The sequence below is a fragment of the Rhipicephalus sanguineus genome, chromosome 1, assembly GCF_013339695.2.
Source record: "Rhipicephalus sanguineus isolate Rsan-2018 chromosome 1, BIME_Rsan_1.4, whole genome shotgun sequence".
Lineage (NCBI taxonomy): Eukaryota > Metazoa > Arthropoda > Arachnida > Ixodida > Ixodidae > Rhipicephalus > Rhipicephalus sanguineus.
Genome location: NC_051176.1, coordinates 243558851 through 243629813, shown reverse-complemented (window position 1 = coordinate 243629813; position 70963 = coordinate 243558851). Strand labels below are relative to the sequence as shown.

The 70963-nt window shown below is 45.7% G+C and overlaps 3 protein-coding genes and 1 long non-coding RNA gene across 5 annotated transcripts in view; all 4 read right to left on the bottom strand.

Annotated features, from left to right (window-relative positions):
- Positions 1–6404: 6404 nt before the first annotated feature.
- LOC119375623 (uncharacterized) lies at positions 6405–10854 on the bottom strand. Of its 2 annotated transcripts, XM_049410817.1 has the most exons (10): positions 10525–10854; positions 10284–10453; positions 10080–10224; positions 8887–9026; positions 8677–8827; positions 8406–8610; positions 8061–8348; positions 7700–8024; positions 7506–7644; positions 6405–6634 (listed from the first exon to the last, which is right to left on the bottom strand). In XM_049410817.1, the coding sequence occupies exons 1-10, from the start codon at positions 10743–10745 to the stop codon at positions 6430–6432; spliced, it is 1989 nt and encodes a 662-aa protein (XP_049266774.1). In that variant the 5' UTR covers positions 10746–10854; the 3' UTR covers positions 6405–6429. The 2 variants fall into 2 exon arrangements, with proteins under 2 accessions (XP_049266774.1, XP_037501771.1); XM_037645843.2 differs by having other exon boundaries at positions 7700–8348; positions 10525–10853.
- A 10440-nt stretch (positions 10855–21294) lies between these two features.
- LOC119375612 (uncharacterized) lies at positions 21295–27498 on the bottom strand. Its single transcript, XM_037645831.2, has 5 exons — positions 27338–27498; positions 25678–25828; positions 24100–24941; positions 22130–22283; positions 21295–21521 (listed from the first exon to the last, which is right to left on the bottom strand). Exons 2-5 carry the CDS (start codon positions 25821–25823, stop codon positions 21299–21301), a joined length of 1365 nt encoding a protein of 454 aa, XP_037501759.2. The 5' UTR covers positions 25824–25828; positions 27338–27498; the 3' UTR covers positions 21295–21298.
- A 4625-nt stretch (positions 27499–32123) lies between these two features.
- Positions 32124–59717, bottom strand: LOC119382076 (uncharacterized). The gene is made up of 13 exons (XM_037649811.2): positions 59618–59717; positions 58438–58592; positions 58221–58353; positions 56885–57024; positions 54497–54650; positions 52666–53759; positions 50324–50459; positions 49087–49253; positions 47867–47987; positions 42544–43223; positions 42155–42488; positions 35045–35199; positions 32124–32257 (listed from the first exon to the last, which is right to left on the bottom strand). Exons 1-13 carry the CDS (start codon positions 59635–59637, stop codon positions 32124–32126), a joined length of 3423 nt encoding a protein of 1140 aa, XP_037505739.2. The 5' UTR covers positions 59638–59717.
- An 8687-nt stretch (positions 59718–68404) lies between these two features.
- LOC125757021 (uncharacterized) overlaps positions 68405–70963 on the bottom strand; it is an 8620-nt gene continuing 6061 nt past the window's right edge. Inside the window, exon 3 of the long non-coding RNA XR_007415008.1 lies at positions 68405–68617. This is a non-coding gene — a long non-coding RNA (uncharacterized LOC125757021). The remainder of the gene's footprint in view (positions 68618–70963) is intronic.

Here is a 70963-nt window from a genome sequence, read left to right as displayed (position 1 = left end):
GGCGAAACCTTGGCGACTTCCTCGTCGTCTAGTGGATATCGGTGGATTGGGTTAGGACATGTTTTGGATTAGGGCAAACGACATTCTAAAGGATCCCGGCCTTTCGAAATCGTAACCTGCACGTGTATCGTTCGGTGGTTCTGTTGTTTAGCGCTACCCCTCCATAAGCTTTAGCCACAGAAATGCTTGCGATGCGATTTTAGATGTGAAGCAGCTTATGGCGGAGTTCAGTCCGGTGGTGTGCGGCGTGACCACCCTTACTGCGCATGCGCAAACCCTCTCCACACACCTCCTCTCCACGCGCCGTAGCCAACCTCCCTCTCCCCACATTCCCCCTCCTCGTTTAGATAAAAGGATCGCGTTAGGTCGTACACACGCTGAGTCACTGCGCCGGCTGCGCCGGTGTCATGCGTTCCATCGTCAACGTCGGCACCCCCCGTGCTGCTTCGCATCGCCTGATGGTCCCCTTTAGCGCGAGATGGTGTAATTTTTTTTCAATTTCGGAGCCAAGCAAGAATTGCTCGCTTGCTTGGTCATTCCAATACGCTTACTCATGGGGGAAGGTGGGGCGATGCTGGCCAAAATACCGACGGTGAAAGGAATGACGCAGGAAAAATTTCGAAATGAAGGTATAGCAGGATAATGCAGGATATCTCAAGATTATTCGGAGACGCATAATACATAATATGGCGATTTACCGAGTTTATTATTCATAACAATTAAGAAGATTAGCCTATTTGTGTCCTACAGATCCGCAAACAAACATGCTAATGTTCTTTAGCCGAACGAAGTCTACGTGGCTCAATATGACTGCCACGACAGACCACCACGGCCAGCGGAACTGTTCGAACGAACGATGCAAAGGACGTACGAACCATCCGCCTTAAAAAAAAGGCAATTGATTGGCATCTCAACGAACCAAAGTTTTTTTATTGTATGCCGCAGTTCGCTGATAAATCATTTGAAACTGCAAATAGCACGTTATGGCTCTTTGCGCTGGATGTGTAATCTTAGCAGCATGACATTTAAGCCTCGACAGTTCCATGTTCACTACATATCGGTCAGGGCCAGGAGAAGAAAGAAGGCGCAGAGATTGCGCAAGTCTTATTTCGCTGAAGCAGGCGGCGGAAGGAGGTGGAAGGAGTCAGCTGTTCTTTTCTCTCTTCTTCTTTTCCCGATTATTGTGCTCTTTTGGCTCTTGCCCTTACATAACGTAATTCGTGTAGTGGGGAGCTAAATCCTTCTAAGCTGGCCTTGGACTTGACGTCCTATGACCAGTTTTGACAATAACTGCAAGAACAGTGGAAGCTTCTTCCGGGTGGACATCGTGTTCTAGGGTGCCTTATCTACGGGTTTCTGCGGCAAAGAATGAATGGAAGCACCTCTGTGGCAAGACGCGTTATTTGGACACCTAGGCCCGTATTCACGGAATGCACTTGGGCTAGAATTGTTCGTAATAGAAAATTTCAGCCAGTCCTGGTACTGGATCTATCTTTAGGGAAGGCAGCTGGCCAATGGCAAGGTGCAATTACGAAAGGATGTTTTGTGAATTCGCTTCCTCGTGAATTAAAGACAGTAATTTGGCTCCTTTTTTAATACCACTTCCCGTGCACTTTTGGCCTCTTATCATTGAAGCGAAGACTGTAATTTAAATGTCGTAGCCTGCGCGCTCTTAGGCAAGGCGGGCAACGATTCCAGAGTTTCCAGAGTTTGACAATGGGCGTGACAACAATGAGCGAACTTCTTTATGTTTGGTTTGTTCAGCGATTTCCACAAAACGTAGATTACCATTCCCCCCCCCTCCCCACGACACAAGCCCATGTACTGTCTCTCATAATGTGCAAAGTTGCTCAAATGTGGATTTGATAGGCACATTGTAGCCAATCCCCCAGCATGGGTGTGTGCCACAGTTTCAAGGTTCATCATCATCATCATCATCATCATCATCATCACAATGTCTCGTGGTCAACAGTACTGCGCCGTGATCGAGGGAACAAAACAATTCGTCCTTTGTTCCAAAACAATAGCAACAATTCCAAAAATCATTGCAGGACGTCTTTGACGTTAATGAGACGAGCGTTGAAGCAGTGCAGCGACATACGGTATTGACACCGGCCTTAGCACGTCATGTGTGAAACGTGAAGACAGCAGGACTCCTCCCTGGAGCTTTAGTCTGGACACGCTGCGCCATCTGACGACAGCGCCGCTACTATATATATATATATATATATATATATATATATATATATATATATATATATATATATATATATATATATATATATATATATATATATATATATATCGGTTCAACAACCGCAAGTGTCATGCTGCCACCATTCCTAACCTTCCGCTATCAAAACACGTGCACATTCCGGGCCACTCATTTGATAATATTACAGCTACAATCCTTCAATCTGGTTTCCGTTCCCACCACGAAAGAGAGCTTCGAGAATCGTATTTAATCTATAAGTTTAAAGCCGTCACTTGTGGTATGAATGAAAGCGCTGGCAAACTTTCATTTTTACCCATTTAGTTTCCTAAACATTCTTGACTACCCCCGCTATTATTGCCGCTATGCTTTCACGCAGATAGATTAGTTCCCTGTTTGAGCTTTGTCGGATCATGACAAGATGTTACACCCGCGTTTATGTTTATCGATAACTTGCTCGCAGTTGTACCTATGACGTGCTATTGATGTTTGTGCCGATGACTCACGCGTTATGTGGCTTCATCATTTTTTACTCATTGTTAATCATTTTTTATTCTTTTATTCGTTTTGTCTTGCGCAAGTGCGCACGCGCGTATTCTCGTTTTTTCTTGTCCTATCACGCGCACCGTTTCCCCACGTGCTTTTAACAACCGCTTGTCAGCCAATAACAGCGCTATGATACGTTACTGCGCATTTTATATTGCGGTACCGTCGCATGTTCGCATCACTCCGACGAAGGCCGGTCCCGCGGCCGAAACGTCAGTCCTTTGCTGAACAATTTTTCCTACGTGCTTGATTTTTTTCAACTTTTACTTCCGGGTCCTTTGTTAGCACTTTATTGTTTATATATATATATATATATATATATATATATATATATATATATATATATATATATATATATATATATACACACACACACAGGCACTGAGTCTGGAAAGTGCGAGAAGTATCCTTACGTCAATTGTTATGTGTGCAGAGTGCGGTTGGCTGCAGTAATTGTGGCACAGCGCTGGAACTCCTGCTAAGCTGATTTAGTTCCCGGAACCGCCTAGACCAGTTCGTGTTCTACATTCATGAAACCACGCAACCACACGTAACAATATGCAATATCAAGGGCACGAAAACCACTAACACGACGGTGGAGTCTGACACTCATCTTGCATGCGCACCGAGAATACAACGCTCGACCTTCTTTTTTTTTTTTTTTTTTACAGCGCATCTGTATATGTCTAGGACCGGGCATTGTATCCTGTCCGCGCGGAAAAACCTCAAGTGCCCTCTAGGGAGCATTGGAAAGACTAATGTGTACTGAAGCATTTAGAAGCATTCAAATGGATCCCCGGACGCGCTCTATGGAGTGGCGGAAGGAACTAATGCATTAGAGAAAACAATCTTGTTACCGGTGCCCGCGTTTGAACATGGGCCTTTCTATAAATAAACATCTCTCTCTCTGGGCCTCCACACTCCGAAGGGAAGTGGCTTAGCCACTGGCTTAAGCACCCACACATGCAAAATGTGCATATATCGGAACCATGTCAATGCCTTCTATTAACGCGATAGCAGTAAAGAGCTCGTTCCGCAGAAATTCCGGCGTCGGCGTCGGTGTCGTTGGTTGTGAGCGAAAAATCATCTTTTTATAAAATAAACAATAAAAGAATCTTAGGTTCGAGTGAGAATCGAACCCAGGCGGTCTGCGTGGCGAGCAAGTGTTCTACCACAGAGCCACGCCATTGCATGGAATTGCGCTGAAATTAACTTTAATGCTTCGCCAACATACGTGTCCTGTGTACAGGTGTAACTGTACGAGACGTAATATCGCAGTAAAACGGTGTACAAGCGTATATTGCCATCGGGCGTCGCACCATGTGAAGTGCATAACGAGTTGGTGGTTTAAAGCCGACTATCCATTACAAAATGCACACACATTACTGCGTCTATTCCCTTACGAACACGTAGTGGGTGCATCGCAACTTCGAAAAAGTATCACGCGCGTAATTGCTGCTGGTTTAAAGCATGCCACCCATTACAAAGGGCATACACATTAGTGCGCGCATTATCTTACACACACGTAGTGGGCACACTGTTGTCATAAAAGTGATGTTGAAGAGGGCGGAAACCTTTACCTTTACTATAGGTATGTCGAGTGCGTGTGCGTGTGTGAGAGAGAGACCGGGCGACTGAACATAATGACAAGCGAAACAGAGCACGATGAGGATGGGGCCGGATATCGCTATCGCGTTCAACTCTTAAAGGCGAAGCTTAAGCATCCCCCAGTTTTTTTCTACCACCGTGGTTAGGAGTAGGACTCTCGAAGAACAACGTACGAGGGAGGACTAAGGCAACAGCAACATGAATGTCAACGGCGCCAACGGGCGCCTCGGGGCAATAGCAAAGAATGAATAAAATAAAACAACAGGTCTTATGGCCTTTATATTTTGATATGATAGCTTATATTGCCCCGAGAAAAATGTTTTTCCAGTGATGCGTTTTTGTTTGGAAGTGAAACCGACGTTCAGGAAATGAGCGTCGGCGTGATCTTTGTAAGCTGGCTTTCCCACATTATATATTGTAGTGAAGCCTCGATGGTGGTGTCGCCGCCGTCGTCGATGTGTCGCAGTAGACTGCACAGTTGTTTCAAAGTTGATGGGCATGTTCACAACCTCGATTTTGATACCAATCTGGCCTCCGCCGTGTAACCTCGGTTCCGTGTGCTAAGCAGCTTCGCTGGTCATCTACCTTCACAAAGTGGAACGCCTCCTCAATTTTTCTATAGCGATGCTGTCTGTGGCTAGGATGCAGGATTTTATGGCATCCACGCGGAAACTCTCCAATAAACGCGAGAGTGAAAGAGCGAACAACAAAAGAAAACGCATATCGCCACTCGCTCAGAGCTAGAGCGAAGTGGGAAAGGAGGGCTTCCGCAATAACCAACGCCTGAAGCTCACCTGTGTGTCGTGTGCCACACAGCTTCGCAAGGTTTTTTTTTTTTTTTTTTTCGCCCCCTCGTACTTGCGCTGCCCTGCTAGTTTTCCCTCAGGAAAACGTCTTCCGTAACACAGTCTATCAAGGTAATGCGAAATTTGTGCCACGTTGTTGTTTAGCCGTAGAGAGCAGCATTTATTTTTCAGTTTCAATCTATGCTATCTGTTTCATTAATAAACGCTTATTGACGGCACTGTAATGAATGCCTAACCCAATGCCATAGCACTGCCATTCATCGCAGTCTGCAGAATCCAACAATCAAGATTTAGACGTAAGCGCAGAGGAGAACTGCGAAAATTCGTGGTAGACCGTGTTCACCGCCTGGATCCCGGAGAACCAGCGCAACCAGGTATTCACTTTTGGTGACGAAAGCAGCATTATCTCATTAATTTGTACAATTAAACGTTTATTCTCTCCTCGGATAACTGCCACAGGCTGCGCGGAGAAATACTAAAGTTTCGGCAAGATATTTTCCTTGGCTAGAAGCTGCACTCCGGCACCAGCGATTAACCAGGAATTCTTGGACTTCCAGTGGAAGTATATTGCTCTCCAACACATCTCGTGCTGTAATCAAGAGCGCTGCCGCATATATGAGAACTGGTACGAGGTAGGTTCCGTCAACACGTGCTGCGAGTACGGCAAAGCTCGGCCACAGCACTTCTACACTACTGCCACTGAACCTATTCAAGAATCGCGACCAAATACCAACTTGCCACTGATATCACAACTGCTTACAAACCGAGTGCTGCAGACCGCTGCGTTGCTTTTTTCTCAGTGAAGACTCGCACTGCAGCATCTCGTCTTTCTCAATCACAGATCAGCTCTTACGTGCTAGCTTTTGTGTATCAAAGCTGCATTCAATGCTTGCGCACTTACAGTGCATTAAATCGTGCAACACAGCTCGTCTGAACGCTGCAAATAAATGCCGTTTATGTAAAATTTGTTTAAATGTTCGAAGTTGTATGGTTTCACTGGTCATGATCGCCCTTGCGCCCTACGTGCAGTGTATGGGAGGAAACACCGCAGCCAGCCTGCACTAAGTCGCCGGCCACGCCTCGAGCAAAAGGGCGTAAGGGGGGGAGGAATTGCATCGTTGTTGCCCCCCCTACACCTTCCCCGGTATATACGTGGCCACTGCTGTCTGAAATAGAACTTGCTACCACGGGATCTCGAAAACAAAGTAAACACAGTTTCGACAAGCGTGAAATTTAATTCCTTCGTGGACCTAATCATTATACGTGTCGCCTCACAACATTTGCCAGCAGGCCGAAAAACAAAGTGAGCACAGTTGCGCGGGTCCACGTGCCGGACGAGGCGCAGTAGGGGAGCCGCATCTTCTTTCTGTACGCCTCGAAGACTCCATTGATTGCCTGCATGTGGCTGCAGTTGTAAGCCTTCAGGACCGCGGCCAAGCACCCCCTGTAGGAGTTCAGGTCGCTGGAAAAAAAGTCGGTTTCGCCGCAAGGGCGAAGCAGTGAATGCCATAGCAACAAATTGGAATGTCACACGATGAAAGACAAGCAGCTCACTCGTTTAGGAAACGGGGCCGCTGAAGCGAGCGTGCTGTCCATGGCTTAAACGAAAATATTGCATCAAAGCACAACATGTACGAAACTACGAGCCATCTGCCGATCTCTGGAGTTACTCGCGCGACAGCGGGCTAACACGCCCTGTAGGCAAAGGTGCGCATATTCTTCCGGAGTTTTTAAAGATGTAGGGACGTTTCACCTGGTAGTTTTTTTTCCCCTGGGAAACCCTATGTTTAAGAATTTTTGGAGGTATTAGTAAAAACACCCGTGTTTTGACCGTCGGTCCTCCGATAGTAAAACATGGCTCTAATTAGGTATGCCCCTTGCACATGCGTGCGAGCTTGTTATGAGGTGCATAAGCTATTAACTTCGCATAGTTAAGAAAATGTTACATTCGGCTGGTCGTGAGCGCTCTGGTGACGCGCGTCACATTCAGCTGGCTGAAATGGAGCGCTGTGAATTCAATCTACTCTCAACTCCGACCTCGGGTCTGATCACGCGACTCCTCCAGCTTTCGTTCTGGCGTGACGTCAGCCGCGGCTGCGTGCACGGTACGCCTGCGGGCCTTGCAACTTGATGCATATCTTTTTTCCAGCCGCCGATTGCTCTGGTGTGTGGTTGCACGTTCGGCATACACACGCTTTCTCTGGGTCGGATAAAGAACGGGCTCCGCATCGTTGCAATCCAAGTGAAAGCGCGGTAGCGCCCAGCCGAATATATCATAATTGTGTAATTTGTTCCCGGAGCGGCTGTTCCTTGCTGAACGGATGCGTGAGTACCTGCAGAACTGCTTAACTCCTGCGCTACTGCCGTCTAGCGGCAGACCCACATCGCTGACGTTCGGCCAACGGAGTAGAAGTCCCCTCAAGGTCGCATTGCAGAGACCGAGCGCCAGCTTGATCTTCTCGACGGGACAGTCTGGAACGCAACAAACGGTCAATATCTGCTCCTATTTAGGATTTCTGCCTCTTACCATTGGTGCCTAGCTCAGACTTGTTACCAGCTACGACGGGCTCCATCTTGGCCAGCGCCCCTCCCCTGAAGTGGCGGAACATGTCGAGACCGTTGGGAAACATGGCAAGCTCCGAATTTTCGACGTAGTCGTTACCGAAGAAGTAGTCATCTTCACCGGTTGCCTTCTTTCCGCGAGGTTTCTTGGCAATCTGTTCGACCTTCTGGAGCTCTCCGGAGCGGGACCTCGGCATATTTTCTAGGGCGTTGTCTGGCTTGAAGAACTGCAGTAGCGTCTGGGGTGAAGTGTCGTTCGACGAGCTGTTGACTGCCGCTGCGTCCGCGACCTTGGAAGCCGCGTTGACTGCCGCTGCGTCCGCCACCTTGGAAGCCGTGGAAGCGTGTTCTTCGAGGCGCATCGCCAGCGGCCGCCAACCATTCGGGGCGTTCGATTCGTGCGCCTTCTGGTAAAGAGTGTCCGACCGGTCGTAGTCGTTATACTCGGCGTCGTCGGGGTGCATCGCTATGATCCTGGGACCAGCGAAAACCGGCTTGCGTCCTTCCGCCGAGTCGTCGTAGTAGTAGCCCACGTTATCGCTGTTTTTATCGTAGAGGCCCAGATCAATGCGCCAGCTTCGGAGCCCACTGGAGCCGGACGCTTGATTGTAGATCTGTAATTACGAAAACATTTGAAGATGTCGCCACTTTCAGTGCAATGAAGTGCTTACGCTTTTAGCATGAGGTCTTAGTATGTGTTGCTTGCTTTTTGCACCAAGGTTTGTCTCTGGGTGCCCTTCCACGAGGCACCGGACGTCGTAGGCGTCTTCAAGCACTTTCTTGTACAGCTTGATTTCCGAGTGTACGTTGATGTCGCCATAACAGCCGGTGCCTTCTACGGAATCTTCAAGGCACGTGTGGAGCCGAGAAACGTGTCTGCCGCAAGAGACATGACCGTTTCAACGTGTATTGATACAACGGGCTAATACGCGCTCCACTCACCCGCATGGCACAGCCTGCGAAGGACTGAACTCGTGCTCCGTGTCAGCCATGTCTTGGAAGCTTAATGAACAGCGCAGGGCTCTCTTTAGAGCTTTGCTGCGCATGCATCCGGGCTTCACGTATGCAGATAATGCTTGCACATTAGGTAAAGCTGAAAGAGCGTAAAATTTTAGCGTCCGTGGTTAAACAACCTGATACGGCTAAAATTACCGGTGTCTCCTGGGCATTGTAGATCTTTTCCAGACGTGATAACCTGAAGAAACTTCCTTGAATGACCCGTGAATTCAGTGTTGGTACAGTTGCTTGTATGCTCCGCGGCCGCCAAGCATCTATGAACGTCGACGACAGCGCTATAAAGGAAAAAAGGAAAAGTGCGTGCTTAAAACATTGCTATATATATATTATATATATTATATATATATATAATTATATAATTATAATTATTATTATATATATTATATATTATTGCGCTGCACACAGCAGGCGAGTAGGCACGCGGCGTATCGCACCCTTTGCTACTTCAAACACTACGTTACATGCAAGAATCGGTCACCTGTCTTGCCCTGAGCCCGCGAAGACAGTTCTTACCGTTGTATCGTCGTCTCCAAAAACCACCGATACGCTTTACAGCTTACGTTAGCTCTCGCCTACGCTCCTAGCGAGCTAGACGCCTTGGCAGACATTGCTTGCTGTTCAGCTAGTTGAAAGCACTTGAATATGCACAATCTAGATTCATCGGTAAATCTGACTCGGGACAAAGCCGGTGTGCACTCGGGTCGCTTGGCCACACTCCAGCGCGGTAGTTACGCGTCGCTTCTGTTCCCGCCATACTAGCGCGCTGTCGCGCTGTAGTCGTGTAGGTACCGCGGTCGCCGCAAGGTGCCGCCACATGCCGGCCTTGCGCTTGTTTGAAGCGGAAGTAGCAACCAACCCGTTCGAAGCAAAAAAGCAAACGCTCAAGGCTGTGGAGCGCGGTGGCATATAACTTCTTGCCCACTAGTCGTTGCAATGTCCCCCTGTGTAGCTTCCAGGGCGTTCGTCGGGCCGAAGAAAAAATGCGCGTGGAAGCTGCGGCAACTACCTGTAGCTCAACTTACAATTGACGGGTGACTTTCTGCAGATTACTTGGAAAGGTGTTGCAGAGTTCCTTCACGAAGCTGTGTCCGTGACGTGATTTAAAGATATACCAATAAATTCCGAGCGCACGAAGAGACGAGGACAAAGAACAGGTATGACACTCACGAAGAACACGTATGAACACGTAAGAACACGTATGACACAAACGTAAACACGTGTGTCGTACACGCGTTTTGTCCCCGTCTGTTTGTGCGCTTAGAATTTATTGGTCATGTCATACCAACACGCCCAAACCACCACAATTGTTAAAGATATACACTGTGTACCTGCAAGCGTCCTTATAGTTCGTCCAGGGTGCTGGCGTCTTCAGATCAGTCATGGCTAGGTAAGTTGCGTAGCAGACGACCGATGCGATTGATCCCTTCCGCACATCACAAATGCTCGCAACACTGCTTACAAGGCTTGATCGTGCTGGAACAAAACAAAAATAAAATTTTTATATCTGCAGTTCAAGAAAACCTACTGGTTACCTGCTTGGGTTGAATTCGAGTAAACGGCGCATGGGTTTTGGTACCAGGTGAGCATCAAGCTCTCGATTAACTTCACTGTGACGAGGATGGGGTCATCCTTTTCATCACCACCATCGCACTTAAGCTCTGTCCTTGCTTTCCGGACGCACTCACGATAGTTCATAAAGCACCTAAGAAGAACAAAAATAGCATTATTTGTTTAGAAACGAGCTGCCATGAGTGAGGCAAGTTAGATACTCACTTGCAGGGGTCTTGACCGTGCAGTATAAATTCGTGCATGCTAACTCCGCACGTGAACATCCGTCGAAGCAGCGTTCGATTGTCGCATTTTGAGGGATAGTTGTAGCCAGTGTCGATTTTAGGCACGCACGGATCGTCAGCCATCCTTTCGCGCTTGTCCCCGTCAGACGACTGATTGCCTGAAGTCAAATCGCTGTTCCCTGCGCTCGTCACTCCTGTCATGTCTTTTGAGAAGTCGGAATTATCGTCAGAGGCTGGCTTGTCTTGAACGAATGATTTCTTGTTTGCTTCGGCTGGCTGGACCGTCCGAGTTGGGCGGCTACTTTCGTTTGATTCAAAAGCTGCAGTAGTGTTCTCCCGGTTACTTTCATTAATCAGACTATTTTTGATAGAAGCAGCATGACTCTCGCTTGGGGTTGAGATTTTCTTTTCCGAAGCGCCGGCGCTTGTTGCAACAAGGGGGAGATTTTTGTTTTCCGAGGCGTTGTTGCAGGCATGTTCATAAGCGCCCAGTATATTTCTTGTAAAGAAATTAATTGTAGGCGTTAAGAGCGTTGTGTCGTTTGAACAAGCGGTCTTGTTAAGGACGTCTCGCAGGCACGCCTGGAATGCGGTCAACGGGCTGAAAAAGAATGAAATTTGTAACCGATATGCGGCAGTGCAAGCGCCAACGTGCTGTAATCGAAACCACTATCCGCAGTACCACGTACCTGCACGATGATGGGCTCGATTGGAGAGAGTTACTTATGAAGTCCGCGTAAAAGGGCATAGAGCATCTGGTGTAGGTTTTGGCAAGCTGCAGGTAATCGCATTTCTGGGTATCGTTTCCGGTAGTAACACTCAGAACGTCTCTTTTAAGAGGGGAATCTGTAACCGAACAAAATATTGGGGAGTCGAACAGTGTACGGACGGATGGGCCTTTGAATGTTACTTAGGGCATACCTTTGGTTTCAAGATTTTTATTGAGGGCTCCGGAAGCTCCCAAGTCCATGAAGAGCATGGCGCACAGCACCACCAGCTTGCGGTCCATGGTTGGTCAAAGGTTGCGCAAACGGCGACCTTCTGCAGGCAGAAAAATAAGTCTTAAAGACGCAAGCATGATTGTTCCTCGTTTAGGCTACTACTTAGCAAACGGAAGCTGTCGTGTAAGATGGCTCAGGCATTGTGAGCGTATAGGACGTGAACTTGTTTTTTTTTATACTTTATGGCTCATTCTGCTCTGTTGTGAGAATGCATTATGTCAAGTAACCTCTTGGACTACGCGGCACTCGAACTCTTGCAAAACTACGTACAGCAACAATCAGATGTGTGGTTAGAACCGTTGTACGAAACTACATGGCAAAACTTGCAGCGCACAAAGGAGGACACGGACGAAGAAAGTGAAGACAGGATGATGCGCTTTCCTGTCTTCACTTTCTTCGTCCTTGTCCTTCGTGCGCTGCAAGTTTGGCCACGTATCACCGCCAAAAAGTCCGGTATTGCATCCTTTCAAAAACCACACAACGGCACTAATATATACGATGTACGCCCCCTTGTCCTAGAGGTCCTGCAAAAATTGACGAAGCGTTACTATTGTAGTCCGTCCGCCGCGGTGGTGTAGCTGTTGCAGTGCTCGGTTGCTGACCCGAAGGTCGCGGGTTCGATCCCGGCCGCGGCTGTCGCATTTCGATGGAGGCGAAACGCCAGAGGCCCGTGTACTGTGCGATGTCCGTTCATGTTAAAGAATTTCCGGAGCCCTCCACTACGGCGTGCTTCATAATCAGGTCGTGGCTTTGAAATGTAAAACCCCAGTATTATTACTATTGTAGTTCGTGCCGCAGCCCATCAGGCTGAGCAAAGATTGGAAACTAAAGGATAGTCACGCAATTCTCACCTCGCCACGGTGTAAAGGGCAGTCGTATAAAACAATGATAGTTTCGAAATAGGTTAGGAGAACAACGATTTGTTTGCCGGTAATGAGGTTTTTTTTATCCATTATAAGCTTTTGTTAAAAAAAATGCTGTGGCAGTAAGGCACCTGTCGGCTTAGCACATGAACTCTACGTCGAGACGAAAATACTTTGCCACAGCTAAAGTTACATTGAAATGATTAACGAAAACTAATTATCCTCTTGATGGTCAACATGAATAAATTGCCTATATGGGAAGCTGTAAGGCCGTCAGATTTTATCGCATACCTTTTTTTTTTTTTTGAAATCACGAAAACTGCACGTAAATTGAGGTACTCGTCATCGAAATTTAAGTGCGATATCCAAACCGAACGCGTCTCGCGCTCAGGAAAGGCGGCCGTTCTGTTGCGTCAGGCAGAAAATATCTGTGACAGAGAAGTGACGGAACTTGAATTCAGGTGAGTCGAAGCAGAATCTGCTCAAGAAATACGGAAAGTCGTCTGAAATACACTAGTGGGCCCGCTTACTTTCCGTGCGTTGTGTGGTGCTTATCTTTCTTAAACGAGAAATCAACGCAAAGCAGTTTTTCGCCTGTCACAGAAACATAAGCACCAAGCATCACACGCAATGGCTGTAGGTCGTCTACTGCTGTAAATGAGATGACCTTTCGCTTTCCACGACACGGTACTGCCGCGACGCGCCTTCATTCCATCCGTCACTTCTACGTCACAGGAAGTTCGGGTCTGACGTAAAAGAGCGGCCGTGTTTCCTGTGCACCCTGCGTGGTCGGTTTAGATATTGGAAGTCGACAACGAATATCTCAAATTATGCGCAATTTTCGTGACTTCAAAAAAAAAGGGGGAGGGGGGGTTCGCAGCCTACAACTTTCACAAATAAACACTGTCCACAAATTGACAAAAAGTTAACTGAAGATTCTCGTTAGTTACTCACTTCGATATAGCTTTAGCTGCGGCAAAGTATTGCCGCCTCGCCGTAGAGCTTTTTTTTTCCTTTTCGGAGATGGCAAGTGCCTCGCCGTCACAGCATTTTTACAAAAATTGCTAAAGAGAAAACACCCGGTATAACTGCTGCAGGGTACACATGTAAGCTCAAATATTTGTCTTTACGGGGAAACTGTCCGTAATCATCATAACATTTAGAATAAAGTTGACTATCCCTGCATTTATGCTTCGCATGTTTAACGCATGCTGGGAAACTTATCATACAATCGATTATACCTCGCATTCCTTCAAGCTGACTAGCCTCACTTTCCAGCTTCTTTACTGCTCTCACAGCGTAAGCACTTTTTAACGAACCATTCTCATTACTTAAAAATCGGTGACTACCTCTTTGCTAGATGTAGCTAGATATACTGGGTTTTTGGAACTACAATGACGGCACGTTAAAGACGTACGATTTATTTTTTTCGGTACACGATATCTGCCTGCACACGCGGTTTACACAATCCGGCTGACTCAATTTTCGAAAAACAAAAAGCCATCAGACATAATATCATAACAGGAACTTAATAATCTATTGCTATCACTCTTGCTATTGCGATTAAGACGTTCGCATCGAAGGACAACTTCGCTCGTTTAAGTATACTGGTTTTGTCCCGGTATTCATCCCATTCAGATAAATCGGCTTTCAGGCCCTTGGATCTCAACTCAACGTCAGGCATCTCTTGTGACATAGCTTACGGTACGAGGCACATCGCTTACAAGCTGGACGAGTCGGACGAAAGCTGTGCTCTTGCTATCAATTAGTGAAATCAAGCACCGATTGGCTTTTTCCTTTCCCATCACGCGAATGCTCCTTCGCGGCTTGGTGGTAGGTCGACATCTACGCCCATAAATGCTAGATTAACTCAGAGTATCAAATCTGATGACAAGTATCACGGTACAGAAACGCCTACTTGTCTTGTATCAAATGCAAACATATACAATAGTCTTGATAGCAACAAAGTTAGCTAACGAGCTTTTGTTTCGTCACTTCCTCGTCAGTGGAAATTCCGGACGTAGCATAGTGGCGCTATAGACATTAAAATGTGATTATGGATATCTCAAATTATTTGCGAATTTTGTGACTTCTAAAATATGAGTATGCCATAATTTGTCACGCGCTACAACTTTCTAATATAGAAACTGCCCTCAAGTCGATACTCAAAAGTTTAATTAACGAGTTTTTGTGAAATAGTCGTTTTACTGTCATTTTAGATGCGGCAAAGTGTTTCCGCTTGGACCGTGCGCGAAATGACGAAAAAACCTGTATTGCTTAAAAAAGAACGCCCTGTATTAATATCTTGTGATATTTTTAACAATATCAATAAACTCTTATCTGAGCAGCGATGCTCGATCTCGCATGCGCTCTCTGAACGAGCTCATCTTTCTCGGTTCTCACTCCACTATGAGGTAAGTAATCGCGTTTTCATTCTCGTCACATACATGGCAATACCAAATTTCTCTCACTTTGGCACATAACGGCGGTGAAGGAAGCTGTTGTAGGTGTCGTGCACCTCTTAACTCTGTAGAAACCTTTGCAAAAATATGTTTAGATAAGCTATAGACTGTCTAAATACGTTTAGACAGTCTATAGACTGTCTAAATTGGTTTTTATAAGGGAAGAAGACGCTTAGATCACGTTTGGCGTGGTGACGTAGGCCAGTATCCACACAAAGTTCCTGCGTTAGAATCCTTCGTTAGAGAAGATGTCTGCTGAGCGTTATGCCACCGGTTTCGCTATGCGTGCGCTTGACTCAATGCTACGCACAGCTAACACAAGCGTTCCTCCGTTACATTACATGTCACTACGATTGAATGTACAAAATGATGCTTGTGTCCATGAAAGGGTGCGCTTTTTTATATATAGCGTGCGGGTATTCTGCGGACAACCAGCGGTCGCTTGAATAAAACTTTGCAGGCACTTCGCAGAACCGCGCCTTCTGAAAGAAGAATTTGCGCAGATGCAAAGAATAAACAGCGTGTCGCTTTACGTTGGCGGCGCCTTCACGACAACGAACGGGCAACAGAAACGCCGGAGCCGAAACCCGAGCCGCCCTCGTTCCGGCTTTAACCCGCATGCAGCCCCTGTAGTGCCCTGGTATCCTACACCGCCCACTTTATCGTAATCTCGGGCCCTCTCCTCGTGCCTCTATTCGGCAGTTTTACAGCGAAAGCTGTTATGAGATCATTTCTCCGGCCGTTTTTGGCGCCGTAGTTGTCCGCCGCCGCCGCCGCCGGTGTCCGTAACCAGTATCGCTCGAAATAAGAAAAAAAACTAAATAAAAAAAAATTCCAGGATGGAACGAGGTTCGAACCTGGGCCCTCTGCGTGGGAGCTCAGTATTCAACCTCTGAGCCATGCCGGTGCTTGAAACTGCTTTGCAAAAAGGTCCTATACAGGCTTCATGTCGGGAAGGAACCACATTAGCATATGCAATATAGCGTGGTAGAAGATTAAAATAAGCACCAAGCGTCGCACAACGCGAATTCTGTAACCAGGCGTCAAACAATTGCGAATTGCGCAACGAATAGGTTGTTGAATGCTTCCAACCCATTACAAAAGGGCTCTGCCATAATTCTTCATCGTCATCAGGCACAGCATCAACAAAGTGCGCATAATCCCTTACATGCGTTTAGCAGGTACCAACGCTCTCTGTAGAATGACGAAAAATGGCACAGTGCCTGCTGCCCTACTTCTAAAAAATTACAATTATTTATAGCGTAGTGGGTTCCTCGCAAGTGCTCTTGTATTGGTTGCCAAGGAAGCCCATAAGCGCATGATCCACTTCCTCGGGGTCTCAGTAAGATTACAATGATTTATAGCGTAGTGGGTTCCTCGCAAGTGCACTTGTATTGGTTGCCAAGGAAGCCCATAAGCGCATGATCCGTTACCTCGGGGTCTCAAAAAAGTTCTTCGCCCCCCCCCCCCCCGTCTCTCTTCCACGTCAACGTATACAGCATGACGGGAGAGGGAAATAGCGACCGGGCGTCACCCAATGCAAATTACATAACTAGTGGGCCGTTTAAAGATTCCAACCCATTACAAAGGGCTGAGCCATAATTCTTCATCGTCATCAGTCGTCACGTCAACAAAGTGCACATAATGCCTTACAGACGTGTAGCTGGTGCCTCGCTTCTCCATATAATGACGAATAATGGCTTAGTGGGTGCTTCCCAACTTCACAAAAATTTTGATTTGTGGCGTAGTGGGTACCTTTCTAGTGTACTTGTATTGTAGCCCCAAGAGAGCTTAACGGGCTCTAGAAACGCCGCTCTTCCAGCTTTCGCTGTGACTGTGCTGCGGTTTCAGCGCAGGCCTGGCGTTTTTTCCTGCAGAGCTGTTATGGTCAAGGTTTGCCGTGTGTCGTAGATATAAAATTATCACCATGAACCGGCACGCGCTCAATGGCCGTCCAAGCATTCTTCACAGATGGTTAACAAAAGAAGCTGAAACGTGCCCGCCAGCTCTGCTGTGACCCAGCCTTACGCGACGTAGTGCAAGCTGCGCTAATTTTTTTTTTTCATTTTCAAATAATAAATAATCTCACAGAACCAAAGCAGGTCAGTTCGGCCTTACGGAACAAAGGAAGTCGGCTCAGCCTTGGGATACTAGGGAAGTCTGCGCCGTATCTGCCCAAGGAAAGCCGGCGAGGAGGCGCTGGGGGGAATAGCCCTACCTGGCTGCCAGCAGAATAGTCACCATGATTGATAACCCCCCGGAAAAATACAAACGGCTAGCGTCGGTAGCGCCTAAGCAACCGCGGCGCGCTCTTCCCGGAGGAAGATGACTAGGCTAACCCACAGTTCGCACTAAGGCACGATGGCGAGATCCTGACTCGGCACCGCTGTTTCCCTTGCAAAATCTTAGTGTGAACCCAGTGCGGAATGAGAAGCTCACCAAGCTTGGGGGTGCGTGTGGGAAGCTTGAGCGACGGCCCCTCTCCTGGGTAGACGCGGTCGAGGCAGGCTTCCCCCCCGACGCTCGACAGCCCTCCTCCTACGTGGCTGCCCTTGCGACGACCGTTGGAACACTGGTGCGGGCCGGGCAGCGCGACCCGCGAGCTTGACACGAGCACGGGCCGCCGCGAGACTCCTCGTTTTCTTCATGGCTGCTCGAAAGGAGGGAGCGCTACACGAATGAAAGCGGGCGATTGAATACAGGAAAATGCTGGTACCTATGAAACGACAGCCGAAAAGTTTAATGCGAAATAAATTAACTAGAAGTACGGAAAAAACAAACATACAGAGATGCGCAGTTGTACTAGCATGCGGAACAAAAAAACAAAGAATCGTTTGAACGCAAGCTAAGTGGAGGAAAGCGACGTTATTTTATCAATAATAATAATAATAATAATAATAATAATAATAATAATAATAATAATAATAATAATAATAATAATAATAATAAGCCGAAGAAGAAGTATAATAATAAATAATGGGTGTATTGATTTATTTATTTTAATATCTGTTACTAGCAAAAAAAACAGCTTTGTTTTTTTTTTTTACACATTTCATCGAGCGCCAAAATTTCCTATCAAATTGGTAATGTTTCTATTCTACAACCTCCCTTATTCTAAAGTACTATAACATTTTATGAAGCCACTCAATTCTTGGCCAATCCCCCATAGTGGGTGTGAGCCACAGTTGAAGGTGAGCAACAACCACCGAGAACAGGAATTGTCCAACATAGGCGTAGCGTTATGTGGTGGTTGGAAGGGTGTTTGCGTTGTTGGATTATGATTAAAGTTGATATATACATACACATATTTAAGCCTATTCCATGCGTGAATCTTCCTTACCTTCTCTCTCCTTCTCAGGTGTTCTTTGTGTTGTGTCTTTACTGTTTTTACTATGTTTCCTATTAAGGTTGTTGGGTCTGAAACGGGTCCAATGGGTTTTCTGTCTTCCGACGGAATTTTTCGACCGACTCGCCATGTATTGCTGCACATTAAAACCACCCACACTAATATTGTTCGTAACAGAAAACTTTAGTCACTCCTGACGCTTGACATAGCAATGATCACTTACTAACCAGGAGTTTCGGTATTGGACCACGTGGGTCGTGCGGGACATGGTAGATACGGCAAGGCAAGGACCTCTGTGACCTTTCAAATCAAATCAAATGAAATCTTTATTTCCAACTAGAGTTGGGGGTCACTAAGGCGAAAAGCGGTTAAAAAGCCACTTGAAACTGCCTGAGGGCCCACGTACACAGCAGCAGTTTCAAATCGGGCTCTTGACAAATAAAGTACAGTAATAGCAGGGAGGGAAAAAAATGGGGGGGGGGGGGGAGTAAAACAAAAGAAAGAAAAGTGCATGGAAAGAAAAATTAGGAGGATGTTGTATAAATCTATGAATAGGACAACTAGACAAAGAACAAATGAAATAACTATATATGTACACTCATAAATACAACAACCAATAATAAAAATAAGCGTGATAAAAACAAATAACACGATACGCGAATGAATAGAGGTTTCATCTTAGTGGTGTTTATACAGCATCTTATAAAAGAGACATTAGACAAGGGTGAAGAAATATTCACGCATTTCTCGTTTTGTAAACACAGAAAAGTTAGGGTCATTATCTACATATTTATTGAGTAGGTGAGGAAGTGTGTATCTGAGGGACTGCAGGAAATAGGTCGTGCGTAAACGAGGAACTAGCCACCTGTCGGCGCTTCGGGTACGTGAATCAGTGTGTTGCATGCTTATGTTGGATAAATCTTTAATAAACGTTTGGAATTGTTCCTTTGCAAAGAACTAGATATAAAATAGTCGAAGATCAAACATGTGTTTCATACTGATTATTTTATAGCGGGGGAACAATGCACCTGTAGAAGCATTGCGTGGGACATTCGCAATACATCGCAGTGCCCTTTTTTAGCAATAAGTGAATTGTTCTTATGTTACTTAAGGTTGTGGTGCAGCACACAAGTAAGCAGTAATTTATATTAGAGTCCCTATGTAGAAATAACTAGCGGAGAAATGAGGGAGCAGCTTGATACCGCTGCAATATTTATTTATTTTTGTTTGCTCGCGTTTATTTTCTCCTTTTCAGGTGATACACTAGGTAACAGCGCGACAGGCCCCCTTGCGGTGAACTGAACATGAACTCGGCCACCTATAGTCGCGTCTCTCAGGGCTACTAATAAAGTTTCAGCAACCAACCAACCTCGAGTGACCAAGGTATGAGCATCTGTGAATGGTTCGTTTTTCCCATTTTTATTCTTTTAACAGCTTAATCGCAATTGTTGGCTCTTAGGTTACAAAAATGTACATACTCTGAAGTTTGAAGGCTTTATGTACATTGTGCCGTTGTCATTTCCCTTCTCTATAATACGCCACTTAGTTTCGACTTGACATCTTCCCAAAGCTGAATAGCAGTCTGGAACTTTGATTGAGACCGACCTCCCATGCTTTTAAACCATAATCTCTCTCTCTCTCTCTCTCTCTCTCTTTACTTGGCACACATTACGTCAAGGCATGCTGGGTCTTCAACGAAAGAATATCCTACCTACAAGCCACTGGGACTACTAGACCCTACTGAACCTCCTTCCCGAGCGTTCCAGCAATCTAGATACAGGAACTATTATCCAGGTCAACGTCCAGGAGTGCTTATCATGGTAAAGAACAACGCCAACAGCTTATCTGTAACGAAAGTATGGCCCACGTACAGTGTCGCCACAGTAGCGTGGTTCTTCTTCGGGAACATTTTCCTACGACGCGTCGGCTCCTTACGCCGTCCGTTTCTTCACACTTGGATATTCGACTGAGTGGCGGAGAACTTCGTAGCCGCCGAAATACCTTGTTGTTCACATTGCTCGTCCTTAGCATCAGCGGAGCTGATGCGAGCTCTCGAAGCAACGCGGAAATTACGAAGGTGCGCGACATTTTAGTGCGAGCGCGATCTACAGTTAGGTCCATGGAAGGAGAATGGGATTAAAAGATCATAAAGAGTGGCTAATGAATGAGTGCATTCGAAGTCAATCAGAATTCATGATGGCAATTGGAAATCCTTTAAAATTCAACTTTTTATTAAACTTACACGTTTGGCGCAGAATTTGTTAGCATAGAACTGCGCGACGACGGGACAAGAAAGGCGATGTACACGAGCGCAGATTATCAACACATGATTTATTCTAACGCAGGGAGTACACACATGATGCGTATGCACACGGGGTCAGTCGATAAGAGAGCAGCTCGAGTTATCCGTTATCCAACGTAGGCAAGATCCTCATCCGACAGATGGATTATGGATGCGATGCGGACGCAATTGCTGCCTCTTCGTTCAATGGTGTGGGTTTCGAATATTTCGCGCGGGAGTATTTGCGTGTGCTGTGGGTCTCGACTATTTCCCTCGTTTACGACCGCTGCAATTAGACACGTGCAATACCAGATAGGTATAATACCAAACTTTATTCTGCAGCACTTTTATACCTCACATGTGTTGTATTTTCGCGTTCTGCAAATGCATACAATAAAACAACCGTAAAGGCTTACCTAAACAATGTTCACATACTTGGAAAAAGAAAAGGCTATGTACCTCGATTCCAAGAGACAGGGTCTTTCCCCCTTTCGTATTTTTTACAGGACTTACGTACAGGGCGCTTACCTTGCGCAGAGTAGTCCATTACCAGAAGTATCCTTAATACGTCGCAGCCTAATGAAATGCAGTCTTATGTATTTTAAAAGATTAATGAAAGCTGTTGCTACTCCCCGACGCGTATTCGAATACTTGAATATCCGCACACCTCTGACTATAATGCATTTCTATGGAATTCTTGTAGAAAGGTGCGGCCTCTCTCTTCTGTTAGAATGGTGTCGACGTTCGATAGTAATTGAGGCGGACGCTGATAATACACGACGGTCAGGTGACAACTTTATTCTACAAGTGCAGTTGCTGGCCTTTGTGGAGCAACCTGAACAATGTGAGCCATGCGAACAGCAGTAGTACTACGGGACGGCTGCGCTTGTTGCCGGACGTGCAGAAGCCCAGACCGAAGCGGTGCTGCTGCTCTTTGAGGATTGCCCTCAGCGTGGGAAGATGTTCGCCGCACCCGGTCGCTTGCATGGCAAACGTCAGGCACGCGTTGTAGCTTCTCACGTCACTGAAAGGAACGCCGTGGGGAATTAAGTTGAGGCGACGTCGCGAATGAGTCTCTAACACTAACCGCACGCTACGTACAGGGGGATGGAAAGAAACACGAAGAGCGCACCGCACTGTTTTCATCACGCTCTGTCTTGGCGGCAATAAAAAGATGCTAGAATGGTTCTTGATTGCATCGTGGATGACTTTAGTGGCTTTTTATTACCATCCAGCTTATAACCGCTTGAAAAGAAATGCGAAACAGCAGATAATGTAAATGCCGCTCGGTTCGCGTTTCTATCCCCACTGTACCTTGCCATGAATATTTTGCATAAATTATATTTCGTAATGCGTGCGCTACAATTCACGTCACAGGAACGTTCAGACTGAGTGCAGGCCCGTGTTGCATGTTCTATTATTTTCAATATTAGCTGCTGCGTCGTACGTTCATTTCTTGAAATTTTATTCTTTTTTATTGATTTTATGGTTTGTTTTTATTGTTTACTCTCGTCAGAAATCATCGCACATCGTACCCCCTTACAGAAATGTGCGTGGAATAAGTCACTCTAGACCATCACTAGCACATTGTTACCGCAAATACGAAAGCATAACATATAACCAACCGCTTACCTGCAGATCGTTGCGTCGTACGTTTCTTTACTTATGGCCAGGTCGGACTGCTTTGTCAACGACTGGGGCCACAAGGACACCAGTTTCGTTAATGTGACGTTGCACTTGTTCACCTCATTCTGCAGATCACCACTGTTGCACGGGGATTCTTTTTCTGCGAAAGGAAACAACAAAGAGAAGCGGAAGTGATGACAAACATTCTCGCAACCAAGGAAACAATTGTGCCTCGCCAGATATCATGAAACCGTTGGCTTTAGCTGTTTCTTAGTCTCGGTTCCTTTTTGGGACTTACGATATTACGTGTAAAAACCATGGTGTGATGATGGGGCATGTTGTAAAGCCTATTTTACTTAAGGCAGCTGGGAGCCGCCATGTGTTAGAGCCATAGATGGGCTATAAGGACACTGCACATGGACCTTAATATGTACATCCATCTAGCTCGGCTCTCGCTAGAAACTTCATTGCTGCACCATGCTGAGTTAAGTGCGTCAGTAGCGCTTTGTGTCAACGTGTTCATCTGCGGTGTTCCAACGACAGTTTCTAAGAACTCATGTAGAATTAATTGTTGCCAGCGTGTGGCGGACGCGTCTTTCGGCGCGCCAGATATTCATCGCTGATTGAAAATAGCCACATCCGGCATCTCTGATGGACGAGGCATGAAAACTCGCCGCGTCCATCAAAGAGCATGAAGCCCTGTAAAATGCGGCGAGGAACGGATGCAGCCGTGGATCAAGTAAAAAACACTTGGAAGCGCTTGAGGAGCGGCGCGGATGCGCGCGTCTATTGGTTATTTGGTGTGTTTCGCAGGCTTTTGTTTTTTCACGGAAAAAACAACCAGACAGATTCAGCACAAAATAAGTGCTTGATCTAGAGCTTGTTTGATGAGGCCTAAAAATAATTAAGTTGGCTAATTAAAGGTAATCAATTCTTACACAATATATATATATATATATATATATATATATATATATATATATATATATATATATATATATATATATATATATATACACATAACGCGAGTTATATAAATTAATATATCCGTCGCCATGGGCACTACCCTATCATAATTTCAGAGAACGTCAGGTTTCGGAAGAGGTTGATGTGGGCGGTCGATATGGTAATGACGGAAAGTCGCAATCTTTATTCCGTTTTTTTAAGACGTACGTCCATGGCCTGATAGAGCACCGGGCTGGAATCTTGGAGGACTGGATTCGAAAACCAACCACCGGACATGTGTTTCATTTTGCCCACACCGGCATGTGAGCGCAGCGCTTCGAAGTCATTACTGTTCAGCTGTGAAGTTGATAGCAGTTAGCTTACTTTCAAAGTTGACGAAGAGGCCATTTGTTAATTCCGGTGTTCGATACTGTCACCCCCCCCCCCTTTTTTTTTCCCCTGTAAGCCTCCTTTTCAGATGCTACAGATTTCAGGCAGAGAAATCGCACGTCGCCTGAACGGCGTTTTACTTTCCTAGCAGTTATCCCGACAGGAACTTCCAATGATGCCACACAGAACGGTGCCGCATCACATGGCCTCATAGCACGCGAGGGCGCGAGCTAGACATGGTGAGCTCCGAATGCGATAGCTACACTAGCCGTTGGTTCCAGGACATGCATGCGCCAGCGCAGAGAGTTTTGATCATGATGAAAGTAGTCATTGCGTGCCTCTCGACTCAATAAGATAACTTGAGGCGCTATTAAAAAACGCAAATCTTGCCTGATCACTAGTATTGATAATTGAAACATCGACGATGAGTGCAGTTCCAACAGCCCAATCACGAAACCGTCTAAACGGCTAGGCCTACACTGGCAAGAGCGCGCTCACAGAAGCTGTATATAGCGTCCATGTGACCAATAATTGGCCGAATCTCGCAATTGCTTTGGCATCGTCGTTATTCGGTGTTTCTATGCACGCACTTTGTTCACCACCCGATGGTGCTAAAAGGAAGCTTTAAATGCAACACTTACGACCAGCCATGTTGGTCGCCACGGAGGAGTTGGCGCTTGTGTTTCTGCTAATCAGACGTTCCACGTTCAGTTCAGGCCTGTGCTTGATGTGTTGGAACATGGCCATGTTGTCGGGTAGGCCCGAGATCACAGACTCCTCGTCAGGCTCGTTGTCGAAGAAGTACTCGTCCTCATACGCAAGCTTTCGCCGCTTGTCACGCTTGGCATGCCTTGCCTTGCCCGCCACCAGCGGGTCGGCCACCAGCTTCCTGGTCCTGCCATCTCTGGCGCGCCCTTTCTTTTGACGACGATGGTGCCGACGGCCCGCGCGTGGACGGACGTCTGGCTCGAGGTCTGCGAAATCTTCATAGTCCTCTAGCTCCCGTTGGTTCTTCCTGTTCAAGTCATGGTACTGGTACCCCTCGGATCGCAACAAGTCGTAGCTGTCGTCGTCACGGAAACCGTCTGGTTCTTCCATCAACTTGCCTGCTGGGCTCATAAACACTGGTTTCTGGCGTTTGGAAATGAGCTCGTAATCGTCGTCTTCGTCGTAGCTTCCTCGGCCTCCGGTCTGCTCGGACATGTGCGCGTACTGACTCAGATAGCGTCTCAGCACGTTTTGCTTCAAGCGCTTGCCCATTCTCGAGGAGACCACCTTGTTCCTCGATATCCTCGCCTCGCCTCTCCTACGCATTTGCTCTGCTCTGTTTGGAGCGTTACGACGGGCTGCCTCGCAGTTCAGGTTGTATGCATCCTGCAGCACTCGCTTGTAGCCCCGGAGTTGGGCGTTTACGCTCGAGTCCCCGACGCATTCGGTGCCTTCAAATGAAGACGTCAGACATTCCTGGAGCCGGGTGACGTATCTGAAAATGGGCGACAGTAGTGCAAATAAATAACATCGAGGAATGTACGCGCACAAGCCTCATCAAACTAAACAGCTGCCTAACTGCACCCGATCAATACGTGTACAGAAAGCAGTTGAGACTAAGCGGCGCTTTCACAACTGTAATGCCGGCCAGTGGCCACTTGCTGCGATTCGGCAAGTTGTACATTGGTTCACAATTTAACTGTAATGGAACAAGTTAAGATACATGCCCAGCTTTGGTGCATATGGTAAACTGAGCTTACAATTACGTTGATATCGCAGTTAATCGATCGATGTTGCAGTCCGCTCACGAGGACATTAGACCGCTGCAGCCTGAACGATGTGGCACGCAACATCGTGCTTACCATCCGGTAACAGTACGAATAGAGGCAAGGATAAATCGAAGAGTGACGGAGCAAGCGCTCACCTCTCACACTGTGGCGGTAAACATTCGACTACAAATAAAAATATCTCAAAAGAGAAAGCGCACAGCTTCCTGGATCTAGCAAAGAGTGTGAAGTTCAGCCATCACTAGTCTGAATAAAGCGCGATACACTTTATGTGCTTTTAGCAGAGACCATCGAGACCACTTTATAGCTACGTTACGTTAGCCACCAGCAATCCATTGTGCCGCTGACAACACATTATCACTCGCATAGCGGTTAAGCCGCTAACCCCCATTAATCACGATGATGTATAAAGCAGAGCGTGAAATATTTCTGTAATGTGCCTACCCGCAAGCAAGTGTCATGGGGGGCTTGTTTTTGACGTAGCCGTCGAGAGTATTCTGGAACTGGAGAGCACACGTGAGGGCTCGTTTCATCACGGCAGTGTGCCGACACTTGGTCTTCATGTGAGGTGCCAGGGCTTGGATGCTCATGGACGCTGGAAAATAAAACGAACGGATGTCACAATACAAATTACGTGGCAGCCGATGCTATGAGGTCGGCTGCTCCTAAAGTTAGCTTTTTGCGTGACGCCTGCAGCTTGATGGACGTTTAGATCTGTCGCCATGGCCGTCAGGGACGCTAGCTAACACACCAAGGGATATATCTAGAAGCTAGAACGCATGTAGAAGTACACTAGCGATTGGAGGGGGAAGATAGCCGTTGTCGGTGCTAAATGGATAGAGCATCGCAAGCGTACTGCTAATGATGTATGCTCGGCATCCACTGGCGGCAGGTTGCCTCTTCTAGCATTAAGCTCGCTGTTCTGTATTGTTTCAACATTTGAATTAAGTTCATTTTTCCGGTGATTTCCTGGACCTATTTGTCTGTTGGCTTTAACGTGCGTGAAGAAGAACCAAGCTGTTCGCTTCCCTTTAATCGCATTGCTCGCCGCAAAAATACGACGTTTAAAGTGGTCGACCTATTTCCACACTAGGAATTCGATTCGCAATTTTTTTTTCACAATTGGATCAACAAGTTCAAATCGTTCTTATATCGAGAACCATCCGGACGCGCTCGTTAAAGCTATATAGTGCTCAACTATCGCTACTTGTTTGAGTCTGTGGCTTTGTAATTTGGCCTGTAGTTGTTAAATGGCACTCGCTCGTTTGAAAGTAAGATCTCACTAACACCACCATCACCGATCATCCCTCCCCCTCGGCCACGTGTTTCACTCTGTGTTTGATGCAGTATATGTATATTGCTGAAATTAATCGTGCGTAAATTAACCATGCATAAACTTCTAAATTTTGATGACATTAATTTTGTGTGCCTCCCTGAATGCACATTTGCCACCCTCAATGCTGCCGAGTTATCGCGCACATGAAATTTCCCTTAGTCTATATTTCCGGTATCCCAAGCTTATAAAAAATCAAGCTGTAAATGGCGATTATATTTGAATTTAAAGCTGAAGACTTTGTCGCCTTTTAATAAATCTTCCAGCGTAATTTTTCGCGCTACAAGTTCACATAAGTTTCTGTATAACTTCAAGAAGGAGTTACGCTGTTCAGCGAGTTTGCCGACATATGTCCGGACACACGAGTTGCGATACCGCTGCACGCTCGCACATATAAAACGCTGTCAGGCAAGTTGCACCACTAACTACACGCAACCATGCGTAATCGTCACTGAAAGGTAATTGAACTGTGTGACTTGTTCTATGCCACACAGACACTGCGATCTGCTCGCTTTTTGTTTGACTGCACGTTTTTACAATTGGGTTCGAACACTCGATACGACACCGCACTGCTCCTCCTTTCGGCAGCTGGACAGACAAGGTTAAACGGGTGCACAGTGCGAGCTGGGTCTGGTTGCTATAAGCCATCTTTCGAGAAGCATTCAAGTCGCTGCCCTATGCCTGACAAGGCAAAACGAAAATGGCAGGTGTGCTGCGCCGATAAACGCGGTAACGTCTTCTTGGCGATTCTATAGTGTATGTATTACTTACAGACGTTCAGGTGGCACAGATGTCGCTTGTCGCTCGTTGCGTGCCTGACGAATTCTCGAGCATGGGCAAAGATCTTGTGGTTCACGCATTTCGTCTTGTGTTCAGCAATGGCGATACACCTCTGTACGTCCTGCGCGTAGCTGAGCGCAAGGGAAGAAGGTATTCAGAAATTCAGCCATTGCGAAATGAAGCTTGATCTGGAAGGTGCGCCTGTGGCCATAGGCGTGCGCACAGGAGGGTAGAGGGGGGGCGGCTGTCCCCCCCCCCCCTAATCACCTAAGAGGGAGGCGTAAAATCAGCCCCGTACATCGACCCTTCTAGTCACCTAAGAGGGGGGGGGGGGGGCGAAATCTGCCCTATACATTGACTTAGTAGGGTGGGGGGGCGCTGCGATGAACCTTTGCCCCCCCCCCCCCCCCTGATGGGGAACCCTCCGCACGCCTATGCCTGTGGCGCCAATTATCATTTCGAGTAGCATAATGTATATCAAGATAACGGACACCTTACGTGTTTGTTTTTGTTTTCAAGCGAAGCTTGTTGGGTTATGTTATGTCATGTCATGTTATGTTACGTTACGTTGTTATGTTATGTTACGTTATGTTACAGATTTTGGTGGCGGCGTTGTCGTAAGCGAAAAACCCTATACACGTTCCGGCGCCGGAACGTGAGTCATTAGGCACAATGCCAACTGTGCAGGCGTGCCCTCACGCTACGCCTGCAACCAATCAGAGCCGTTTCGCTTTCTCCGAAGAAAGAAAGAAAGAAAGAAAGAAAGAAGAAAGAAAGAAAGAAAGAAGAAAGAAAGAAAGAAAGAAAGAAAGAAAGAAAGAAAGAAGAAAGAAGAAAGAAAGAAAGAAAGAAAGAAGAAAGAAGAAAGAAAGAAAGAAAGAAAGAAAGAAAGAAAGAAAGGTCAGGCACGCACACGCCAAGCAAGCCCCGTTTTCCCGATTTCCCGATAGGGGAAGTGCTCTATAATTTTTAAACAGAAGCTTGAACAGCAGGACACGACAAGATGCTATCAACACCGGCATTTATTGTGCTACAACAAGGTATACACCGAACAAATACCAGAGAGAAACAAAAAAAATTGTCTACTATACGGAGGGGCTCTGAGGAAAACGAATCAAGCGAGACTTATCACTCAGTCAAGGGCTGCGGTAAGAGAGCTGCAGAAGAACTGACATTAGGGCGAGCTAGATTCTGTTGAACATATTAGTTGTGAGAACAGCGCTGGTGTTCGTGTCCCTGTTTCATCTCTGTCCTCGTTGTATCGTGGTGAATCCACCCAATATGTAAGAGAGCTGATCGTAGACAGCGAAAGGCTCTTGATTTCACGAGTTTTCATGCTACGAAGTTATCCTGCATGAGTTTTGGATCTGAAGTACTACCGCTAACGGAGCATAAAGCCAAGGTCACTGCGGTCCCCTACGTGTGCAATGTTTCCCCGTAGAGTGAAGAAGGCTACCAAGCTTACAACTGTACGAATGGTTTCCTTCGCGTACAACTATCTTGGTTACTCTTAGCAAGAAACTCAATAGAACTTGACCTCGAAGATGCGGTCTGTTACAAATGGTTGGAAGTTGCTTGCGTCGCCCCCGCATGGAGTTCCCTCAGGGGTGTTCCTGCTAACCCCTGAAGAACCTCTCAAATTAGCTGCCCGCCCTCCCCGGGAATCGAACCTGCGTCCTCGAGCTTAGGAGCGCCGCGACTACTAAGCTGCCACCGTATCGCTCTTGCTTCGTTTTCAAGGCCTTCCGCATCAACGCATGATGTGGCAGTGGTTGTTTTCAGCTGCTTTCAGCACACATTCTGACTGCGTGATTCAACGCCCGTGTTGGCTGTCTGCATCGAGTCGACCACTCTTGTCCCGTTTTGTGGCGCTGTTTTCTCGCCATGAATCTAAACCAAATTCATGTACAGACGCTTCTGTTTGCTTTTGTTTATCCTTTGTCTGTGCGTGCAGTAATGAATGTTCGTATACGTCCACCAGTTCTATTTTTTGGCGTGTTTACTGAACAAAAGTACGAGATCTACGGTTAAACCTTGATCTAATGAAATTCTCGATATAACGTAGTATTTCACTTTTCAGGGGGGCGATCGGAGATCTGTTCGTTCCGCTTGTTCATTCTCCTGGGGAAGAACAAGCGCGCTGATTGGCTGAAGCGGGAGATTCCACTCAAGGCCGGGGGGTGTCGCCATTTCTTTTTTTTTTGTTTTGCTTGGTCTTTTTTTTTTTTTGGTGACGTCATATCGCGGCATAACGAGTTGGGTGATCGGAGGTCTCTGTTCTGCGCCGTTCGTTCTGTACCCATTCTGGCGGCGTACGCGATTGGCCGAAGCCGGAAAAAACCATGTCTCTGAGGGGCTTAGCCATTTTTCTTTTTGCTTGATCTTTTATTTTTTGGTGACGTCATACCGCGTCATAACGAGCATGTCGTCTGCTACAAACGAACGGAGCGCGAGACCGTTCGCACGCGTTCTCACGAGCGAACAAACGGCTTCGCACGGCATGATGCGGCGGTTACGGCTGCCGCAACAGCTGATTTTCACAAAATGGCGCTTGCGCCGTGTGCTTCTCTTGCGGTTGGAGGTGCGAGATGCGTTTGAAGACATGAGCGAGTGTGGCGTCGCTTTCTGTTCTCAAAACAAACGGTGCGAAAAAAATGAACGGGCCTGCCACTGGGCTGTGGTCTTACGCGCAGGGACTTCTTAGTTCAAAAGCGCTACCAGCTACTGCCACGTGTCGTCCCGGTCCTCACTTGTGAACGACGCCCCAGCGGGCGCGACAGCGTAGCTATCTGTGGGTGCTCTTTTATAAAAGCCAGCAGAAGCTCCTTTTGACGATTCGACACCCGGGAGCTAAGCCAGACATTCCGGTGGGACGACATCTTGAAAAACTGCGCCAACCGCTACTTCTCTCTTTCTTTTTTTTTTTCGCGTGCGCGACTTCACATAGCGAGCACGTTAGAAAAACTAACACCAATAAATATCAGCGCTCAAACCTATTGCTGTTTCAGAAACTGTTTGAACTTGAAAAGAAAAACAACATCTTTTCGTATAACAACTGTATTTATTAGAAGGCGAGAAACACTTCGTTTTGAAATATACGGTCCCCTTGCCGAGGACAAACGATGCGCGTCTACTTCCGGAAAGCTCGCCGCTCGCCGCTCACCGCTTGACGATTGGCTGTCCTCTTCCTCTCGGCGGAAGAGAGATGCGGACCAGGGGCGTAGCCAAGGGGGGGGGTTGGGGGGGTTCAAACCCCCCCCGAAATTTTTCAGTTTTGCTTGCGTATATATACACGCACACATACAAATGCACGCACGAACACACATAAAGTATGGTTGAACCCCCCCCGAAAAAAATTTCTGGCTACGCCCCTGATGCGGACCGCCCACTTATGTGACGTAACACCGCCAGAACGAACGCGGAACGAACAAAGATCTCCGATCCCCCCCCCCAGTAGTGACGTGGCCATGTTGCACCCGGTTTTTGCGAACGGATTTTTTTTAAAATGGCGCGCGGTGCTACGGAAAGCGGCCACCGAAGTGGAGCAGCGCGCTTTCCGGCATCGGGAAAGGGTGCACCACACTGCTTTTCTCGGCTTCGAAGCGGCGGAAAGGGAGAGCCTACGCGGCTGATTTGTGGCATGCGGGAACCCTGGCCTCTGGATACACAGTGTAGTGACGTAGACCTGTATTCTGCCGCACCTGTGGTGCGTGAGTGCCACATATGTGCGAAGTTAACCAGCAAGAAAGACGAGACGAAAGACACGTGTACAAACAGGACCAGTGCTTTGTATACATGTGCCTTTCGTCTCGTCTTTAGCGCGTGTTAACTTCGCAAATGTCGCGCCAACTTGCCCAGACAAAAGCACTTCTAAGCCAGATATGATGTTTTCGTTACCGCCGCATATCAAACAAAAGGCATGGTTAGCCATAGGGGCAGTAGCACTGAACGCTACTAGCTCGTCTCGGCGATTGCCCAGGAAATGGATGTCGTCGACGTGGCTGCTATCGGCGAGAAAAAAATTACAGTCAGTGATGTTCATTTATGGGGACGTTCATTGATAAAGGCGACTTTCTAAATAACTCATTAAACCAATGCATAACCGCGACCAAAATTCGTGACATGCGCGCGTGATGTCGCGAAACAGAAAACGCCGCCACCATAAACGGAGAAATCGTAATTAGGGTTGTCGCCTTGCTTTCATGAGGCCGCAGCTCTTTTGGTTTTGTGGCGTGCGACGGTTTCCGATGTTGCGTCTTCATGGAAGCGAGTGGAAAGTAGTGATTCGGTTCGGTGAAGATAAGCCTCGGCGTCGCACCCCTCTAGGCAAGACCCGAGGTTTTGATGGCAAGCTGCGGTACGTGGCAGAACAGGCGCGATAGCTTCGCTGATCCCATATTAAGACAGTGCGTACGACCTGCATTTCTTAGGGGTTCTCGCGTCACGTTCGGCCACTGTGAAGAGGACCGGATCTCAGGTCAAAAAAAAATTTTTTTCTCACTTTTCCTAAATGATTTTTTTTTTGCACTGCCGTATTAGTCGAACATTCTTCCAGCACTTTCTGTACAAAAAAAGAAGCCCTTGACGATTATACCTCGTTTAAAAGGTCGAATTTCAATGTAACGATGATTCGGTGTAACAAAGTAAATTGCCAATTTTACCGACTTTTTTCTATATCGAGTTTTAACTGTAAATTTTACGTTTAGCCCCACGAATGACTATTTCATACGAAAGACCGTTAACCCTTACTAGCCGTGTCGTACTGATAAAGTTTTACTCACCTACAAATGTCCGCTGCTCCAGTCCATACTGACTTGGTGTGTTCGTCAGACAGGGAGAAATATGTGACACAACACATCATGATTTTCTTCAGCGCTAATGCTTGATTACATTCCTCAAAATTCAAGGGACCTGCAAAAAAGAAATATGACATGGACGCTACCATATCCGTATAAAGCGATGAACGGTAAAATCTGTTCGAAATAGTATTTCATATATTAATTTAGCGTAGCTCACGGAGAACGATGCGCTGAAACTCTGGGGCACGTTGAGACGAGCGTGGAATAGCAAGTGGGTGTTTATTCGAGGGAAGTTGTTAAATATGTAACTTTTTTTCTTTAGATTAAGGTAAAAATAGGTTTCGACGTCGTTTCCAACGGTTGTGCTACTTTTCGTTGCACGTAGCAACGCGCAAGCTCAGGTTCATTGAAAATTTAGTATGCCGTGGTCAGGTACAACTTTGCCCGAAACAATCAAACTGGTGAAAATTGATTAACTTCTTGGTGTGCTTAGGGTGCTAATAAAATAGCAGATCCGCTGAACCGCGAGCAGCTGTTCAGCGTGAGAAAACGTCCTTTCAGACGCAAAAGCAACATTGTCCTCGCGTTCATCCTCGTAATCATCCTTCCTCCTCTTCGGGTAACCTTGAGATGGTCTGCTATTCTAATCTGCAGGTTATTCAGACAGCATCGCCCCTGAGCCTGCGAGCTGTTCGCCTCTCAAGAAACCACGACGCAACGTTTCTACCCCGCGATGGCCACATTAATTCCTACTAGGACTACCTAACGTTACACTTTTCCCTGCCACACTAGGAACTACATCTATATATGGTCGAATGTTTCATTTATACAAGCAGAGACGCGATACGATATCGCTGTGAATAGAGTAATCGTCTGGTTGCTCTACTCTTCCTAACCTTTTGCAAGTTATATATTCAATAAAACTGTAACTATGACTGAATTTGGTTTTCTTTTTCACGGAGAAAAGCTAGAGTAGCGAGAATCGTACTCGATTCACAAATTTCGAGCAGTTGCACGTAAACTAAATGAAACTGTTGATGGCTAACTTTCCTTTCTACCCGTTCAGTCTGTTTCTGCCATGTTTCTTATTTTATTTTTATGCCTATCGTTTTTGACATGATGTTCGAATAGGCATGTCCTTTCATTCCAACGATTTTTTTAATATGCATTTCATCTGCTGTGTTTGCACACGTGTATGTGTCACTCATTCATAAGTCATCAACAGTCTTGTTAGTTTTTTGTACAGCACGTCAAATCCCAGTTGCACAGCCGAAATGTCATTCGCTGTTCCTTCGTGATTCTTCATTTTCGCCTGTTATACTGCCGGATCATATAAATATGCGAAGGCATAAATCAGATTACACGTTTCATAAATATCTGAGATTATTCCGAACCTGTTTTCATAGGCCAATAGCTGACGAGCTGGCATGTAAATAACCGAGACTGTTTCCTTCACAATGCATCACAATAGAAGCTTGTTACTGATCACGATAGAGAACTGGCGAAAGCGGAAATCGAAAGGCATTCCGGGGTGCGCCTAACTTGTTAGCGTTTCAGTTGTGTCCACTTAGCAACGTGTCCACGATGGTACATTTCCTGAACAAACAGCCCATCTGACGTCCTGAGCATTGCATGTTACGTTGCATGGATTCGACAAGGAAGCCGCACGCAGCGCCAGAGTTTTCAACACTGTCACTGCCTGTTTAACTAGGCTTTCGATTCCTCTTACAAGGCAGCTCTGTATGAAGATACATTTAAAACTTAATATTGCCTGATGGCGACCTTTCACATTGCCTGACAAACCAAATGAAAGCAAAGTTCTTTTAAAGACCATTTCCTGCCGACAAATAGCTAAAATTCCGTACCACCTTTTGGAACTGTTTTTAAAACAGGATAACTTTACGACAAGCTCCATTACGCCGTCACTACTACAGAGAATGCTAGCTTTAACAGTCCTTAGTGCGGTTGACAGGCAACAATGGTACGATGCGTGTTGTATTTGTATCATGAGAATTCCGCTTGGAGGAGGGATTTAAATCAAGAGGCAGAGGTCTACGAATAAGACTCTGGATGAGTTATTGAGTGGAGGCACCGCACCACCCAACATCCTCCGAAAATGTCTTGAAAAATCTGCAATTGCATTGCCCTTCGCATTAAGCCTCACCATTTTTTTTTTCAAGCTAAGTAGTTGGAAAGCGGCGAAGGCTGCTGCCATCACGACGTCGATAGGTTATCGCTACGCATGTTGGTCTAGTATTATGTTGTATAAACAACTGCTACTCTAAACTGATCGAGATAATAGTTCGGCGATTCAGAAAGAAAAAAGAAAAAAACAAACAGACAAACGCTTTGATGATATGTGATGTTTTATGGCGCAAGGGCCAATTAATGGCCAAAGAGCGCCAGGTCGTGGGACAAAAAGATGTGAGCAATGATTATGGTAAGTGGCTGTATAAGGGCCTTAAAATTCCACGCCCTAAAGGCGGGTAAAAACATATATCTATTAAAATCATGGGAGTGACATGAAAATGTGTGAACAGATCTATATATATATACAATGAAATTATGGCGATGACGTACGGAGTGAATAGCACGTGTGCCTCCTCAAGTCCTTTGTGTCCAAAGGCCTGGAGGCAAGTGCTTTTCTTTGAGAGAACTACCGCAGCAGCGGCCTCTGCTGAGAAGCCGTGCTGCGGCTGCCTGGAAATATAACATTAAAACTATGTACATCTTTGAAAAAACCGAGGAGTGAATCATATTTAAAAACAGGTTCGCTGCCTATGAACATTGAGGGATGGAGTGGGAGATGTCGGCGGTATGATGGAAAATGCTTTTCTCTGATGGCATCAAGATGGGTGCATTAAGATGCCAGGAGGGAAGAAATAAAAACTCAACTTACTCATAGACGGCATGCATTTCACACTGTAGATGTTGATCATCAACTCAGACAGAATGTTCACGGTGATGACGAGTGGGTCCTTAGTCTGGTCAGTGTTGTGACACTGGAGCTCCTTCCGTGCATCCTCAAAACATTTCTTGTAGTTGTAGTAGCACCTGAGGCAGAGGAGGACGCATTCTGTTAGTGTGCTTACGTGGCCGCACTCGAAGTCGCGGTGCATGAATGCTACCGAACCGTCTGTTCTAGCGAAGCGTAGCATATAGTCGGCTTCACGGCACGTTAAATTACGACCAGCCTGTACTACACGCGTGCTTTCCCCATCCCGGCCTTCACTGTGTCTTGGAGCGCAATAGCTTTTTGTTTCGCGTAGATAATTCAAGCGAACTTTTCTCATGATGGCCAACGTAAACAGGACACAGTACAAGAAAAGAAGACGACACACGCGCTGACTTGTACTGTGTTCTGTTTGAGCTGGCCATCATGAGTATTTATCGAACTTGCCTAGTCTTGCTACCTTGTTAAAGGGACACTAAAGAGCAAAACGATTTTTCTCGTATTAGTAAAGTACTCTTTCACGATACCGAAAACACCACATTTGCTGCGAGAAGACGCTTAGTAAGCGAGAAAACGCGCAAAAACAAAATGTGGGTGGCGACGCCATCTAGAAGTTTCCGCACCGTTCGCCGTGACGTCACATGTTTTGACGGCGCCTACTAGGGACTACGCACTTCCTAATTGGTAAAAATGAAGTACATTGTCCTCTGAGGGGGCCATAGACTTAACATACCAAGTTTGGGGTAATTTTGTTGAGCGAATGGCGCCAAAATACGATAAATACACTTTGAAATCTGTGATGTCACGCGGGGAGATTTCGGCGCGGAATTTATAAATGACACTTTGAACTTGATTTTCTCCTCTATTAATAAACCTATGATGGCGAAATTAACGACATTAGAGTTCTCAGAGCACAATTTATCGACCTAAACCGACTCATTGTTTCTCTTTAGTGTCCCTTTAAAGCAAATTTTTTATAGAAAGCAGAATCTCGCTACAAAGAACAGAAATAACTTTGTGGCGTTTCGAGACCCCTACGGCTCCTTTGTTCACATCCGATTTGAAAAAGGTACACGCAGGTGTCTCGAAAAGTAAAAAAAAAAATTTATGTATAAGTTAGCCTAGTCAAAGTTAGCGGCATGATATCCACAGGGAATATAAAGGTGCATCCAGAAATATTCTGTAAATATGCAAGGGCGCTAGGAGCACCAACTGGGATGCAGACGACATCGTCGAAACAAGTTCTTTCTATGCTCTGTTTTTTTTTTTCTTTTATTGCAGTTTTGCTTGTGTTGTCAAAGGTACGCACATATTTGAACAAGCTGAGTGTATCTTCCAAAGAGTTCCTCCTAATTCGTGACAACGGATGCGCCGAATTATCTTGCTTACATTTTATAATGCTTCATTCGAGCTTCTGATCGAGCGTACTTCCTAATGGGCGATGTAGTGACGGAAACTTGGCAACCTAAGAAATACTGGAAATCAGCAGCGATTTATATCTGAAGTGAAAAGGGCGCTTCACTTCTGCAGTGATGTCGCAGCAATGAACCCTGAAATTCGCCGAGGTAGGATAAAGGTAAACTGAGAGATATGCGATGACAAAGCACTTGTGCCCACCATGTAAACATTTCCCTCAGTTGTCCCAATTGGAACAGGTTTCTACGTTCATGTTCATTCCCTCGACAATGTTTTCTACGTTTTTGATATAAAAAACAACCATTTACCAGTGCTGGGCAGTATCCAAGATATATGTATCTTAGATACCATCTTCGATACTTTTTGGTTATCTTGTATCTGTAAGCGATACGTCTCGTAAGACGTGTATCTGCACCTGTATTTCCGATACATCGTGTATCTCAAGATACAAGATACTGCTTTAGCAACACCACAGCGCGAAACAATAAACGTTGGCTGAACTCCGCTTCTCATGCTGATACTGCTGCCACTAAGCCACCTGAATACAGCGAGTGTATTTTGTCTTTCAGCCAGAGTCCTCCAGCGAGGGCAAGCGATGAGGCGTGCGCGTCCCTATTGGTAGAGCAGAGTCACGTGGTGGCGCTCCCGCCACCTCGACAAAAACAAGCGTGCAAACGTCTGCGCGCATCCGACCTTTAGTTTTCTCGGTATTTTATTTCTTTTTAGTTGTGTATGTGCCAAGGCACTTGCTCCTAGCCACTGTACTGTGCTGCATACTCTAATGCGTGCGGCGTTTTTCGCGCAAATTCTCATGCCGCTGTAGTGTCGTTATCGAAGTTTCTCTTGTTTGGGCCTTCGTTAGGGAGTCCGAAAAATGCAATAGGGTTCCTTTGCGTCTCACAGCTTTCAGACATCAGCGATTTGAAAGATATTATGGGTGCAAGTTTGACTTACATACGATAGGATTGACTTGTACGCAAATGAGACCCTAAAAACGATCACTCAACCGGTGCCGATGCTAGATGAAATAGAACAAGCATTTACCTAGCAGAAGATATCTTGGCGTATTCTATATTAACACGAAAGTGTTTTATGCCTGGGTCCACCAAGACTTCACTGACATTTGCGTCACGGATGTGACGTCAGTAAAATGCTAACCATCAGATCACAAAGAAAAACCGGTAGAAAAGGCTTCGCTGATTTGGATGACCTGGGAGTCGAACCCGCGACCTCTCGGTGGGCGACAATAGGAGCTGGACGCTTTACCCACTGCGCTACCGACGCTCATGCGTGAGGCTTTACAAAGGCGCCTTGTATCTTTCACGCGTTCTCCCTTTCACGGTGGCCTTAGTTCGCGTGGGGCGGTGTCGCCGTGTTGGAGAGGTGTAGTGAAGCACTGCATCATGACACTAACGAGCGCCGACAGGACGCGCTTCGGCAGTCTCAGCGCAGCGGAGGCTGGCTCCCCGATTTACACTATTTGGTTTCAATAACAGTGAGAGACACCTTTGCAGTGAGAGACACGCCAGCCGGCTACGGGACGCCTTCGCGCTTTCGCGGCTCAAGCTACAAGCTCTGCCTCTCGCGTTCCTGAAGTGATGTGTGGTAGCGCATGAATGAGTCTAGGTTACCCAATTGCTGGAGAATGCACACCTTGCCGTTTCTCTCCTCAAGGACGACGCTTTCCATTAGCTCAAATCGAGTTCTAGTGATTATGTGCTTGTTGATGCCATCTTTGCACGGGACTCACCATACGCTGTGTCCGGGTTTATGTTAACTACTTCAGCTACCACAAAGGTTTAATAATGACCGTTCACGTTAGTCGTCGGGATGAAGATGTGCCACTAGGATCAACGGAGGTGCGTTCGCATCAAACGGTGCTATAGCCGCCAAACACCAACAAACATTGAGCAAGCTCTAATTTATCAATGTACAATGAACATTGAACTACTTTTGTAAAAACACGTTGCACTTTCGTGTTATACAGATTCTTATGATGGAGGAATTAACAATGTTTTTGTTTTTTTGTTCTTCCTGCTAAATTAGTCAAGGAGTTCTTTTAGTCATAATTTGATTGTCAGCGCCAGTGCTTGATTTGCTGTCCTCTGTTTGCATCCCATACATTACCTAGGCCTCTGTAGAGTATTTTGTAACCCGCTGCTAAAATACGTTCTCTGCTTTAGTCTTCAAATGTTTTCTGTTATGCCAAGGCGATGTTGAGGACAAAAGTAAAACAATCTAGGCATACCTAAAGCATACAGCAACGAAAATTCGGCTCACGAATTGGTAAAATAACGAAATTGAGTTTGCATTAGTATAATTGAAAATATAAGCAAACATATTTTAAAGATAAGGGGATTCGAGAAACATAATACCAAGTACTCCGTTTTTCTCATGAGCGTCTCCACGAGCCGTTTTATGCTATTTCCCATAGGCACTTAGTTTTCTGTTGTTTGATATTAACATATAAGTTGACGATGCATCAAACTCAATTGTCGTAGCTTATAGAGAGGCCGCCTGTATCGTGTTTATACAGGGTGTTCACGTAACTAGAATTAAATATTTTTAAAAAGTGATTAACCTTAACTGAATAAAACCTGCGACAGTGTTTTAGGGTAAGGCGGAGTAAAATGAGATGCGGGGCGAAACGCGACATTTTGACTTTGCCACATACAAAAAGTACGTTTTCTTTGTTTCTCTATTTCAGCGATAAGTGCGTAGTTTTCGACGTTTTTTTGTGTAAAAGTTGATTGCTCACAGCGTTCGCGCGGGAAAAATTGCGTGGCTGATGTCAGTGTGTTCGTGACCCGCCAAAAAGGGGCGAAATTCTGCTCTGCCAAATTTTCGGATCCGTGCATGAAGCTACTCCGGCGTCAGTACAACAGCGTAAGTATTTATATTGTTACTTTATACTACAAGCTACATTCCACCAAAAGTTTAGTTCATTTGGTGCCGTGGGCCAAAGGGCAAATTTTTTTTAATTCGGGCATGTAAGAGGGGTAAAACGCGACAAAAAGGCATTTAATTGCCTTAGAGAGTGTCTTATTAACTGAACCATTTATTTACGCTCATTATATATATTTTTTGTTTAGGATGGTACGGACGTACAAGAGAATATCATCTAAAGTTTCCAGGGAGGAAAACGACATGCAAAATCCACTGAATGCTTTTCAGGAGTCGGAGCAACACAACGTCAGGTTCTGTTTGGATTCAACGCGTGGAGTGCAAAGACTGGGCTCATGAAGACTGCGTGGCGGCCCACGCAGAGTGAATTTGAAGTGCTTCTACTGCAAGAAGCTTCTACTGCAAGAACTCAAAAGATAATATTTTTTCAAGCTGTCTCGTTTTACTCTTCACGCAGCGTCTCGTTTTGCCCCGCAGGTTGGGGCAAAATGAGACATCTGGTGCGTTTTTTTGTTTCTTTTTAAAATAAACTTTTGAACAGTTGCAACATCGCCATATTTATGTAGCACATACCTTGAACCCAAAAGAAAGTTCCTGCATTGATGTTTTATGGTAACGAGTGAAATAAAATAAAATATTGGCTATTTGCAAATTTTTGTCGCATTTTGCCCCGCCCTACCCTACGTCATGTGGCGCTCGTTAGGGTATTTTTATATTGAGCTTAATTGGTTAATTAACCTATATTGCGCTTAATTGGTTAATTAACTAACATCAATTATGCAAAATTTTTATTACTCACTTTAGGGCCAAGTGCGTTTCGGTACGTTATATAGGGCATTCCAAAACAACGCCGCGAGATGAGGGGCCGCGGATCTAGGCATCGGCTTCCCAATGCGTCAGTATTTTGACGGCTGCACATAGCAAAGAAACGCCATTGTCCCTGAGAAGCGGCAGGCTGACGGTCCGCGCGCCGATTGTTTCGCTAGAAGCACGCTTGAGAGCGCTGCATTCGGTAGCGCACGGGCGTAGTCACGCGGTTTTATTTCATATTTCGCGGGCTTTCTTTAAAAGCCGGAAAATATCACCACGGAGCATGTACGTAGCCATAAAAAATTGGATAGGTCGTTTTGGAATGCCATCTACGACGTGACAAAACGCACTTGGCCCTAAAGTGAATATCAAAAATTTTGCATAACTTAGTTAATCGGCGAATTAAGCGCAAAATAAAAAAATACCATAACGAGCGCCACATGACGGTAAATCATATGCCGTTGGTTTCATTCAGTTGCGGTTAACAACCTTTTTTTAATATTTCGTTCTTATTAAGTGAAACACCCTGTATACTTTTTCACTGTGATTGTCTGCTACGGAACCGCCTTGCTATTTCACTCAGATATATTCGTTTTCCTTTTTCATGCCGCTGTAAAGTTTTTTTACTGTTACAAATCGCCAAGTAATGTCAGCTATAAGTGGAAATAGTGTGAATAGCAGTGGTATCCTGCCACGCTTTATGACACAACAATACGCCTGAGACGTTTCTGGAGAGCGCAAGTTCTCTCTGAGAAGGAACGTTAAAAGATTACACGTTAGTGGTTATGTTGCTAATTAACGCTCTATGCCAGCAGATAATTGGAGTATGAAAAGTCATTGAAATTTAAGTCGTCTATGGACACACGATGCGTCAAAAAAAAAATATCGCTACCGTTGTTGCTGCTGTACAACTGACGCTTGAACCGGTATTGCGAAAGCGGTATTACGTTTACGGACGAGGTAAGACTGCACAGCGGTATCTGCACCATCGTGCGAAGGTTTCTCATGGACGTTCTTGTAAGTAGATGGCAACCCGCTAGCTGGTCAGCAAGTAGAACAGCAACACCCATCAATTACAAAAGTGACACGCAAAAACGACTCACAGCGCAGCGTTAAGCAGCCAAACCAATCCTAATAAGTTGTTTCGGAATAAAACTAATCTAATTTCTGCAAGAATGACAGAACTTTCGGGATACTAAATGATATTTCATTAAAATAAACAAAGTTCTTAGCAGTCAAGAAATTTTCAAGCAAACATTTTTGTACATAGGCGTTTGCTGCTTCATTACATAGATCTATACTAACAAATTTGCAAGCGTATCGAAATATTTTAAGATACAATTGGAAAGTATCGTATCGGATACGATTATTCTGGAAGTACCTTGCATCTGTATCTCAAGTACTTCATGCCCGAGTATCTTGTATCGTATCGCGATACAATTTCAAAGTAGCTTTGCCCAGCCCTGCCCTATACTTTCTAGGTTCCATTGTCTGTTGGCTGTACTTGATTGTGACTAACAAGAAATGGGTGCCTTTGTTCTCTGCTTGTCGTTCATATTATAACAAAGACGGTCGCGAGTAAGCATAGGTCAGAAAAAAGGCGCAGGCCCTTAAAGTGAATATGCTTCTTTGCCCATGCTCCCATTGACGTATTGCCAAAATGGAGCTTCATGCAACCAGTAACTGTTGTATGTGATCGTAGCAGTATGTCAGCACAAGCGAGGTCTAAAATCCTTTTTTAATGCGTTAACTGCTAGCGGAAGATCATATCTGCCCTGTCGTTAGCTTTAGAATGCCGCATCCACGCTCAACTTCCCGTTTGTGTTTGCACTCTATGTAATAATTCTAATGTGACCGCCACACACAAAACAAAATGTCATGCGAACGTTGCTACATTCGAATGCAAAGATATGAACTCATCCTCACTGGCACTCGGGTTTCTGAAGCTCCAGGTTGGTCTGGAAGGTTATGCCGCACGTGAAAAAGCGCCTAAGCAGCTCCTTCTTATTGCACTCTTGAGGGTACTTGAAAGACGTGTTGATGACAAGACATGTTGTTTCGGAGATGCTGGGCGTGACAGGCGTTGTTGTAGTGTAATCTGTATCAGTGGTTGTCGGACCGGTATATATTGTTGTTTCGGCAGACGTTGTTTCAGTCATATCAGAAGTCGTCCACGGCGTCTTGGTTACTGTTGTCCTTGTCGGTGGTTCAGTTGTAGTCGTAGTCGACGTAGTTGTGGTTGACGGCGTTGTTGATGTTCCTGCGCGATAAAAGCTATGAAGCACTGCACTGTCTTGTGCATGAAGCTCACTTACCTGGACAGATACAATCCGGCCCACCGGGCCCACCAGGCCCTCCCGGACCACCTGGGCCGCCAGGTCCACCAGGCCCTCCATTTCCTCCAGGCTCTCCTGGCTTAGGACCTCCTGGACCGTCGGGACCTCCTGGACCGCCAGGACCTCCTGGACCGCCAGGACCTCCTGGACCGCCAGGACCGCCAGGACCGCCAGGACCCCCTGGTTGTCCTGGCTTCGGGCCGTCTGGCCCTCCAGGACCATGCGGCCCTCCTGGACCACCGGGTCCCCCGGGGCCTCCGGGTCCTCCGGGACCACCGGGTCCCCCGGGACCTCCGGGTCCATTAGGACCTCCCGGCGTACCTGGTCCCTGGTTTGGTTTCCAACCAGGGCCGTATGGGCCGCCCGGCCCGCAAGGGCCACCCTGGCCGCCAGGGCCACCAGGTCCCCCGGGGCCACCCGGACCACAAGGTCCACCGGGCTGCCCGCAGTGACCGTCTATCGGCTTTGTCGCCGTCACCGTCACGAATGGTGTCTTTGTGGGTCGCGTAACCTCGTGCTCAATTCCACACAAGCGCGCATATTTCGTCAGCAACACACTGTCGAAGAAACTGGTAGTTGGCTTGATCGGCATGTCCGTATTTTCGCAAGAGGAGTCATGATAAGCGTCCTTCGTGCAGTTCAGGAACTCACGGACAAAGCTGAAATGAGCACAAGGTCAATTCAATTGAAGTCCCCACCGATTTTTAGTGTTGACATTATTTACATGATGAGCTGAGGTTTAGCTAGTTTAATTTCAGCATTACAGAAAGGTAGTTCCATGCTTTCATTGCGAGTTACTGTTCACATTCCGTCTTCATAAACCTAGTCAATTGTTTACTGCCGCCTCCCTTACATTTCTTGATAAATATCTGCGCGCCTCGCTGCAAATGTCGTCGAAAGACGATAGTCTTCTGCCGGCCGTACTACATAAGTCCTGGTCTCACCCGCGGCTCATCCGCTCGGATGTTTTTTCGTGCATAGCGTCGCATTTTTAGTGCAGCCTAAGAAACACTAGGGTCTTTAGAATTGCGTATCTATGTATTTTCTAGTAAAGGAACACACCACCTAATACTTCGGTATTGATGTTTCGCCTCAGATCTGCGTAAATTTGCGTTTTGATCGAAAATGTTCACAAGTATGAACGCAGCTACCAGTTTGGCTGGGCGTTCTGCAAGTGCTTAAACTTTGGCCGGGTGGCAGAATCGTGTGACAGACAGACAGACAGACAGACAGACAGACAGACAGACAGACAGACAGACAGACAGACAGACAGACAGACAGACAGACAGACAGACAGACAGACAGACAGACAGACAGACAGACAGACAGACAGACCAAAATTTCTGCGTTCAAGTATCCCAAGAAAGACCATCGTCTTTAAAAATAAGTTCTACGTCCTGAAAATATATGGTGGGTTAAGAGACGCCGTAGTCCGAATAAATTTGACCGCCTGTGGTTACTGTGCTCTTGAAGCACGAAGTGCATCCCGAGTGTTTGAATGCCGGCTACGTGAACTGCACTCGCAATCTCATGCCCAGAAATAACAAAACTATTACGTACTGGTCCACCGCGTTGGATGTTCCTGATTACTGAATCCATTTCTGAGGCGATTTCAGTGAGTGAAATAGGCCACCGGAGGTGTGTTGTGGTTGAAGTATACACATAGCTCATGATCTTAAGTGCCCGCCGAGAAGCATCGTCGACGAAAGGCATGCACTTGCAGACTCGAGGGAACAAGCAAATAGGAAGCAGTCGAATCTTTCAATTATATATTTTTCCACTCGAAGTAGGGACGAATAGGTTCCTTGTTCGGAACTGTTTGGCTAGACTTACTATTTACGCCGTTTCCTAAGGTATACTGCTGTCAGGTCCTGTCTGGTGATACGGAGCTTCTGAATCTGCGACAAATCTCACTTTGCTGAACAGTATACAACCAAATGCGACCTTGTTTAGCCACTGACGTTGTCTAAATGTCTGTCTGGTCCTTAAATTGGAAATGGTTATAGTTCATCTAATCTATTCTCTTCATAACTGTCGCGCCGACCTGTGTGATAACGGCGGCTATATGACATCACAGAAAATTTATTAAGGATATAAATAATAGAATATCAAAACAATCCTAATAAGGCGTGGCCTCTGAGTATCAGTGCCATCCTCTGCACACAACTTTCAGAATGCAGAAATTCTAGAACTGGACATTTCGTGCCTAGCGCATCAATGTGCATACCAGAACAAACGCCATGTGTACTTAGGTCGTAATCTAAACGTTAGCCGTAAATCTAAACGTTAGCCTTCTAGCATAAACGTAACGATGAGTTAGTAACAAAATTGTCAAGCTGCGCTATCTAACACTCGCGAATATAGGTGAAGATGATTGTGACGGCCGTATTTTTCTTTATAAAAAAGCGTTCGCATGTGTCCATGTGTCTTCCTTGTCTCAGTCGCGCTGCATCTAACCATTTATCTTTAAATTGTTGCTGTTGAGAAGCGGGATAGCTGTGGAGTGTTTGTATATGCTAGCTAGGGTATTTATCTATTTTCAAGCACCCCTTAGTGAAGTAACGCCTCTAAGATTGCTGATTGATCGCTGAGTAGAATGCCTTTACGCAGTCTATGAAAGCCATATAACGAGGTTTGTTGTGTTCAGCAGACCTCTCTATTACCTGATTGATCACGTGGCTGTGATCCATTGTAGAGAACCCCTTCCTGAGACCTGCTTGTTCTCTAGGTTGGCTAAAGTCTAGTGTTCCTCTTATCCTCTTTGAAGTTACTTTCAAAGATAGATAGTTTAGGAGATAAATGTGGGGCCAAGCCGTCGATTGCTCTATCTTTCGAAGAATTGTGTTACCTGCGAAGTCATTGATGGTGTCGTATTTTATGCCTGCTACGCCGGCATCATGTAAGGTCACGTGTGCCCTTATATATTCTGTTCCCCTGGCTTCAATAATGTGTTGAAAGTTAGTGCTTGTGTGTCATACGTGTTCTTTGTCCTCGTCTGTTTGTGCGCTTAGAATTTATTGTTTAATACCTCCATTCTTGTGTATTATTATAATGCAGGCATTTTTCCAGCTTAGTGGAACATTTAACATTTTCAGACATTGAGTGTGCAGTGTAGAGTCTCTGTAGCATAAAAGCCTCTCAATCTTTGATTAAATCGATCGTTATGCCGTCTTCTCCGGCCGCTTTTCCGCGGGGCATACCTCTTACGGCTTTTCTAACCTCATCTGTAGTTACATGGGGGACTACAGTGCTTTGTTCTACTTTGAGTTTATTTGAGAATGGATAACTTATCCGTGATCTGTACACTTCTGTGTAGAGGTTTTCTGCTACATTCACTATGTCACTGAAATTGCTAATTATTTTGCCCTGCTTATCTTTTAGTGCAAGTATTTTGGCCCTTCCTATGCAGTTTCCTTTTAGCTGTTTTTATGCTGATTTTTTTTAACTGCTGCCTTTATTTGGCGTTACAATTCCTTATGTCAGTGACTATTTTTGTTGATCAGTTTTGTTAGCTGAATGTCTAAACGCTAATCTATTTCAATTGCAAACTTATAGAAATGAAGCGCGACTTCGTTCCACTCGTAGCGAAAAAGAATATTAGAGAGTCATTTTTACGAGCAAAATTGCACCACATTAAGGATGCTGATGGCGACGCCACTTGAGAATGTCAACAGTTGCGTTGGCCTAATCTGAAATGCGCGTTTCCCACATGGCGGCGTCAAGCGTTAGCTCATGTGTCGAGCAAATGATAGATAGTTTTCTTGTAAAATGCTGTCTGACATCCGTGACGTTCGGTACTCCTGATTTACGCAACTGAAAAGTTATCCACCCCAGTTAAAGGGACTTTCTATATCTTGAACTCTGCCATAGGTGTGACATTAAATCTCAGGGGACGTGCATGCCGTTGCTATAAACCCATGAAGCTGCGTATTATGCAAGAGGATCCCAGGCGAAGTGTGTGTCTGCACAACTTTAAGGAAGCTTTGAAAATGCGTGTTCTATCTGTCGCCATCCTTCGAGTGACTTGCGCACTTCTTGCCCGGTTGTTTCTGCTTGACTTGACAGTTACCTTAATATTTCTGTTGAGAGTGCGTTTCCTTTTTGTACGTATAACTCACATACAAAGTAGTAATGGCTGACTGGGTGTGTTGGTTCAGCATATTTTGAAGTGTAAGGCGCGACGACGACAACGGGCAGAGGGAAAGACACACACACGGAGTGCCAGTGTGTGTGTGTATATGACTCCCTCTGTTCGTTTTCGTCGCGCCTTAGACTTCATGTACAAAGGAAGAAAAACTAGCTGCCGTAAAGTGTGACATGTGAGTTTGACCATTTTACAGTCACTCTCTATAGGGTGTCCCAGCTAACATTTACCGATGGTTTATTATTATTTAGTTATTTTTCCCTAATTATCCCAGTCACTGATACACTACCGTAGTGTTGCTGTCAAAAGTGGACATATGATCAAGCGCCGTATAGGTATAGTAACCGTAAATTGTTCGAGTTTTCGCTGCCTTTTCTTTAATCTTGTCTAAGCTGGGATGCCCCTATACATAACACTAATGTAGCACCTTGATGAAAACCTCTGCTTCCATCTACGTTGACCCTCGGTTACCGAAGACAATAGCTTATTAAAGGAGTAGCCATAACTGAAGTGTCCCACAGCGAAGCAGCTCTAGAAGATGTCAGGATAGGAAGTAGCCAATAGAAGATTTAGAAACCCAGCTTCAATACAGATACCCTAATCTGGCAACAATACCAAAAGGCCGAGACGTTTCTAACTTGGAAACTCTTAATACCTGTGTACATTGCTGACTCATCGCAAATACCGGGAATATAGGAACGTTAATCTATCCAGAACTTCATATTTCCGACATGAGATGGGCCACAACGTTTTTACACTAAAAGTGCCAGGATACAGGGCGGATCGATAGGTCTGAATTGGTATTTCCAGCAAGTATAGTTGAGATAGACTGGGTAACGACTGTGTACCACTATTCATGGTACCACGCTGTTACATTCAGTACTTGGCTTCATTACGGCGCTATACTGCCTTGACCACGTAAAGCGTGATGACCACTAAAACGCATGGTCACACGCTATACGGAGCGCCAGTGCAGCGATCACTCATCGACGCAAGCCCGAACAGGCGTAGTGACAACTGATCGTAGTAGTGACAATTCAGTACACTCTCTCGTGCCGTCCAGTAATTACATAAGCCTCGCACGCTCCTGTTCCTAAGTGTTATCAAAATAATACACGAAAGAGTCGCCACGAATCAATAAAGAAGAAGTTGTCATACTGGCACACGGCTTTGTCCGTTTTGTCGATCTGCTGTCCTTCCACTTCTGCATAGAATCCGACGGCGCAGTAGGAGTAGAGCCGAGCGAGCACGGTGTTGTTGCAGTTCCTCCTCTGCAAACCTGAAAGCAATTCACACATTGCGCATCGCGCTTTGCACTGATCGCCCCACTACGCGTGTGCTTTCGTCTCTGCATTTTCTGCTGCGCACTGCAGTGAATATTTCATTCTTCGTTGCAAATACGCAACAAACAATCACATCTTCTAAACGAAATGGCGTGACTAAAAGCAGCAAAAGGGATGTAATTTGTTGGCCCTACTCGGGAGTAAAGTAAATGCCATGAAAACTGACGCGACAGCAATTTTTTTTGGCTGTTTTGTTCTTTAAGACGATTTCAAGTATGCTTAAAGAGTTACGCCCTCTCAATAGGCCTCGACAGCTGGTATGGTGGTGCTGCGGCGCTAGGACAGTCAGCGCCACCAGTAGCGGCAGGACGCGTGGTCCCGTCGTGACATGTTGCGGGCGCTCTTTGCAATGACATTGCGCAACAAGCAGCGCGCGTTTTCGTCTAGGTTCCGCTTAAAATAAAAGTAGTCTTCTTCACGGCAATGATCTTTACGCCGGCAATCGTGTTTACGGCGTTAGGGAGGAAACTGTCTGCTAAGGGGCACTGCGAATTCATTGGCAAGTGCGTTGCTCAGGTGAAGAGCGTCGACTAAGACGTCCGCCTTCAGGTTATCCAAGTTTTATCAAGGTCTTCTATTATTTACATTAAGTAGAAATTCGTTGTTGCTGTTTTTTTTTACATCTATTACGCGAAGAGCTTTCTTTGACTTTTGCACCCGTTCTATTGGTAGTTGATGTTCGGGCTAAGCAAGACAAAAGTTCGTTCGTTCCGTTCCTCTCGCTTTTTTGCGCGCGCTCGTTCTTTCGAGCTGTTTCATAATTTATGCAGATTTTCCCAGTTTTCTATATCTATCTATCTATCTATCTATCTATCTATCTATCTATCTATCTATCTATCTATCTATCTATCTATCTATCTATCTATCTATCTATCTATCTATCTATCTATCTATCTATCTATCTATCTATCTATCTATCTATCTATCTATCTATCTATCTATCTATCTATCTATCTATCTATCTATCTATCTATCTATCTATCTATCTATCTATCTATCTATCTATCTATCTATCTATCTGTAGGCGATGCTTACCTGTGTAAAGTTGTTTCATAGGCACTGGCGCAGGGTCGGAACAGTTTACATCGAATGCTCTCGCCAGTAGATTTCGCATCACAGAAATGTTGTGCGTCTCGTCAAATACCATGCAGTGGTGCCTGACCTGGGCTTGTTGTATGCAGGATTCGAATTCTCGGATGGCACTTCAAGGGAAGAAAATTTAAGGCAGCGCTTACAGTATTCCGCCGTATTTTCACTTGTCAGAATGATTTTGTTCAAGGTCGTTCTGCTACGAATGTTCGCGCTGCACGCGAACATGCAGTTCGATCGTTCAGCGGGCCAAGTGGTCGTATTTAAGTTAGTTGGAACTTTTCTTTTTCTCATAATAACGGTACTTGGTGTATATTATGTAAAAATGGCAAGTTACACTATTTTTGTTATAAAGACCTGACCAGTTGGTGCAACGAATGTTCAGAAAGTATAGATCCGATGCAGTGACACTGGATGCTTAATTAGTCAACGGTGATTTTCTTGCACGAGATGTCTGAACGACAGCAGAGAGAGCGCGTGGCCGAAAAAATAGGTTAAAAAGACATGCCTGCCAAAGTGGATGCGAAGGAAGAAATGTCGGGGCGCTAGGGTATGTCATGCGTGTTTTTCATGCACCGAACTTAGGCATGGAAGATGGGTAAATGTTGCATAACTTCTTATTTTTCGCATTATTTTCTTGTTACATTTTCTGAGGCTACATTTTTTCGGACCGCCTATTCCTTCTTCATGCTGAAATTTGCCCACCCGTTGTTTTTCGACTCGCGCGCATGTCTACATTCATTTTTGGGGCAACGACTTAAATTTACGGTTCTTTTTTTTACTAGCTTGCTACGACGCTATGGCGGCTGGACTGTGCCGTTTCCTTTTACCAAGAGGCCAGCAGATAGTGTAATCTGGCGTGAAAGTCTGGATAGTTTTATACCACATTAAAGATAATTACGCCCGTTATCGTTCATTTTACCCTAATCACGCTCCTGTCTCATTGCGTACGGATATTTCGCGCGCTTCTTAGCCACCGCGAAAGTTTTTAAAATGTAGCCATCAAAGAGCCAATAAGCGGGACTTTTTCTGAAAGGCCACTGTGCCTACGCAGAGCAGAGCAGCAACATTGGGAAGCTGTCACTGCTTTGGCGATAGTTATGCGATATTGTCCGTTTCTCATTGATCAAAATGCACGACAAGGTGAGTCAAAAGTAACCGGATGAAGGCAGTTCGTACTCACATGCACGCGCTAGACTTCGCAGCTTTGGAAACGCTGCGAGAAAGGCGTACGGTCACGTTGTACAGTGACGCCACTTCGTCCATGATGCCTCGATCGCATCGCTTCATGTCGATGTGGTACATGTGTACATTGCACGCTGCAAAATGGTGGATTCGGGCATACACATTTCCATCAAGCTAAAGCACTGGAAAGTACGAGGTAAATGCTTTCACTTCACAGAAAGGTTTACGTCTTTTCTTTGCTAAAACTGCTGCTTGGGCGAGTTGGTTCATGATTAAGATAGATTTACCAGCGCTAAAAGACGAAACACTTAGGAAGGACACACACACACCTTTTCTTTCTTAGATTAATGACACTGTCGGGCGGGTCTCGTCGTAAGAACGGGCCTGCGGGGCAGATCGGGATGCTGCCCGGAAAGCTATTCCAACCTTTTCTATTCCAATTTAGCCTAGTTGCTGCCGACCGCGATTGATGTTAACATTAAGCCGCGTCCATTTCGCCTTCTCTATTTTGTCAAAAATTGTCGATTCGCTCCATCTCCTGTCTGTGATGCGAAAGACAGGTCACATTAAAGCTTCGTGTTTTTGTATGTAAAAGACGTGTCCCGTGATTTTGCAGATCATGCTTGTTATTTTGGGGCTGCGTCCGAAATGTTATCCTTGAGATGAACTTGTTTACGAAGTCATTCATTTTTCTTTACACGAATGCCAACGTATATTGTCTGTTTATTAAAGGCAATCCCCTCGAATGAAGTAAGTCGTACAGGTTCTCGCCTACAGCTTCACAGTTGCCTTTGTTAAACATACGTATTTTGTCTTTTTTTTAGTGTCTGGCGCAGCGCTAGCGCAAAGTAAAAGCAAGCATGACTAACGAACCTTATAACTAATTACCTCAACATAGATTACTGACAAGCTGCGTTATCGACCTGCTAGCTAGCTCTTCAGTTGGTCAGCTGCCGGCGCGTAAAAACGGCATGCTACGTGTTGCTAAGCGCGGCCGAGGATGACGAAGGGTTAGGTGGAGTGACGATGGTTGAATGCTTAATATGGAATCAGTTCGCACAGGGTGGGTTCAATATCAATGGGAGAGGCCTTCGTCCAGCAGTGGACACAAGACGGGCTGACAATGATAATGATGACTACGATTGCGTGATTCTATCTGCCAAAAAATTATGTTCCATATTCGCCGCCATGCCTATGAGTGGTGTTGGCTAGCATTCCCAGGGTTACACATACAGAAATACCCAAGAAAGTGGACGTGAGAACGACCGCTGCCGTAGCTCAGTTGGTAGAGCAGGTTCGGTCCCCACAAGCGGCAAGTTTGCTTGCTTCACCCACTTTCATTTCTCTTAAATTTACTACGCTTAAATACGGCTGGCTTCATATGGTTGCGTCTAATCGAAACCTTGATAAATTTCCCTTCTTTCGTTGGTGTTCTACGTTAGCCGTGTGGCGTGTGGCGCGGCTTGGTGCGAATGCGAGTGAGTAAACCCAAAATAAATAAATCAAACAAGATTACTATACACTTATTTTGGTTTTAATTTTCCACACGGGGGTCTAAGTTATTCGAATGAATACCCGGAAACTTAAAGGCACTGAATAAGATAAGGTATGCTTAGATGTACCGAGGTGGTTACGAGGTAGCTGCACTTTTACGGTATGAAAATTTTCATCATATACATAGCGCTTCGAATTTATGACGGCGGCCGTTTCGGAACGTAGAGGATGCGTTGCAGAAACAAATTTTTGCGAAGGCAGAAAGTTGAAAACGTCGAGTAGGAGGCAGGGCAATCTAACAGCTCTCCAGCGTTCCGAAAAACATTTAGGAAAAAAAAAGAAAGAGCCTTCGCCAACACTGAAAGCGACTGTTAAATGATGACCACCGGAAAGGACAGCTTTCACATGATTTTAGTAAATTAACTTCATAAGTATATTTGCAATAGTTAATTATAGGCACATTTGAAATAAGCAGAATACGGCCAAACCGCCGCACTCGTTTTATTTCATCTGGATCGAGCATATGATTTTGGCAGCGACGCAAGATGATTACATGTGGTTTGTTCGGTAGGTTCGACGCAGGTGGATCAGAAACACCGCGACGGACCTGTGCCGTGAAGTGTGACCTTCGTGGCACTGGTCTGTGGCGTTCGTTTTTCCCGCTAGTGTGGACGCCTCACGACTCCCATGTAATGATTTTACTGTGTGTGGAAGCAACGTACACCACTTCGTGAGCATGCACACTCGCTAGTCTACAGTCTCAAACCGCTTTGCATGCATCCTATGTATGCAAATCTACATGTGCGAACTGAGGATGTTAACGTAGCGATTGCAGTACTATCTCACCGCTCTGGTTCCTCCGACGCTGAGCGTCTTCGTAGCCGTCGTCTTCCATCTGCATGCTTCTCTCAATCTTCCTCTCCTGCTTGGCGCGCGCCAACTTTCCCCGGAAGAACGGGTCCTCTTCCTCATCTTCGTCTTCAACCGCCGCACGCCGACTCGCTCGGTCCGGCTCGCGATCGTCAACGCCGTCGTTGATGCGTTCCTCGTCCGAGGCCTCCTCCGCGTCGTCAGATGGGTCACCCACAGCGGGAGCGTCCTGCCTACGATTGCGCCGTCGCGGAGCCCTCTCGATACGTTCGCTGTCCTGGTCGTCCTCGAAGAAGCTGGCGTCCTCGCTGCGGTCGTTTGTCTTGAGCTTCTTTTTGCTGAATCCTTCTTCAAAACCATAGTCGTATGAGCTGCCTGGTCGAATGGGGCCTTCGTCGTCTTGGTACGCGTGGCCTTCCTTCGCCGTCTCCTGTGGAGCTTCGTTCTTCCTCGATTTCGAGCGACGGTCCCCGTCGTCCACGGGCCTTCGTTGCGGTCGCTCGTCCTCGACATCATCTCCGCCTCTGCGGAACCTCCCCCGGCTCCCGCGCCCGGCGTCTCCTCCCGGATCACCACGCTTCATGTCTGGCTTGAAGTCGTAGTACTCCTTGGCATCCTCGTCTTCGTACTCCACATTCGGCGGTGGTAAAGGAGGAGTTGGCATTGCCTTCGCTGGATCGTTGTAGTAGTCGTAGTCCTCGCGGCCCTTGTACGCGTCGCGTTTGTTCGGTGCCGCCTTGCGTGCGGCGCCACGACGTCGTCTACTGTCGCCGTAGTCGTAAGAATCCGAGTCGCCCTTTCTGCCGGAGGGGGCAGCAGGCGTCGGCCGTTCGCGGTGGTTCCGCTGCGACCTCTGCTCTCGCTTGCGGAGGTCGTCGTAAAAGTAGTCCGCCGACTCGCTTCCTGCGGAAAATCGCGGGCTCATCTCGCCTTTCGTGCGGCAGTCGACTCCGTACTCTTCCTCTAAGAGCCTCTTGTAAGTCACCAGCTGCGCGCTCAGGGACATGTCAGTTTTGCACGTGCTCCCTTGGCTGGCATTGTCGATACAGTTCTCGAAATCTTTGATGAACCTGAAAGATATGCATATTTTCGGTTCTGCTCTTGTTTAAATTCACGAAGGCACGAAGGACTAACAAAGCGAACGAGACGAGTATGTATGAGTCCTTCGTGCCTTTTGCTCGGCGCCTCTACATTAGAATGTCGCTAAGTTGAAGCTTTACTGAACATTTTACATAAAGCTGCATGAATCTCGCAATCTGATTTCTGAACCACTTCAGTTGCTTTCTGTTATAGACAGATAGGTTCCCAGTATGGTTTTTGTAGGCGTTGAAATTTTAATATAAACTTCCCGCCAAGCTTATTTTAATGTATTCGGTGTCTGATGCATGTCGTCTTCGAGTTTGCGTTTAATGTGTGCGTCGCTTCGTGAACTAGAGTGATTTGACATAAACGGTGTCACAACACTCGTATGTCCTAACTATTGCGGGCCAAGCTGTTATAAAAAATGGGAAAGAGCTTCGATGTACAAGGATGGCACCAGCAACGTTTTGCTAGTCGCTTTATTTGAACTGGAGACGTTTTTATGTTATTCATTAGCTAATTAGTAAAAATATTTATTCAGTTAATAAATACATGCATAACTGCGCGAGGTCGAAAGTAAAAGTGCGATGCTTTAGCTGGATAGTCTATTGCTCGATGCAAGAAAAGTGCCATGGCAAAGTTACTGATTTGTGCAACTAATCCTTCGAACTACTGAAGCGTACGCTAGCCCCGGTTGCCACTCCGTAGTAAACATTTTTGTACTCACGGGCACACCTCTTCCTTGGTAGGTCTCCGTCGGGACACTTTTTGGTCCATGAAATTCTGGAAACCGATAGCACACACGAGAGCCTTCTTCAGAACAGCAGACTCGTCGCACTTGTCTCTTTGCAGGGCAATCTGCGCACTGGCCTCCAGTGGCACTATTTTAGAAAAGAAAAGAAACAGAGAAAACGTACGCGAAGTGATGGCAAGGTTTACTCCCAAAATATGATATTTCTATATTTTATCGCCGCATAACCATCGCGCGCAAGAAGTGATTAATGGCTTGCGTTCATACGTACAGAAAACCGCCAGCTAAAAAATGGACCGCAGGAACGGGCTTTAATTTGTCGCCCTTCCAGACGAGCTTGGTTGACGGCGTTAACGTGAGCTTGAAGGGAAGGGGAGAGGGAAAAGGAACTAGAAGGAAGTGTCACGTGACAATGTTGAAGCCTAGTCATAAATTAAGTATCTCGTCACGTGATAACCAAGCGGCTTCTACAGTCGCCTCGCTTTCGTTGCGTCTGCCGTGATGAAACGATTCATTTCGCCTCTTTCAACATGCGACGGTAATAATAATATCTGGGGTTTAACGCCCAAAAACCACGATATGATTATGAGAGACGCCGTAGTGGAGGGCTCCGGAAATTTCGACCATCTGGGTTTCTTTAACGTGCACCTAAATTTAAGTACACGGGCTTCAAACATTTTCGCCTCCATCGAAAATGCAGCCGCCGCGGCCGGGATTCGATCCCGCGACCTTCGGGACAGCAGTCGAGCGCCATAACTACTAGACCACCGTGGCGGGGCAACATTCGAAGGTAATGTAATAGAAAAAGAGCGCACGCGCGTGTGTGTTTGCGTGTGCGTGCGTGCGTGCGTGCAAGTGAGTGAGTGAGTGAGTGAGTGAGTGAGTGAGTGAGTGAGTGAGTGAGTGAGTGAGTGAGTGAGTGAGTGAGTGAGTGAGTGAGTGAGTGAGTGAGTGAGTGAGTGAGTGAGTGTGTGTGTGTGTGTGTGTGTGTGTGTGTGTGTGTGTGTGTGTGTGTGTGTGTGTGTGTGTGTGTGTGTGTGTGTGTGTGTGTGTGTGTGTGTGTGTGTGTGTGTGTGTGTGTGTGTACATTTGTCGCTGATTGTGTCGAGCCCTCAAGGCTGCGCGGCAAGGTAGCCAGTGCTCGAGCTCGAGGAAGTTAGACGACGCTCAATCTCGGCTCCGAATCGTCACTGGCGTCATGTTTGTTAGTGACGGCAGGCGCCATTACAGATTCTTACTGCGAACGAAACAATCCGATCCGACAGCCATGAGAAACTGAAAAGTGCTTCAAGGTCGCCGCGCTGTTTGCCCCAGTGAAAGTTGGGGGCAGCTTCGTGAGGCTTGCCGAGTGGTATTTCCTATAATTAATGGTAGAAACATTGGCTAGTGGGATTTCTCATAAGGTATTACGGAAAAAAAGAGGAGGGACTACTTGAATACGTTCCTCTTTTTTCGAAACGCTAAAGAAGTATCAGTTGCTGAATTGAAACTAAACATTGCGACTGAATTCTCTGTCTGGTTGGGTTAATTATGACTTTCGAATTGCACCAACCAGGAAGTGGTTATTTTCTCGGAGTTGCGGAACCAACTGGTTCCCCCAGTTGATGCCGAAACGCCGTGTCATATTTTGGTTGGAGTCCATTCGAAAGTCCGGCCTTGCTGAGCCATTTATACAGGCAGAGCTTCAGCTATCGGGTATGGATCAGTGAGGTATCGTGACTACTCATGGACAGCACACTCCTTGTTTCACGTTCCTTGAATCAGAATCAGTGAATTTAGTAACCGGCCTATTATCAGTGACGGGAATGAAGCCCGGTGTCTGTCAAAAATCGCGGGCATTGAGAAGCTGAGCAGGTGTCACTGTATTTCGTGGAGCCCGACATGCCTTTTCGCTTGATTATTGGAGACATTTATGAAATGCTGGCGATGGTGCCATTAACGGCTACTCTGTAAAACGCCGTCGGCAGTATACACACGGAATGGCTCACACCTACGCCCACCAGACGTCGGCGATCATTCACATGCCCATCTGCGATACTGGGATTTCGGCAAGAACGATTGCGCACCTATGTGCGTCTTTCAGGGGCCCGAAAATTGAACAGGTAGTTCGTTGAAGCCTGTGGAAAGTCACTACCTTGTTTGTTGTGGGGAAGTGCGTGTGGGCATAGCGGAGTGCGTCGTCACTTCACATTCCTTCTCTATTTATTAAAAAATAATACATGTGAAAAAGTAATACATGTGAAATCCACACCTAAAGCGAAACTGTTGTGGAGTCTCGTGCATTTCTAGAGTCCATACTAGCTTGTTCCGTAGAGGCTAACGTATCTTAAAACGGCTCTTGAAGTCTTAAAACGGTTCACTTACGTTTCGACTCGCTGCACTTCCTTGAGAACGGTGATGTTATCTTGCCCAGAAGAGATGCCGCATGTGTGTGGAGGGCTGACTTCGTGCAGCCGGTCTGATACTCCAGCTTTGCTAGACATTCCTTCACGTCATAAACGTGCCTGTAATAGAATTAGATGTCACCGCGCCGCTATAAGATTCTAATGGCTGGAAATTTTCAACACTTAGTGACAATCTGGAAGGTAATCTGCGGATATATACTGCATGCTTTAGTTTATTTCTTTGAGTGTTTTTGTTTTTTGTCGTGCCTGTCGTATTGCTTTCTCCTACAAGGCTCGCACAGTCCACGTGGGTTCCCGGCACACATTTTCAATGTTTCAAACAAAATGTTGAGCTGACAAAAGCAACTGTAAAATTTTAATGTTTTACAGAATCCGACAGGTCTTAGTTTTCTGTGGCACCTCGAGTATATCGGCAGCAAATTTCTCCGGCTTGCTTCGCTTGATCGAAAGTTATATTTCTGTGAAGGTTTACTTTGCACTGCGGTTTGTACTTCTCGATCTCAAACATTGATAATAACTAGGATAAATTTGGTAATATTCGCAAAGTACCGTAACTAAGAAATTTGTCGTGCACGATTTTCCTGAGACAGCTAATAACACTCATGTTAAGTTTCATTTTGGTAGCTGCTATAGTTGAGAAGCGAGGCGCGGTTGAATAATCCATATAAAGCCCTCAAGCGTAGTTCAGTGAAAATTTGGCCAATTTTATACAATGCGCCCAGTCATACCGCATGCTTCATCCAACCTTTACCTGCGTCATCATCGAAATGCTTAATACTCTCTCTCAGCTAGCACCAACTGCTGTCTCGGTAAAATCTCGCCGACACCTGAAGTGGTAGTTTTGGAGCAGATATTCACCGCACTTAACCGCATTAACATATTCGCTGTAAAAAGGGTAAGATCTACACATCTGCACTGCGTAAGGAAGAAAGATAACATTAACTTATCTACTATATCACCAGAAGAACTGCGTTTAGCATTTGTATAATGATGTGATATGGCGACTACCTTTTTTTTCTCTCTCTCTCTCCTTGTGCTTTCAATATAATCTCATTTTTGTAACGACGTTTTGAAACTCGCGCGTCTTCCTCCTGACAGGTTGTACTTAGCCACACGCTTCTCTGCTACCCTGTGTATTAGGGGGTTAGGGCTCCTCAAGCTGCTCTGACAGCTTTTACCTGTCCTTTTTCTTGTTGCGGAATAAAATTTCAATTTCAGTTCATAGTAAAAATACAAAAGTACAATGCAAGTGGACGCTGCAAACAAGCAAGCAAGTGCCGTCCGAGCCTACTCACCTGCAAATGTTTTCGTACGCTTTTCCGCCAACTCTTACGGCGTTTTCGACTAGTCGGAAGTAGGACAAGTCGCACAGGAAGAACCTGCGCATGGCTTCGGTCGCATCACATTTGCCGAGAGCGGTGCCGGCATCTGAAAGAAGCACGACAGACATTCAGGGAAGGTGCAACATTAAGTGGTGGCCCTCATTACACAATAAAAACAGCGGTGACGTACGGAATCGCTGCTTCCCGCAGTTGACCTTGTACATCTTCTTGGTGGCCTCGGTAAGCTCGAGCATATACTTTGTAAAGTTCGCCCCCATGTTGTCGTTCGTACAGTGCAGCTCTACCTTGGCTCGTGAGTAGCACTTTTCGTACTCACTGATACACCTGCGGCCAAGGAAAAAAAAAAAACAAGTGGTCGCAATAACATAAACTGAATGTAATTGACTGAAAAAAAAATGACTCGCGAAAATATGGTTTATGCATTTTCAATAACAAAGCTGAGGCAATAGTTAGCGGTCCCTCGAACTTTATAACCACTTGGCGCCAGTTATTTGTAGAAAACATCAGTACCCCTGGGTAGCCTGGGTACTATGCTTAAAAACTTGGAGGACGCTTAAGCTTCTCGTTCAAGAGTAAAACGCGATAGCGTAATCGGACCGTTCGCATCGCCTTCTCAGTCGCTAGCCAGGCTTCGCTTCTCAGTGGACACCTAAACCATGCAGCAAGGAAAGGAACGTGTGCGCGTATCATTGGCCGTTCAAAACTATCCAGGAACGTTTGCTGCAAGTACAGTTCCGAAGTGCCCACTACGCCATCATTCTTCCTTTTGCTAGTCGGCGAGGCACTCACTACGCGTCCGTAAGGCAAGGCGCGCACCTGCACACCTGCAGACGTTGTTCATCCTTTGGTTGATAATGATAATTATGCCTGTGCCCCTTGTAATCGGTGGTTCTTTCAACAACCCACTCGTTGTGCAGCTCACATGTTTTGATGCCTGGTGTGATTTTACGCTTCTGTCACGCAATATTAAATGTTTTAATGAGATTCCTTGCACTACATAACATTCACATAGTGTTGTTGTTTTTTTTTTTTTTCAAAGTAACTTCGAGCACGGGCGTGGCTCTGTGGTAGAACACCTACTTGCCACGCACAAGTCCTGGCTTCGATTCCCACTCAAACCCAAAATTTATTATTTCTTTATTTGCATCTATCTCGAATTTTCGCTCACGGACAACGATGATTTTTCGCTCACAACCAACAATGCCGACAACGACGCTGACACCGTAACTTCTGCGAAATGAGCTCTTTAACGTAATAGCGTTAATATCAATTCATACAGTAGTAACCTTCCTTGTTTTGCCCTGCTAACGTCCATTGAATGCCTAAAAGACTTGACTGCTGCAGCTTACTTGCATGGGTCATCCGCCATTTCGATGCTTGCTTGCAATGCAATGCCACATGCGAAGAACCTTCGCAACAATTCTTTTTGCTTGCAACCATGGTCGTATGGTGGACCTGTCGACGATGTTGGCCATTGCGTTGACGACGACCTTGAGGGCTCTGGAATGTTTAGGCGAAATGTCACTTAATTTTGTCACACTTTTAATACTGTACACTTTCACAAAAAAGTGGATGCGCCCACTAGTTTTTTTGTTTTGGTTTTCGAGACTTCGTCTTCCTTAAAGTATTGTGGAAGTAACTAAATTGACAGAAGCGGCTTTAGTAACAACGCTTTAGACGGGACGCAGACACTTGGCGCTAACCTGTTTGGTTATGTCTATCGTGCAAGCACTTGTTGAACCTGCGCCTCTCAATATTGTCACAATTGCGTGCTCAGTGCTTGTCAGAAAGCCCTCTCATCGCCGCTGTGTCTCGGTGCACAACGAACTGACGCTCGCTTTCTTTTTATTTGCTCATCCATGTTTATAAAACAAATTATACGAGAGGAGCTTCTAAATGACTATGCCGCAGCGCAAGCTTGTGAGAAAATTTTTTAAGCGGAATAAATCAGCGACAGAAATTTGGAGTTAAAGTGTAAGCACTTCTACAAGAAAACGAAAAAAAAAGACAGAAAAGACCTTCCTAAATGCCGACTCGGCGATGTGTGTTGCAGGGAATGACGTCTGCACTTCCATGTTAGGCAAAGAAAAGAAAACGTCGGCGCGCGGCGAGGGCAAAGCGGCACGCCAGCCGTTCCCTACCAAACAAATTGTACACTATAATCTCATACATGATCATGTGAGAAAACGAATCACACGTGTTCTTTTGCAGGATTTGGGGTGAATGCGAGGGTTAATTCTAATCAGCTGCCTGTTGCTAAACGTGAACTGTGTCACGCCATCAGTCGAAAAGGATGTTCCACATCCGCCACTAAGAGTAGCTCGACAATCCTGGAGTTCTGTCTTGTGCGCGCACGTGAACCCCGAAGAATGTGGACTTTGGAAAGAGCCACCGCCGCAGCACTATTGATAGCGCAATGCACACCGAGACTCTCTGCCAAGAACTTTGTAGATAACAATCAGGTACGGCTTCTCGTCCCCCCCGTATGCTTTGTCTTTTTGAACTGCAGTACTATGCCACCAGTCAGCTGCATAGCGATTTCTTATTTGTCAAGCAGGCTCCACGCGAACTTATTTCATCTTGATTTATAAGTGAGGACAGCCGTGGTGCCCATATTACAAATTTACGATCCACCTGTGCATTTATTGGTTACAAAGTTGATTACCATGTCCCAAAGATACGACATCTGCTCCCGAAAGACGCTGGCGTTCCGCCTCACGTAAGTCACTCTACAACATGTACCAACCCGATTTAAGCCGAGTGCGAAGTATAGTGTCAGTGTCTCGTTATCATTTATAAAACAAGACAAATTCGCTTCACAAGGACTCAAGTTGTGAAGAGCTCCGAGTGCAACGGTCTAGGCTTTTAGAGCTTCCGGCACGCAATGAGTGCGGGTGGCGCTGCTGATCTTTTGGTGACGATTGTGTGAATTAAGTTCGCTCGTAAGCAAGGTATTCAAATACTTCTTGCACCACAATGTTTGTGAAGCCGTGATTCATCTGCATTGAAAAACAAAGGTAAAGTATTTGTGCATTTGATTGAGGTAAAAAAGAATCGCACAGCTCTGCCTGAAGGGCGAATCATTGAGGAAGATGGTCATATTTATTTTTGCGCTTGTATCCCTCACTTGCACGGTGTTCTTCCTATAGTCTTGTGCGACACGTCCGCGCGGAGCAGCACGCAAGTCAGCTCCCGGTTGGTTCAATTAATTGCGTCCTGGTAGCTAATAGGCATCACACTCAGCGCTGGCCAGATGATAAAACACATTGGCGCTGTACAAGATGGGCGATTTAAAGTACAACGTTGACGACACGCCCGCTTCGCCTCGGCGTGTTTGCCGTCGAACGCACTCCACGTATCGGGAGAGCGTGCCCAGTGGGACACCGACGACGGAAATTTGCTGGAGCCTCCAGGCATACAATTGCTATTACAACAGAATTCAATTGCAGCGCTAAAGCTGAATAATCAAGCGACATGGTTTCGTGCGGAACACCTTACTTATAAACCGGGTAGTAAGCTGGCACGTCTGTCTGTACTGCCTCAACAGGACATCCGTGAAGTAATAGATGTCATCAAGTATTGAAGTTGGCAATGATCCACATCCAGTGTCTCCCTTGGCTGTTCGTTCACATTCCATGAACTCTTTCACCAAACTGGAAGAGACAATGATATTTGCATTGCACGAAATTGTACACTATTCCTGTTCTACACGTAACACTATATAAAGCAAGTAACAGTGCCTCTGTGGTAGCAAAGAGAGACGAAATCTCGCGTTTCTGTTTTGACCGCTAGCGTTTACCGTTGCCGTTACCATCTTGACGTTACCGTTTTGACCGTTTTGATGAAATCTCGCGTTTCTTGAGCGCGATGCTTTGATTAGACTTGCGATATTCGGTCTTCACAAACGCAGACAACGCGTGCATATTTTTGGCTATAAGGAAGAGCTTCAAAATGCACCGATTTAAGCCTTGTCCCTGTCCCTGAAAGGGCTCAGACGCTTCATAAAAGTAGATGCCAGCCAACTGTCATGTTGTTTAATCTCTTCTGCCTACCATCTGTTTTCCTATTTCTGTTAAGCGCTGAATGTGCATCGGATGTCTGTATTCCAGCTAGCTCAGCCAGCCGCATAAAGTAGCACGTACGGGTATTAACGGCTGTAAAGAAGTCGTCTACAGCGCATAGTGCTTTAGTACATTGGCGCACCAAGTATAATTGCTCGGTGAGTAGTTCAGCTTGGAGCTCCAGGTCAAATCTTGCCTAGATACGGCTGCGATTGCCAATGCAAAAGTGACGCGTCTTTGCCTCGCTGCTGCGACCAGAATTGTCGCGCGCTTTGTCCGTTGGTTTTCGTTACGGTTGTGTCTAATCAAGAAAAACGAGCCCTTAAGTTCCCCTTCTTCATTTCGTGCGCAGCTGTTTTAGTTACGCCATATTGACGCTTACCGAAATGCGTATGGCCATGCGGCACATTTTTCCGCCCAACAAGATGGAAAAGCGGCGCAGTGCATCCGTTCATGCGGCAATGCGGAAGAGCTACAATTCTCCTGTGAATATCTTCCCACTCGTGTTTGAGCGTCGGGGATGAGCGGGAATATTGTGTAACGTACTGACGCTCCGTCGCGATGCCTTCGTGAATTTAGTTCAAATAACCAGAAACCTATCGTGGTGTTTTCACATAGCCTACATGACTAACAATGGTAATCGTTGACTGAGATACCTTCGTATGAACTTTAGGCCCTGCCAATGTTGGACTACGGTTACATCAAACAATAATTCGACCAAAGCTACAATATGTAGCAATATGGGACTCTCACCAGAACACTCTAGTTTGCGCTTTAAAATCTATCGAAGACCGACTGGCGAGATTTATCTTATCGGATTACGACTGAACTTCAAGCATAACCTCAATGAAATGCTTCATTGGCCTTCCAGACCAGGTAGTGCGTCCTTTCTCTCTTTAAAAAAAAAAAGATTTTCACAAACTGATTCTTCGGGCGCGAATTCGCTTCAAAACTATCGTACTTGTCATCGCGCGTGGGCCACCCTCACAAAGTGGCTCTTCCTTTTTTGGCGCACTAATTTGTTTCTTGTATGCATTGTTGCCAAAGACAACGAAAGACTGGAAGCACCTTCTGGCCTCCGTTGCTGCTGCAGATGATAGCAAGTCTTTCGAGACTGCGATAACGCTCCTCTTTTCTAATTAGATAATAATATTTGGGGTTTAACGTCCCAAAACCACGATATGATTATGAGAGACGCCGTAGTGGAGGTCTCCGGAAATTTCGACCACATGGGGTTCTTAACGTGCACCGAAATCTAAGTACACGGGCCTCAAACATTTTCGCCTCCATCGAAAATGCAGCCGCCGTGGCCGGGCTTCCATCCCGCGACCTTTGAGTCAGCAGTCGAGCGCCATAACCACTAGACAACAGTGGCGGGGGTTTTCTAATTAGATGTCCTCGACTTTCTTGCCTTTTGTCTTTGTCTTGTTTGCTGCTCTATTTCGTTGAAATGTAGTCCACACATCTTTAAAGTGTAATTAGTCGTGTCTGACTTGTTGTTGTTGTTGTTGTTGGCGTTTTCTTCCACTAGTTCATTAAAAATGTGACCCACCCCATCTGTGACACCGTGTGAGCCTCGAGAGTATTCAAATAAATAAATAAATAAATAAATAAATAAATAAATAAATAAATAAATAAATAAATAAAGGAAACGTCCGACAAGTATCCATGGCTTTCGCATTGTAGAAAGAACGAACAAATACTTACGTGCATACTTCCTGGTTGTTTGGGGAAATCCCTCTCCCTTCTAAGTCGGCATAGAAAGCTACTGCGCAGTACGAGTAGCGGCGCACGTATTCCATGTACGAACAACCGGGTGGAATGCCTGAAACGGGCAACAGTTCAATTTAGACCATGAGGTAGTGCTTGAAAAGAGTTGATTAAAAGGATCTGTACGGGAGAGTGAATCTGGGGCAGAATACGGGGCACTTACCAGTTGGCGTGGTGAAGTGCGGCGGCACAATAGTGCCCGTACCAGAGGGAGGCGTTGGTCCGCCGCTGGACGAGCGCGTCGAACTCGTTGTTATATGTTTGCCGCATTCCAGCATTCCCAATGATGCGATCAACGCGTTTCTCACGAATACCATATTACGAGTAAGGTCTGGGTTGTTTGTGGCACTGCATTCGTGCTTCGTCTCCAGTTCGTGGGTGCATGCGTTGAACTTCGCCACGATACTGCGCAAAATAGAAACGACAAAATTAAATCGCCCACAAAGTGACGTCCTGTAGTGCTTGCGTAAAATAGTGTCTGTCAGGGAATGATTTACGCCCAATAAATAAGGTGATTTTATCGTGTTCATTCAACAATAAGTGACTAGAAAGAAAATGCTTTGCTGCAACGTACGTGGTACTGCCGTCAACATTTCGGGCCCCAATGAAACCGTCAACGGACGTAGCACTGTGTACAGCAGTGCGTATACCTATAGGTATAGTCTTAGATATGTATAGTCTTAGAATAACTGGGAGCTGAGCTAGTTGGTACGTATTCACGTTAAAAGACTGGGCGTGCAAACACGGACACACGAGTCAAGTGTCTCGACTTCTCTCTTGTGTCGGCGTTTGCTCACCCAGTCTTTTAACATGAAAATGTATAGTCTTGTTTTCGCGTTGAAATCCGGTATCGGTATGGGACGCTGTTCGTTGCCAGACAAAGGACTTGTCGTACCTTTTACACAGTTTGACACTTATTTCCGATTATTCGTGCGCAGCCGCATACTTTAGCCATTTTCTCTCGAGTGCTAACCCTAACCTTGTTAAGGAACCCGAGCAAGGCTATAGCTGACGAAATTACCAAGTACTTTCTCAGAGCTCTTCATCCAGACATCCAATCTCGGACTGACATACGCCTTCTTTCGTTCTACTAGTCTCAATCAATCTTTATTATCAGTCGCTTCAAAAAAGGTAATACATTGCAGGCAAATATGCAAAAGGAGGTCCCACGGTAACAAACCGCAGGCGGCACCTCTTACGATAATACATTAGAAAAACTAAATAGCGATCAAGGAATAGCAAGAGCCTTTTTAACGGGCTACTAGTAACAAGGACATTACTAAATGTTCATGTTAGTACTTAGCGAATTGTATACATACAAAACAACTTCACAAAATACGGAACGCAGCAGTTATACATTGAATAAACTCATTTTTAATTTTCGCTCGAAAACATAAATGTGCATTATTTCTTTTAGATCACGTGATAGTGAAATACGTAATGAAACTGATGAAAAAAACGATGCTCATTTTTCCATAATTAGTGCGGACTTTTTAGGTATCAGGAGGTTATTATGGGCCGCGAATCTACTTCTATTGGGATTATGCAACAGGATAGCAGGAACTATGTCGATAATGAGAGTGCGGTGAAAAACCTTAAAAAACAAAACATACGCATTATAAGTATACGCTTCGGAGACGGGTAGTATGCGAAGCTGGAACAAAAATAGGATGTGATGGCGTCTGACGTGAAGCGAAAGTTATAAGTCGCATTGCTTGCGTTTGCAGTACCTTCAGCGGCCAAATGTGCACTGAACATGAATTGCCCCACGATGTAATGCAATAACTGAGATGGCCGTGTATGAATGCGTAACGCAGTGCTTTAAGCGCGTTTATGCTAAAGCACTTTCGTGACTTCACCAATGCCCTAATTCCATATGAAATCTTTTTACAAACAGAATTAATATGTTGGTGGAATTTCAAATGTGTGTCAACTATAACTCCTAAAAATGATGTATGATCAATGAAAGGAATGACTACCGAGTTGCTAAATATGTGGGGAATTAATAGTAATCTTTTGTTCAGTGAATGAAAAAGCATAATGCATGTTTTGGATGGATTCATCAAAAATCTCTTGGCGTTGAACCACTCTACAAGTGAATTAAGGTCAGCTCTAGACACGGGAGTCGCAGAATCCGAATGAGAAAAAATAGTCGTGCCATCAGCGCAAACATGTAAGAAGAAAGGCAGCGCGGTATGTCGCTTAACGTTACTTTTGCTATGCTCGTCCACTTACCCGACCTCTTAGCGTGACATTTTTTGAATTACATGAACATTATATATAGTTACTTATATCGCAGCGAAGCGTGCACATAACTGGGAACGCTTTAGAGTGTATCAGAGCGTATAATGGCTTGTGCTCATTTACGTCCCAAGCATAGGCGTGCGCAGGGTTCTCCATTAGTCTTATTGGTCGAGACCGAAGAACACAAGCTTCGCAATGGATGCAACAGTGAAAATCAAGTGATGACGTGCTTCTCGCAATAACCTGTCTGTGGTCCCCGTCTTTGCGATGATAAAGGTGGGAAGTAAAGAGTGCTTGAACAAAAGGGGCCCCCGGTCGCCATTGTCGGCAAAAATCTTCATGGCCACTTTTAAGCAATGACGGTACAGGTCCGAATGAAAGGTGTGGGACCGACTTGGCGCCCCCTTTCGATGACTAGAGGAGCCCCCCTCGCGCGCACGCCTATGGTCACAAGACCAAGCGATGAAGGCGCCGCCAGACTGTGCACTACAGTTTCGCCTGCCAGCTTAAAAGTCAGTATAGCTTGGAGCCTTACGGTAACGAAATTTTACCGGCAGATTTTGATGGCAATTTTAATTAACTTGAGTCGTGAAACCTCGTATGCAAAGCGGAGCAGAAGAGCGCTTGCTTGCGATGTCTGTCCACACTTCCTTGGAAGGCTTTCAGGCGCATTTTCATTTTCTTACGCATCTTTCGAGAATACTATTGAGTGAAATTGGCATATGTGTGCAATGGCGGCTTATTTTGCATCTGCTAGACGTCGTTGCGAATGGTAAGTCTTTCTTAGGTACGCAAGTATGGACTATCTCTTACAAGGCCTGACGTGTACGTTTGAAGACAAGGATCAGTGGTTTTAAGTCGGCTTGCTAGATAGTGCTTGCATTTTCACGCACATTGTGCGGCTGACGTAACAGTTTGAGGAGTAGGAGCTTCGCTTGTGTCTGGGTATGCATACTCGTGCAGGACACCCATTAGTGTTCGTAGAAATGCATGTATTTTATCGCATCTTGCCGCAGCGGCGCGCGAAAGTGTTTAGCTTTTTTTTTTTTACCTTAGCGTGTAAAAATGAAAACCTTCAGCGACTGTACACCAAAATTTTCATCGTTTGTAGAGGCAGCCTTCTCTTGGCTCCAGCCTCTCCTTACCGCATGCTTGTCGCCAATGTTTGCCAGCCATCAGCTTTGACTTCATCAAGACGTCAGCCCTGTGCTAGCCGCGCGGACGTGTGATAACTTGGGTTAAGGTTACGTATATGTGCTCTAAACGCAAGTGCGAGAGGAAAATGATAATCTGGTCTATACTTCGCACAAAAGGTCGAACTTCAATTTAACGATGTTCCGGTGTGACGAAATGAAATGCCGATTTTACCGACATCGTTATATCGAGGTTTATATATATATATATATATATATATATATATATATATATATATATATATATAGAGAGAGAGAGAGAGAGAGAGAGAGAGAGAGAGAGAAGAGAAACTGTCTAATCGGCCGTTTTCCCAAATGACCTACAACTTTCTCACTGGAATTTTTTTTCATTGCTTCAAAAGTGAGTTAATTAAACATGCCTAATTAGGTAATTAAAAAGAACAAAATAGTTTGACGTACTGCAGGCAATTGTCAGCACCATGCATTTGGTCGCGTCGGCATATTTTTAAACTCGGGCTAGAGATAACTTAATATGACTTTTAAGTCTTTTTCTCGCTATGCTCTAAAATTGGCGTCTCTGAGATCAAGCTAGCAGTATCAGTTCGGTGCATAAGAAAAATCTGAATTTACGTGCAAGTGCCGAAATCTTCTACGTAATGTCGTGGTTGTTTTAAGGAGAGATTGTCGCGGTGGCAGTAGACAGGACAGCGATCATACCTCTCTGCGTTTGATTAAAGCCATGGCCCGATAACTTGAGATAATTATAGCTAAAAAGAAAGCTCTGTCCATCTCTCGCTCGTCCACCGCGAAACGTCTCGGTGTCAGAGCTCGGGACGTGTTTTATCGTGCTTACGAAGCGGTTCACACTTACTCGCAGAGCACCAGGTTTCCCGCGGTTGCCAGGGCTTCCGGAAAGCAGTTCGTGGGACGACAATGGGCTTCTGGCGCTTTCGGGAGCTCCGCTTGCCCTTCTTCCGGGAATAGGCTCTCTTGAATTTGCGATCTCCGCGGTTGGCCCGCTTCACCAGCCGGTTGAACTCGAGGCCACATTTGAAGAAGTCGAACAGGGCTGCTCGCCCCACGCATTTCTGCTGTGCGTGCAGTAGACGTTGATTGCTGCCTGCAAATTGCGAGTCTAATATCAGGCGCTGCGAAAGCCGAAACGTGTTGGCCATTGTTTTTGCGCGTCGACACCTATCTTGGCTAGCGCAGCCTTCCGCTCGCGGTTACAGGCCTTACTGATATGCTTGACAGTTCAATTAGTTTCAGTAGGAAAGCTTACTGGTCTTAAATACCCCCATGCATTGACAAGCACCGATGTAATCGCATTGTCACCGGCGTTATATAGAAAGAAGCTCAGTATCATTTTCAGCAGTACATATGTCTTTCAGGGTGCCGTTGACACATTGAACGCAATTTGTTTTCGCAGGTTGTGGCAGGTAATGAATGACAAAGGTGAAGCAACGGACAGTGATGCACATTGAATATGACACCCTCCATATTCAATATGAAGTATTTAATTTAACTTGCAGTGTGCTGCGTATTGTTAATGACGATCACTAACCGTAGTTGAGATACGATCACATGACCGCTAACGACAGCCTTATATATATGAAACTTAAAACGTCCCCTTATTTGCCAAATGTTTGAGGAGGCACTTTCTCTTGAGCTTTCATAAGAACCGACTCACCGGTCGAAACTGTGGGCACATAAGAAATAAAGATAACCCTTAAGCTGTGTTATATGCATATAATATATATATATATATATATATATATATATATATATATATATATATATATATATATATATATATATATAGAGAGAGAGAGAGAGAGAGAGAGAGAGAGAGAGAGAAAGCGTGTGCAATACGTTTCTCATTACTTCGTAATCCTGGCTCACTAGTTTATGTACAAAGCAACATTCAACCACTATATTTACTGCAGCGAAGTGTCTCAGTACATTTCAATAGATAAATGTGACTCGCATTCATCTACAGTCCACCATAACTGGCGTCTGAATGGGTTATCTGCTACTCACGTGAAGATCATCGTTAGCTGCGTTCACACAGACGTGCACGCACATTTCATCCATGTCATCAGACTTCGACCAGACTTCGTTGTTTAAGCTTTTCTAACTTAGCCGGCTATTATGCTTCTCTGTTGTGTTCCTTCGTACTGATGGATGGCGTCCCTGTGCAGTGCGTTACGTCTACTGCGCGCATGCAAACCCATAAAATCGAGAAACCTTCATCGAAATCTATACTGTTGGGCTATTTGGTTCATTCTTATTGCGGAGTTTCGTATATAAAATCCCCTTGACTTACATCGCCTTCGTTCGCACCCCTGTCAAACAAAAAAAAAGCGCCAGCAGGTTCCTTCGACGAAAGACGACGAAATGCATTTGAGATCTCACGTAGATGAACAATATACAAGGCGTGATTGTCAGCAATTAAATGTCAAAGTGATCACTTGTATAGAAAGTATATATTTCCCAGTCCAGCGAATGCCTAATAATTTCGTAGTTTTTTTTCTTATTGTTTTGAACCATAAAATTTTCGCGCTGCGTGAAAATTTCATAGTGGGTGACATGCGAATGAGGCTATATGCGTATTTCCTTTGTGAAGATATAACCAGCTGTGGCTCCAACGTAAATATAACATTTTGTTTCAAAAGTGGCGCGCTAATTTAAAGCGTGTCAAAGAGGAAGTGAATTTTCATTCTAGCAAAGACAGGCATTAAAGGCAGCTGTACTGTACTGAATAAGGTAGCCTTTAAAGAATAGTATCTGGGGTTTTGCTTGCCAAAACCACGATATGATTATGAGCCGCACCGTAGTCGAAGGTTCCGGAAACTTCTGCCATCTGGTGTTCTTTGACGTGCACTGGCGTCGCACAGCACACGGGCCTATACATTTTCGCCTCCATCGAAATGAGACCGCCGCTGGACGGGATCGAACCTGCGACTTTCGGGTCCGCAGCCGAGCACCGTAACCACTCTACCACCGAGGCGGACAATAACGTAGCCTTTGCATGGTAGCAAAAGGTACGTACTAGGCATGGGCCAATATTCGATTGCTTCGAATATTCGCACGAACATTACATTATTCGAATTCGCTTTGACGTGAATTTAAATTTGTCGAAATTTCGAAGTATTCGACATGAACGAACAACGAATATTTCAATGCATGTAAGCTTAGTCTAAGTGTGGTTTCACTGCATTGGCGGTTGATATGCCGTGAAACCAGCTATTCATGAAAAATCCGCACTACCGCGAAGTCACACTCCAAGGTTAAACTTACATATTACCTTCACATCCGAAAAAATATTTTTTAGGTTTAAAAGCTTAGTAAATTTTAAAGCGTAACGTATTTTACCGCTTATAACTGTCACACTACTGCTATTCAAATCTTGCTACTATTCAAAGTTCATTCCACTTCACTTCGAAGCAAAAAAAAAAAATTTGCA

Excerpts from the sequence above, each read along its gene's own strand:
- LOC119375612 (XM_037645831.2), bottom strand. The coding sequence starts at position 25,823 with ATGAGCATCCAAGCCCTGGCACCTCACATGAAGACCAAGTGTCGGCAC. Across the intron at positions 22,284-24,099 it reads GGCGACCAACATGGCTGGTC|AAAAAGAATCCCCGTGCAAC; the intron begins GTAAGTGTTGCA and ends TTCCTTTCGCAG. Across the intron at positions 21,522-22,129 it reads TACGACGCAACGATCTGCAG|TGACGTGAGAAGCTACAACG; the intron begins GTAAGCGGTTGG and ends CGTTCCTTTCAG.
- LOC119382076 (XM_037649811.2), bottom strand. The coding sequence starts at position 59,637 with ATGGCGGATGACCCATGCAA. Across the intron at positions 57,025-58,220 it reads GCGTACGAAAACATTTGCAG|GCACGTTTATGACGTGAAGG; the intron begins GTGAGTAGGCTC and ends ATTCTATTACAG. Across the intron at positions 53,760-54,496 it reads ACCAAGGAAGAGGTGTGCCC|GTTCATCAAAGATTTCGAGA; the intron begins GTGAGTACAAAA and ends CATATCTTTCAG.
- LOC119375623 (XM_037645843.2), bottom strand. The coding sequence starts at position 10,745 with ATGACAGGAGTGACGAGCGCAGGGAACAGCGATTTGACTTCAGGCAAT. Across the intron at positions 8,828-8,886 it reads ACAATGCCCAGGAGACACCG|CTTTACCTAATGTGCAAGCA; the intron begins GTAATTTTAGCC and ends ACGCTCTTTCAG. Across the intron at positions 7,645-7,699 it reads GTCTGAGCTAGGCACCAATG|ACTGTCCCGTCGAGAAGATC; the intron begins GTAAGAGGCAGA and ends GTTGCGTTCCAG.